At 41.7% G+C, this 71064-nt stretch overlaps 3 protein-coding genes and 1 long non-coding RNA gene across 6 annotated transcripts, besides 3 other annotated features; 2 read left to right on the top strand and 2 right to left on the bottom strand.

Moving 5' to 3' along the window:
• Positions 17738–17947: a silencer, noted in NCBI's record as "silent region_3096". NCBI's record gives its function as "represses an Ori minimal core promoter by ATAC-STARR-seq in GM12878 lymphoblastoid cells {active_cell/tissue: GM12878}" and the evidence as "EXISTENCE:reporter gene assay evidence [ECO:0000049][PMID:35858748]".
• On the top strand, positions 17902–27461 carry TRIM68 (tripartite motif containing 68). 2 transcript variants are annotated; one of them, NM_018073.8, is made up of 7 exons: positions 17902–18106; positions 20572–21054; positions 22793–22888; positions 23721–23981; positions 24447–24469; positions 25006–25106; positions 25307–27461. In NM_018073.8, exons 2-7 carry the CDS (start codon positions 20629–20631, stop codon positions 25855–25857), a joined length of 1458 nt encoding a protein of 485 aa, NP_060543.5. In that variant the 5' UTR covers positions 17902–18106; positions 20572–20628; the 3' UTR covers positions 25858–27461. The 2 variants fall into 2 exon arrangements, with proteins under 2 accessions (NP_060543.5, NP_001291425.1); NM_001304496.2 differs by lacking the exon at positions 20572–21054.
• Positions 18258–18337: a silencer, noted in NCBI's record as "silent region_3095". NCBI's record gives its function as "represses an Ori minimal core promoter by ATAC-STARR-seq in GM12878 lymphoblastoid cells {active_cell/tissue: GM12878}" and the evidence as "EXISTENCE:reporter gene assay evidence [ECO:0000049][PMID:35858748]".
• Positions 27462–31119: 3658 nt separating the features above from the next.
• On the bottom strand, positions 31120–32094 carry OR52I1 (olfactory receptor family 52 subfamily I member 1). Its single transcript, NM_001005169.1, has one exon. The coding sequence runs from the start codon at positions 32092–32094 to the stop codon at positions 31120–31122; it is 975 nt and encodes a 324-aa protein (NP_001005169.1).
• A 698-nt stretch (positions 32095–32792) lies between these two features.
• Positions 32793–44390, bottom strand: OR52I2 (olfactory receptor family 52 subfamily I member 2). Of its 2 annotated transcripts, NM_001405760.1 has the most exons (2): positions 44269–44390; positions 32793–39261 (listed from the first exon to the last, which is right to left on the bottom strand). In NM_001405760.1, the coding sequence occupies exon 2, from the start codon at positions 39240–39242 to the stop codon at positions 38268–38270; it is 975 nt and encodes a 324-aa protein (NP_001392689.1). In that variant the 5' UTR covers positions 39243–39261; positions 44269–44390; the 3' UTR covers positions 32793–38267. The 2 variants fall into 2 exon arrangements, with proteins under 2 accessions (NP_001392689.1, NP_001005170.2); NM_001005170.4 differs by lacking the exon at positions 44269–44390 and having other exon boundaries at positions 38228–39342.
• A 3922-nt stretch (positions 44391–48312) lies between these two features.
• C11orf40 (chromosome 11 putative open reading frame 40) lies at positions 48313–54710 on the top strand. Its single transcript, NR_172945.1, has 4 exons — positions 48313–48453; positions 52661–52827; positions 53839–53977; positions 54504–54710. It is a non-coding gene; the product is annotated as a chromosome 11 putative open reading frame 40 (long non-coding RNA).
• Positions 56560–56765: a silencer, noted in NCBI's record as "fragment chr11:4590598-4590803 (GRCh37/hg19 assembly coordinates)". NCBI's record gives its function as "represses an EF-1alpha promoter that drives an FKBP-Casp9 reporter gene in an ReSE screen in HepG2 liver carcinoma cells {active_cell/tissue: HepG2}" and the evidence as "EXISTENCE:reporter gene assay evidence [ECO:0000049][PMID:32094911]".

The following is a 71064-nucleotide window of genomic DNA, read 5'->3' as shown; positions in this document are numbered from 1 at the left end:
ACTAGTAAGGGGATTTTAAGTTTGGAAGTTAGCCAAAACCATTCTATAAAGGTAAATGCTTCAGCACCGGCCATAATAGCAAGATACAGAGTTTAATCTAGCATGCCCCCCCCCCGCCCATTAAAGGGGCCTTGCCCAACTATTACATAGTTTTTCTTGAGATCCGTTTTTCAGGGAGCCAGGCGGCTCACACAAGTCTAGGAAGTCAAAAGTCACCCAGGACTAGAGCCACCTGGGTGAGCATGACTAGCCCTAATTGCTTAGTTCCTCTGGAGTGCATTCTGAAGCACAAGGACTTCTGTGACCCAGAAACTTTAACAAAAATGTGGCTCATTTTCTTTTGCACAAGGGCATGACCTTTTTACTAGACCTCTGCAAGCATTGCAAAATAAACCCAGCTCTTTTAGCAATCATATCAGGCAGGTCCAAAAGAAAATAATTCTCTAAAATTAGAGAAGCAACTCCCAGGGGAACTATCTGAGGCTCCCCTTTATTTGGGGCCCCTTCAAGTTCCCTTCTCATTACAAGATCTTAGACAAATAAAGGGAGACTTAGGTCAATTTTCTAACGACCCTGATAGGTATATAGAAGCTTTCCAAAATTTAACTTAGGTATTTGACTTCTCATGGAGGGATGTTATGCTGCTTCTAAGCCAAACCCTAACCACAGCTGAGAAGCAGGCAATTCTGTAGGCAGCAGAGAAATTTGGAGATAAGCAATATGTCTTCTATAGCAGGCCTAAAAGGAAAAGCGAAAATAGAATGCAGGCCCAGGACCCCATAAGCCTGCTGTTCAAGCCAGCCCAACAACATAATCAGTAACAAACTTGACTACAGGCCTCCATCTTGTTTCAGGTCCTTGGGAACATGACCTGGAACCACATGGCAATACTTTGTTTTAGTCTCCACCATTTTACAATGGTGGCTGTCTTCTTGTGCTAAGTCAGTTCCTGGGTGAGGACCACACAATCAGATAAGCCAGTTTGTCAATCTAGGTGGTGCCAGCTGATCCATCAAGAGCAGGGTTTACAAAATATATTAAGGACTAATCTTGAGAGCAGTTAAGGGAGGGTCAGAATCTTGTAGCCTCAGCTCCATGACTCCTAGGCCATGGTTTCTAATCTTATGGCTAGTTTCTTGGTCTGCTCCCCAGGCAAGAGGTAAGCCTATCTTAAGAAGGGGCTGTTACCATCTTTGTTTTAGACTATAAACTATAAACCCAGCTCCTCCAAAAGTTGGTTTGGCCTATGCCCAGGGATAGGCAAGGATAGCTTGGGAGCTGGAAACAAAATGGAGTTGGTTGGGTCAGATCTCTTCCACTGTCTCAGTAATAATTTTGCAATGATAGTTTTAAAAGCTGCCTATCACCCCTTTGAAAACACCATATACACTTGAGGTTAAGTCATAACCTAATTAAGGCTTGTTGGTTTCACCTGTGAGATTACTTTTTGTAACGTTCAAAAGCTGAAAATCTTAATTGCTTCGCATGGCTAAAGTCTAGTAACAAGAGATTTAAAAGGATTTTCTTAAAAAGCTCTCAGCTTAATTAAAAGTGGATATTCAAGTTATAGGTATATTTAAAAGGCCTTTATGTTTTTCTCTTCTTGGATCTTGTCTTTCTGGAAAAAGTTTTTTTTCTTCTCAGTCAACTGAATTATTTTTCTCCATTTTTTGGCTTGCCACTCTTAATGCACACATAAGACGCCCTAAGATAACTTCTGGTAGCATGGAACTACGAGGCACCACAGACCCTGTTTTGGGAAAAAAAAAAAAAAAAAAAACCCTGTTTTCCTCGTGAAACCACAGGAATTAAAAGCAAATAGTTTAATCTGTAAGAAGTAAAAATAGTCTTAAGGATTATCGGTAAAATGCAAGTGTCATCAAAATGCAATAGGTGGTCTAAATCATTCAATTTAGATACTAGGTTTGCTAAATGGTTCGAGGTTGTATACTGCCTGCTTTACAGTTAGGTAAGGCACAGGGAGTTAGAATCTGGAAAGAGACAAGCCTTATCTGCACTTCTGTCTGGGTCCTAAGCGCCACACATGGCACATAATTAAAATCGCTTACTAACCAGGTTTTTCACCAAAAGTAACGGTTGCTAAGAGTAACAGAGCAACATGATCACTAAATAGTTTTATATGAAAGGCATATAAAAACAGTAAAATGTGTCTTTAGTAAAAGATTATAGGAAAGAATGGAAATGTTAATTTTGCCCAGGGATGAAGGATTATATTAAATTTGATAAGACAGAGCTAGAGGTTTAAGCAAGTTATAGAAAGATTGTAAAAATTAATCTTGCAAAAGTGTGTAAACATTAATTCAAAAGGATCTTTTGAATATATGGTCTTTTCATAAACTGAGCATCAAAATAAAAGCACAGCAAGGTGGTCTTAAGATGCTTATCTGGCCTTTAGCAAAAGGGTTGTAAAAGGTTTGTAAAGATTTCACCTCATGGTCAAATTGGTTAAGGTTAGATGGAATCATCTATAAGGTTTCATTTAAACAAATTGGGGCTGGGCATAGTGGCTCATGCCTGTGATCCCAGCACTTTGGGAGGCCAATGCAGACAGATCACTTGAGGTCAGGAGTTCAAGGCCAGCCTGGCCAACATGGTGAAACCCCATCTCTACTACAAATACAAAATTAGCTGGGTGTGGTGGTGCACACCTGTACTCCCAGCTACTTGGGAGGCTGAGGCAGGAGAATCACTTGATTCTGCCAGGAGGCAGAAGTTGCAGTGAGCTGAGATTGTGCCTCTGCTCTCCAGCCTGGGTGACAGAGCAAGACTCTGTCTCAAAAAAATAAAAAATAAATAAAATTGGGTTAACATTAATAAACTAATGCAAGGGTGAAATATGGCTTTAAACAGGATTTTCATGTAATAGTAATGCTACTGAAAGGTTTTTGCCTTTTGAGTCATCATTTTGGCAAAATAAATAATTTCTAGCATTCTGGAATTCTACTTCATAACATCCAGTGTTTTAAACCTCTAGCATTTAACAGACATCCCAAAATCAAACCTCAAGTTTCAAAATTGTCTTTCCTGCTGCCTGGCTTTCTAGATGGCTCAGAGGGCCCCTGAAACATCCATAGAAGAAGTAAACAGGATTATTTGACATGTTTAGTCACATGAGATTTCCAAAATGATGTCAAGTCTTCTTTAAGTCATATTCTGGTGAATAATACTAATATATGTTCCAAAGTTGTATGAGATTTCTAAAATTCTAATGTCTGAATATATGCTATCAATCATAATTAAGGGTAAAGTTATCACAAGCCGTGGAGATAACTAAACTTCTTTGTCAGTCATGTTTTTAACTGTAACTACCATGAAAATGTTGTCATTTGCAGACAATTGTTGTCTCGCTTTGTTCCTTCTGAAAAGATGGGCTATAGTCAAGCTATAAGACTTTAACAGGTGTTCTCAAATCAGGTTTTTAATAGCTTTGAAGATTGTAACATTGGAATAGAGAAAGAACGTATGGGACTTATGAAGAACTGAAATGTTCATGAATGTCAAGCAAAACAAGAAGTAAATGGACTGCACTCACTCCGAAAGTTAAAGCAAACTTTTTGACTTTTGCTTGGAATATTTCTGGTCTTTTTTTCTGCTCAATCCTTTCTGCTTGCTCTTTTCTGCTCAGAGAACCCTTCCTCTATGGAGGAAGCTATTTCTCTTTCTCTTTTCTTCTACCTATTAAACCTCTGCTCTTAAACTCCTCGTGTGTGTCTCTGTTCTATATTTTCCTGGTGCGTGAAAACGAACCCCAGGGTATATACCCCAGACAATCTAGCCAATTCAGTACTGCCATTTCCTGCCAGGTTCTGTCTGATCCACTCAGATATTCAAGGCTTCTAACTAGATCCAATCCAGTTGATTATCAGACCCAGTCTGATCCTTCACCCAGTCCAGTTTCCGTCACAACTTCTGAGCCCAATTCAGATAAAAAATGTGCTCAAACTCATATAACTCAAAACACAAATCCACAGAGCTTTAGAATTGGAGCAAGAATATACCCATGAGCCCCATTTCCCCACTTGCTGTGAGGGAGCAATGGACACAACGGGTCTGACGGGTACCTCACTGGGTCAATTCATGCTCCTGGGGATCACTGAAAGCTCGAATTTTAATCCCACTTCTAACACCATCTGTTAGAAGATAAACTTAAGACAAATTTAGTAGAGTTCAACTGAGGAAAGAATGATTTCTGAATTGTGCAGCCCTCAAAACCAGAACAGGTTCAGAGCAACTCCAGGGCTGCTATATGATCTAATATTTATGTAGAGGAAAAGGAAAGTGACATAGAAAAAAATGGAAGTGAGGTGCAGAAACAGCTAGATTGGTTACAGATGAGCATTTGTCTTCTTTGAACATGGTAAGAACAGTTGAATGCCTGATATTTGTAAAAAATAGCATACATGTGGTGGTCCATTTTCAATTCTAAAGGCCTTGAAATAGGTTTAAGCAGGCTACAAAGAAACCAAGAAGCAGAATGTACGAAGCCATCCCCTCTTCTTGCTTTCCCCTTTCACCCAACAGCTAGGCACCTGTCAGTCAGGCCCCCACTTAACTTCCCTCTCCCACCTCACCAAAGAATTTGGTTTAGGCTAGTTTACAACCTAGGTAATTATACCCTTTCTTTTTTTTTTTTTTAATTATACTTTAAGTTTTAGGGTACATGTGCACATTGTGCAGGTTAGTTACATATGTATACATGTGCCATGCTGGTGCGCTGCACCCACTAACGTGTCATCTAGCATTAGGTATATCTCCCAATGCTATCCCTCCCCCCTCCCCCCACCCCACCACAGTCCCCAGAGTGTGATATTCCCCTTCCTGTGTCCATGTGATCTCATTGTTCAATTCCCACCTATGAGTGAGAATATGCGGTGTTTGGTTTTTTGTTCTTGCGATAGTTTACTGAGAATGATGGTTTCCAATTTCATCCATGTCCCTACAAAGGACATGAACTCATCATTTTTTATGGCTGCATAGTATTCCATGGTGTATATGTGCCAGATCCCTGAGGAATCGCCACACTGACCTCCACAATGGTTGAACTAGTTTACAGTCCCACCAACAGTGTAAAAGTGTTCCTATTTCTCCACATCCTCTCCAGCACCTGTTGTTTCCTGACTTTTTAATGATTGCCATTCTAACTGGTGTGAGATGATATCTCATAGTGGTTTTGATTTGCATTTCTCTGATGGCCCTGTTTGCAGACGACATGATTGTTTATCTAGAAAACCCCATCGTCTCAGCCCAAAATCTCCTTAAGCTGATAAGCAAGTTCAGCAAAGTCTCAGGATACAAAATCAATGTACAAAAATCACAAGCATTCTTATACACCAACAACAGACAAACAGAGAGCCAAATCATGAGTGAACTCCCATTCACAATTGCTTCAAAGAGAATAAAATACCTAGGAATCCAACTTACAAGGGATGTGAAGGACCTCTTCAAGGAGAACTACAAACCACTGCTCAAGGAAATAAAAGAGGACACAAACAAATGGAAGAACATTCCATGCTCATGGGTAGGAAGAATCAATATCGTGAAAATGGCCATACTGCCCAAGGTAATTTACAGATTCAATGCCATCCCCATCAAGCTACCAATGACTTTCTTCACAGAATTGGAAAAAACTACTTTAAAGTTCATATGGAACCAAAAAAGAGCCCGCATCGCCAAGTCAATCCTAAGCCAAAAGAACAAAGCTGGAGGCATCACACTACCTGACTTCAAACTATACTACAAGGCTACAGTAACCAAAACAGCATGGTACTGGTACCAAAACAGAGATATAGATCAATGGAACAGAACAGAGCCCTCAGAAATAATGCCGCATATCTACAACTATCTGATCTTTGACAAAGCTGAGAAAAACAAGCAATGGGGAAAGGATTCCCTATTTAATAAATGGTGCTGGGAAAACTGGCTAGCCATATGTAGAAAGCTGAAACTGGATCCCTTCCTTACACCTTATACAAAAATCGATTCAAGATGGATTAAAGATTTAAACGTTAGACCTAAAACCATAAAAACCCTAGAAGAAAACCTAGGCATTACCATTCAGGACATAGGCGTGGGCAAGGACTTCATGTCCAAAACACCAAAAGCAATGGCAACAAAAGCCAAAATTGACAAATGGGATCTAATTAAACTAAAGAGCTTCTGCACAGCAAAAGAAACTACCATCAGAGTGGACAGGCAACCTACAACATGGGAGAAAATTTTCGCAACCTACTCATCTGACAAAGGGCTAATATCCAGAATCTACAATGAATTATACCCTTTCTTATCAGCTAAGCACAGCCACTAGGGCTGTAAGTCAAAGTTTAAAGTCCTGAAATAGTCGCAGCGCATTGTGGGCTGCAATAAAATGCAGCAGGAAAACCCTAAAGAACACACTGGAAGCCTTAACCCAACTACCAATAGGTGACGTTCGGGAAGATTGTAACCTCACAGTATTCAGCCAGTGAGGAACTGGGGAGGGAAATAAATTGCTTGTTGTAACCATCCCAGGTGTGCCTGCGTGCCAGACGCCGATCTTGCAAGACTGCCATTAAAAGTCTTGCTTCTGCTGTTCTCCGGGTCCCTGAGTCTATTCTTTGGGTTTGGATGGGTAAGGGTATTTTTCACAGATTGGCTACAACTTTGCTTGATACAAGAATAGGTTATAGTCTTTACACATTTCGTTAGGTTACAGTTCACTACTAAAGAGAAACTTTTATACTGAACTGAAGATACGTAAGGAGGCAGCTTTAGGCTAAACTTAATTTATCAAAAGTTAGAAGGTTGAACGCTGAAAGACTTTAATGGAAATTGGATGTTAATGCCTGACCACAGTGCCTTCATAGAAAGCTTTGCTATAGCTGCAGAGACAAATGGGTACAGCGAGGTAAGGAGCAGCATTTGTTGTTTTTGTTGATTTTGTTTTTATTTTTCCATAGGTTATTGGGGTACAGGTGGTATTTGCTTACACGAATAAGTTCTTTGGTGGTGATTTGTGAGATCTTGGTGCACCCATCATCCAAGCAGTATACAGTGCACCCTATTTGTAGTCTTTTATCCCACAAGTCCCCAAAGTCCATTGTATCATTCTTATGCCTTCGCATCCTTGTAGCTTAGCTCCCATATATCAGTGAGAACGTATGATGTTTGGAGCAGCATTTTTAATGGAAAAAGAAAAAGAATTATAAACAGAACTGAACAGGTAAAAATATTTTCTTGATTTCATGCTATACAAATCATACTGGATCACAGCATGCTTATTATCAGATGAGTGATCATCTTATAATAAACTTTGTGGCCAATAAATCTGTTAAAATTTGCAAGTACCTATTGTCTAGTACACATTCAGATCCCATCATATCATTCCCTATCTTAAACGTTCAAATGTCTTTATCCTTTGGATAAAGTCCATATTCATACTGCTTGGCAATGGGAATAGCCCTGCATGATCTAGTACCTGCTGTCTTCTCCAGGGACTTTCCTGTTGTGCGATGTTCTATTGTGCCTTCGTGTCTTTGCATGTGATGTACATTCTACCAGGAATGCTTTTTTTTTTTTAATCAAATCTAACTATGGCTATCTTCCCATGGAATTAGGGCTGCATTAGTACTGTTTACACTGTGTGTCAATTGTGCCCTTCATCTCACATCTTTGCAGATTGGGGAAGGCGGTGTAAGATAGAGTAGCCCACGTGCAACTCCAAAGACCATGTGTAGGCAGAGGGAAGCTTCAGAGAACATTTAATACCCATTTCCTTTTGGCTGTCCCTTTCCAGGAAGCCAAGGAGATGGCAGGAAAAACTGAGCCTCAGAAACTGCACCCTGCCCTCTCCTTCTTTTGTCAATACAGAGGGACTGCAAGAGTCTCTGCTCATCTCCAAATGGCTGGGATGGTCCTTGTTCCTGTTTTCGACTGACTACTCAAAAAAACGTTTTCCCAGGGATAGGCAGAAAAGTCCTCAAAGCATATTTGGATTCCAGGGTCTGGTCCTCAACAATTACTTATGGTTGGGCTGGCCTCTGTGAAGATTCAAAGTGGAAGCAAACACTACTCTTCCCTATCCTATGGCAGCATTTCCATTTTCTGTGGCTGTGAGATCAGATTGTAGGATGAGGTCCAGGCAGTGAGTCCTTTCCTAGCAGGCCTTTTTAATACTCCACTCAGTTTCCACAGCAATTTGTTCTAGTCATTCAGCAGAAATGTATTCAGCACCTAATACATGTCAGGCACAATCCTGGTGCTGATGACATGGTGATGATCAATACCTGCCATCGAGTTTAAACTGCACAGGCATAGTCATCACAAGCTTTGAATCAGTGCCAAATTTCCAGCACGGGGAGGTGTTTCCAATCCCATACCATACAGCATCAAGTAGTTTTTCCTTCCTTTATAGTTCCCATGTGTGAGTGTGCAAAACACTGTTAGACATGGTAGATACATTAGTAGGTGTGGTAGATACATCATTATTTAGTGGAAACACCAATTTTATGAGCTAAGTATTATTAAACCTGATTTAAAGACAGGAAACAGGCCTAATGGGAGAAATCGGGTAACTTACGTACAACCTGAAACATGGCTGGTGATCTCTCCACTACTCAGGGTTGCCCAGTCTATGAACCTATGAATAAGCAAAGGATTGATAAAGACAAATTGGATGAAATTGTTGTAAATAATAGTGTGGTATATTTTAAATGTATACTTGTATACATATATTTATGCATATGCAATATACTGTGTGTATATGTACATATACTTATGCACACACAATATACTGTACCTATATGTGTATATGAGTATGTGTGAGTGTGCATATGTATATGTCTTCTCAACCAAAATATTATTACCCATGTTATATGGTGTGATATGATTTGGATTTCTGTCCCCACTTAAATCTCATGTTGAATTGTCATCTCCAATCCAGTGTCGGACTTGGGGCCTGGTGGAAGTTGACTGGATCATGGAGGCAGATTTCCCCATTGGTGCTGTTCCCATGATAGTGAGTAAGTTCTCACATAAGAGCTGGTTGTTTAAAAGTGTGTAACACCTTCCCCCCACTTCCTCCTGTTTCAGCCATGTAAGACGCCTGCTCCCACTTTGCCTTCCACCATGAGTCAAAGTTTCCTAAGTCTTCCCCAGAAGCCGCCATGCTTCCTGTACAGCCTGAAGAACCATTAGCCAATTAAATCTCTTTTCTTTATAAATTACCCAGTCTCAGGTATTTCTTTATAGCAATGCAAGAACGGACTAATATGCCATGCTAAAGGTTCATAGCTCTGTGGGAAGGGCACTCAGCCACAATATTCAAAAATAAAATGTTCCCAAACTCAGGGATGCTACATCGATAGAGTTGAATTAAAAAAGGATTTTCATACACACCAGGGTTCAGATCGCAGCTTGGGCTCTCAGGTAGATAAATTAGAATCTTCATCTGTATGATGAATATGGCAAATCATCATAGAGATGTTGTAAAAATTGAAATGCATGTAAATTTACTAGCACAAAATCAATAATAATAGTGATCTTTTGAGTGCTGTTTATATATAATTCAAAGATTAGATATTCTACATATTTTTAAAAAATCGAATTATGTTCCTGGATATATGTGATAATTATCCATGTCCAGAGGAGTATTGGTCATCTGGGTCTGTGTTTCATAACCACCCCTTATCCCAAATTACAGTAATAGTGTCAGGGAAGTACCAATTTAAGCTATTTATTAAGCTATTGGCAAAGGCCTCAAAACAAGTAACCCTCAATCCCAAAAAAAAAAAAAAAAAAAAAAAAAAAAAATAGACCTTCCAGTGTCTAAAAACTCAATAGTATGAAAGAGAGTAAAGTGGATGGAGAAGTTGTTTGAGAATTTACTTAGCAGGTAATCTGAGTTATCATAGGTTGGATGCCCAGAAACACAACTGAAATATGGATTTTAGTTCAAGTAGTTTATTTGGGAGATGACTGCAAGATGAAATAGTTGGGGAGTTAGGAAGAAGGAAAAGAAAGGAAAGGAAAGGAGAAGGGAGGGGGAGAGAGGGGAAGGGAAGGGAACCAATAAAGGAGTCAGTTTATCCCCATGGGCAACTGGGTCTCAATTCCTTTAAAGATCTCTTGGAGGAAGTAAAACATACCTGAGAGTTGTACTACATGAGGAGTAAGAAAGTGAACATCTTCAAGTAGGTTACCACTATGAGCAACTAGAACTCAGTTCCATTAGAGATTTCAAGGAGGGAGTAGAACATACCTCAGTTATACCACCCAAGGAGTAAGGAAGTTGAGTAATAATCCTCCAACTTCCATTTTCACTGGCTAAGGGATGCTCCAGGACTATTAACTCCCTGGCATTCCTGGTTTGCCACACAAGGGAAAACTTTCAGATAAGAGACACAGGCTTGCAGTAAGACATGGCACCAACAACATCTGGTATACATCTTATTTATGGAGAAATCGAGAATCTTAGGTTTATAGATGATCCCCCCATCTCTAAACATATCTACGCCCATTCTTGTCTTTTTTTCTGTATATAGAGTCGGGTATCTCTCCTGTCCAAGATAACCTCTCCACCTGTTCTCTGAACACCATACCTTCCCATATCTTCTAGGACCCCATCCCCTCAATATACATCTCATTTGTATCTTTAGCCTCTTGTTCTTCACTAAATCTGTCCCCTTAGCAAAATCAGAGTGCCTGTCTATCTGCTACCTTTATCTCTATGACCTTTTACAACCACTCTGAACCAAATAATACACTTCCATTTTGTCAAGTTATTCTCGTTAAGATGACCAATAGCATGTTGCCTAGTTAGCAGATGAGGGAGAAACTAGACCAGGTTCTGTCATTGGGAAGCAAAGTACCATAGGAGCAATTGAAGGTGCTGAACTGGGGAAGGACTCCCTCTTATTTAGGCATCCAAGCGCAAATGGTTTTGCATGCACGATAGCAAGATCTTGATTTGTAGAGCCAGGGATTCACCTTACAGGGCAGGAAAGTCTTCTTCCTTAAGTCAAATGGTAAGAGTGGAATAATTCTACCTGGGCTGGAGTGAATTAAATTCAAAGTAAGTACAGATCTGTAAAGAATATTTTAGGCCTTTGGGTTGTTACAGCCATGAATTAGTAAACTGTATTATATATGTTTCTCTGGATTTCTTAAATTCTGTTTTAAGCTGTATCATAATCGAGAGATGACTAACTTTCAGTAAACTGCATGTCTTATCTATAGTCTTTCCCTGGGAACCAACTACATTTGGCAAATTATCTCATTTCATTTATTGGTTAAACTTTGATCAAAGTTGTAGATTTAAGAGCTCTGGAACATGGGTCCAAGCACAGCAAATATCATCATAAGCAGATAAAGAAGAAGTTTCATTTTCAACCAATGTGGGAGGCAGGGGGACAGGAGGCGGGAATAAAATAATCACAAATCCTAAGGCCAATAAAGAATGAAAGGAAACCTATAACAAGAATGGCGTTGCTTTCTTAATCAGATTGGCATGGAAATAGCAGTGTCAGATGCATCATTTTAGTCAACAGATAAAAGAATGACAGAGTGCCTTGATGAAGAGTTACAGAGGTATCTACAAGACAGTTTTAGCTTTAGAAGTGGAAACAAATTAAGAGTGTATCAGAAATTGAAGGAAAAAAAATTTCCTTAGGAGTTGAGTTGAAAAATAAAATTAGGGTGAGTTGAAAAAGAAAATTAGGTGTCTTCTGCTAGATCAGAAGACATTCTGATCTAGCAAATATGTGGCTATTATAAGTGGTAGAGAAAAATGGAGCTAATGCGTTTACAAAAAAAATGATGGACCTACTTGTACTGACAGGGAAAAAAAGAGGGAAATAGAGTATTAAAGGAAGTTAAAGTCATAGTTTACTACTTAGTAAAAGAGGTAACAACATTTATAGAAATTCTGGAGAATATAAAGTCTAAGTGAGGAGAAGCAAAAATCTGGGAAGATGTGTATATCCAAGAATAGGTCTCTGGGTCTCTGAAGGCTTGGGCTCTGGAATAAAACAGAAGCTTAGGTTCAGGAACCAGATGATCATGATTTTATAGCTCTCATGAATGTGGCCAGCAATAGTAAACCTCCCGTGGACAGCCAGACTCACAGACCTAAGGAAATCCAGCACAGGAAGAAGGCACTTTGGTGAAGAGCTAAAGAGTCCTTAGAAATTTGTGATAGATGCCATGAAATACAAAGAAAAGAGAGGTACTAAGAACTGTGGAAAATGTCAGGCCTTAAACTTTTTTTGAAATGTATTTTTGCTCAATAGAATGCATCTTGTTTGACATGGTGTGAATATATTTGTCCCTCTAAACTTTATATATTGGAACTTAGTGTGATCGTATTAAGTAATAGAGCCTTTAGGAAGTGATTAAGCCAGGAGGGCTCTGCCCTCATGAATGCGATTAGCAAGCTTATAAAAGGGCTGGAAGGGATGCATTAAGCCCTCTTGCCCTTCTGCATTTTCTGCCATGTGAAGACGAAGACACAGCATTCATCCTCTCTGTAGGGCACAGAGTTTAAGGTCCCATCTTGGAAGCAGGTACCAGGCCCTCACCAGACACCTAACCTGCCAGTGACTTGGTCTTAGGCTTCCCAGTCTCCAGAACTGTGAGAAATACATTTCTATTCTTTATCAATTACTCAGTCTCAGGTATTTTGTTATAACAGCATAAATTGACCAAGACACTGCCCAAAAGAATGTAGCTGTTTCTCCCTAAAGAATACTCTCAATGCTGCACTGGGGTGCTTGGAACAAAATGGACAAAGAGGAGATGGAAAAGGAAGTGTGGAGGTTTTGTAATATGCATAATACTTAAGGGAAGAATGGCATATTGCAAATTTTAATTTGAGAAAACAGAAGTGTTTCATACACCATTTCCTTCAAATAAAAAATTATTTAAATAGGTGGATTTTTTTCTCACATTGTAAGGAAATCATAGTTTCACTCTTCTTTTTATGTATTTATTTATTTATTTTTAATTTTATTATTATTACACTTTAAGTTTTAGGGTACATGTGCACAATGTGCAGGTTTGTTACATATGTATACATGTGCCATATTGGTGTGCTGCACCCATCACCTCGTCATTTAACATTAGGTATATCCTGAGTTAATTTCCGGGCTCTAGACACCAAACGATAGACACCAACTGACAAATAAAACAGTTCTGAAAACCTGAAACCATCAATCCTGTTTTTTCCCCTTGTGTTTCCTTTCTGGTCTCTCCCCAGAGAGCATTATAATTCTCTTTAAGGACTGTGGCCAGTGATGGCAATGTGGATCTAAATTTCTCTTTGACTAGGGAATGAGCTATTATACTATGTGGTAGCCATGTTTTGTTCTGAGGACTTACTTGTGTTTTCCAAGTTTTTGTGAATGTAGAGCTTGTGCTTGTGGTGGGTATTTGTCATTCACTGTAGCTGGCACTTGAGTGCTCTTCCTATGTTTGACCAATTTTCCTTTTCTTGGGGCGTCTACTTCTCCCAAAGAAAAGCCATAGAAGTCACCTTCCTACCTAATTAATCAGCTTTCATACCATGACAGAAAATCCAAAATCTCAGGGGCATACAACAAATGTTTTCACTCACACGTCATGTCCTTGGCTGCAGATAGGTTGCTAGGATCCCAGTCCACATGTCTTTGCATCCAGGACTCAAGCTGAAGCAGGAGCCCCTCTTTGTGATATGCCTTTATTGTGACAATGAGAAAACAACAAAAGGTGGTACAAACATGAAATGTCTCTTAGAGCTTCTCTATGGAACTGAAACACTTCCCTCCATTCCTATTTCAACGACCCAAGATGGTCATATAGCCAAGTCTCATAATGTCCTAGAAAGCATTCTCCAGCTATCGGGAAGCACTGTGAGTCATGAGGCAATGGATGAGATTGTATGTCCCCCTCACAAAAAGGGAGAAAATAGATGGGAATAATCACCCACCATGGGAGAAGGCATTTTGTCTAAGTGCTGTCAATCATGCACACCTCCAGGAAGCCAATTCAGAAGCTAGGAAAATAAAAGCAAAATGCCACATTGAATCATTCTGGTGAAGAGTGCTGACAGAAGAGTAAATCTTCCAGAGATATCAGAGGCAGAGATTCTAGTGTCAGTCTCTGCACCCAGGTTTAGGAGTGAGATCCTAGTTGACTATGCTCAATGGAGCCAGTAGTGGTAGTTCCATCAGAGTGGACCTATGGGGTAATTTGATGATGTTCCTGCATACATCATCAATGGACTACCAAATGTTCTTTAATAAGTCCTTTTTATGCTTAAAATAGGTTTCTGGCATTTTCAACTCTTGTTTTTAGTAGGCATTTTGATTGACTGGCTCTTCTCTCAGTTGTCTGCTATTCACGTGGCAATGAGTTAGGCCAAATCCCTACAAACACATTTTACACTCTGATAAGAAGACTATATAATTTAGTATTTTCCACTATAGAGAATATGCCTTCTCTTCCAGTACCTTCTGAACAATTATATAATGCAATTATATAGTTGGCCACAAAACAGTTTCCCAAATGATAAGTTATAATGGCATTTTTTAAACTCTTATTGCATTGTGGTTATAAAATGCTAACAAACCTAAATAAATTATATATATAGAGAGAGAATTTCAATTTAATTAAGTAATTTCAAGAGAAAAGCAAATTTGAAACTGTGCTTAATAATTTTTTTAATAACAAATGATAACGAAAGCACCAAGATGATTTATGGTATATAGCCTGACTTATATTTAGGGAAAACTTTACACTCCTCAATCAATGCAAGAAGCAAGAAAAATAAGACAATAAATATAAGTAAAATAAATCAAGAAAAAATAATAAAGATAAAATCAGAAAAAAATTGAAATAACAAATTAACAGGTTCTTTGAAAGGAACAATCAATTAGACAGATCTTTGGAAAGAAAGATATGTCACTCAGAAAAAAAAACATAAAGTAGTGGTAAATATATAATATCAGGGATTAGAATCAAGAAAAAAACTCAAAGTAATGGCAAATAAAAATAAAAATAATTATTTGTGTAATTGTTCATAACCATGGAGACACTGATACTTTGAGAATAGTAACTTACTGAAACAGATTCGACATTTAAAGAACTTGAATTAGACATCAAATACAAGGACATATAAAGCTACTTCTTCTTGTTTTAATCTAATGCAACTCTGATATCAAAACTAATAACAGCATTTGGCTTGTTCTGCTTCCCACTGTACAAAAGTCTTACTGTTAGTTGTGTGTCACTATTAACAATTGCTATTGTAATATACATCTATATTCTGATATATACCTTTTTATTTAGTTATTTATGTCTCTCTGTCTCATGCACACACACACACACACACACACACACATATGCTGCCATTTTCCTGTCCATGGCATCTCACACTGAAACTGCCCCACCACATCCTTGCTAGATCTTCCTATTACTGTTCCTTTCGTCTGCTTCTGAAATTGTTCTCTCTTTTCTACTTCCTGCTTCTTAATTTTTTGGAACACTTAAACTCTAATATAAAATCTAGGTGACAGCCTCAACCCAGAAGCACTTTCAGAAAGGCTCTCCACCACCTGTAGACAGAATTCTATGTTTTAATTTCTAGACTCACTTCCCCTTCCATCCCTGACCTCCTTCCTCTGCCAAAGTGAAAGTGGTAACGAAGTCCTGCAGATTTTCCCCTCTAGGCAGGAATTTCCTCTCTCTTAGCCAAGGCTAGCACTGAGTAGATAGGGACGGGAGGCCCTAATCTCCTACTTGGACTCCTGGGAGATGTCAGTTTTGCCTTCTGGAAACTGAAAACAATCTGGAATAGAGGAAACAGGAGGTATTAACTCCATCATAAGAGGTCCAGTAGGAGACTTTCAAGGTGGAGCGGGGTATCTACTCATGGTCTAGGCTATACTCCTACCCTCCTCCTTCCACCCCTAGCAGGTTCTCCTGCTGACTGACACACCACTAACACAGACAGCTATTTCTTCCCCTTTAAAGCCTTCAAGACTAAGATTATATTCTCATCAAGCCTAAGATTATACAAAACTAACTGAGGGTGTGGCTCATGCTTCCTCAGAAAGAGTAAGAGAAGAAAATAAATTAGGGGTCTCTAAGCAAGCATGTTGTATGACATGCAATAAGGTCAGTCTCTGGTCTCTTTCCAGAAAACCAGGCCTCAGATTTGTACTAACCCCCTAACTCTTCCTTAGTCCTACTTCTTCAGTGCCCCAAACAGTTCTCAGTTCTTGCTTCTCCTTTGATGCTACTCCTCCCCTAGAGCACAGATGGACACCATCCTACAGTTAGCCACTCATCTTGTTGTCCTGGTCTATCCTGGATTCAGGGCAGAGGGTTGGGGTCTGCAGCTACAGCTGTGGAATTTGTCCACGACAGAGCCTCACCTGGACACACCTGTCTCACAGCAAACAAATAAAGAAACAAACAAAACATTCTGAAGACATCTGTAAAGGAAAGCTTCTATGCCTTGGAAGTAAACTGGTCTGTCTTCAAAAGCCCTCTCTCCAGCCTTCCCCACATGAACGCAAGCCCCCACCCCCAGCTACCCTGATTGCCAGGGTTCTTGACAGTCCGTCATAGTTACAAATTGCACCTTACACATGAAAATGATCTCCCCATTAACTGTTTTAACTTCACAGAGATTCCAGAGCAGTACAACCAACTTGACCTTCAGCTCCTTAAAGGCAGAGACTATATGTCCCATAGTTGTAATCCCAGCACCCAGTAAAATATTGTCAAGAAAATTGATGTTAAATAAATGTTTAAAATGGCTTATTTCAATTAATCCATTCATTATTCTATTAGAGCAGCCATTTCTCCAAAACTGGGTGAGACAGAGGGTACAGCTCAGACCTAAGATACTTTTGTTTTTTCTCATAGACCTATTTGTTGCAGGAAATTTCTGGGCCTCACCCTTCAGAATTTTAACCATGGCCGGGGCTCAGACACTGGCATGAGCATTCTGGAGTATCTGTCCTAACAATTAAGATATTATATAATTTGGAACCGAGCTTCAATTGGAAGATTTCCTGGTTATTTTCTATGCGGATAGGAGGTGCCTTCACTTGCTTATTAAAACCTAAGTGTCAAGAGAAGGACAAGGCCCTGGGAGTACAAAGAAAAACCCATATCACTGTCTTAAGTAACAGTTTTTGTGTGTGCGTGCATGTGTCTATGTGTTTGGGTGAGGAAGGGATACCAGTTGTTTAATTTTTTTTTCCTTTTTTAATGACAATTTTTGACCAGGGTTTCCATTTCTCCATCAACTCCCGGTCTCTGTTGTCTGTTTTTCACTCTAAAAGTGGATTGTGGCAATAGTGATGACAAGCTGGTTGCTGAAGTAAAAACGAAAAAAGAGAGGGTTTTGTTTTGTTTTGTTTTGTTTTGTTTAAGAACCCAGTATTTAAAGCCTGGAACCATGAGAGGTCGCGAATCTTGCCAGGAACAGCAGAGTCCACACCATATGTGCGCCCAACCCTTTGCTAAGATGGGTCACAGAACCAGACTTGGCCAATCTCAGGCTTCTGAGTTTAACAAGTCAAACTGGCAAATGAATAGCCACCTGAGCCTCTCTTAATGCAGTGCCTGAGCGGCATCATTTGGGAGCCTCAATCCTTTGACCTATCCTAGAACTAACTCCTAGAACCCTCTACAGTTTAAGGGAATCTGAGTCGGTGAAGGGACCAGAAAAACCCAGGAAGTAGAGAAAAAACATTGACATGCCTAGAAGCGCCGAAACCCCCGTCTCATCACCAATTGGCTAGGGGTACCCTGGTCCCTGCCTGTGATTGGCTGCCCCCACAAACACACCGCCCCCTGGGCGAAGCCAACCTGGGCCCAGCCGGCCGCTCATTGGCTGCCGTCCCGCGAGCGGGGCCTAGAGCCGGGTGTAGTATTCTGGGAGCTGCGGGCTACTGGGCCTGCGCTGCCGGGCTTTGGGTTCTGGGCCTCTGCCGCTCTCTGGCCCTAAGTGCTGAGCTGCCGGGAACGGCAGCTTCTGACGCTGGGCCATTGGACGCTGCGGAACCAGGCTTCTTCACTTTGAGTTTCCGCCGCGAAGCGCCAGTCCGGGCCGAGGAGGGAGGTGGGTAGATAACTCTGCCTTTTCTGAAGTCAGATCCCGCACGCTCACTTTACCCCCACCCGCCCGCTGTCCTGGGGACCTGCCCAACGCCCTGTGGCCAGGCCAGGAGCTGCTCCCTGACTCCGGAGGTTACCGCCCGCCCCTCGACTCCCTTCCCGCTGGGGTCCTAACTGGAAGTCTTCCAGGCCCCGCCCCCTTCTCAAATGCCCTTCTCAGACTCTCGCTGTACCCTACGGAAGGCACAGTCAAAGCAACCGAACGTTTAATTATTTGAATTTTCTCAAAGTAATTCATGTATAATAAAAAGTCAAACATTAAAGCAGGTCTTATTTTGAAGAGCAGTAACTACCCATCCCCAGATCTTTGCAGAGGCTGCCACTTTTAGTTTGTCCCCATTTAGATGTTTTTAGCACCCTAAATCAAAATAATATGCGTTCCACTGTATTTCTGGATTTATCATTTTGATATTTCTTTGCCTTACTTTCTTACTGCCACAATCTTGTCAATTTTCCATCGCTATTTTAGGTCTTCCATTTGTAGCTTTAAATAATGGGTATCAACTTCCATTTATTGTTTTATTGACTTTAGATGGTGTCTCTTAATGTCTCTACTGACTTAGCTAAGGATATTAACACATCCTCCACTTTCAATCTACTATCGGTTGGAACTCAACATTTACATTTAGTTTTCACGTATTCAACAAGTATTTGAGGCACTGTTCTTGGCACTGGGGAAATAGAAATGGACAAAACAGACAATGACCCTATCCACATGAAAAAGTTCTAGTATGGGAAGTAAGACAATAGACGAATACATGGCAAATGACGTCAAAGGCAGGATCATGTAGAAGTCATTTTCAGCTGGGAGAATAGCAGGCACCCAAGTCAGGTAGATTGAATGGACGAGGGGTTTGCGGGAGTGTGTGGAAGTTTATTCCTTTGCCTAGCTGGGCACAGGTGCTGTTTCAAGGAGAGATCTTGTTAACCGGGAGCCAGGATAGATTATTTAGTAAGTTAGTGATTTACCAAAATGAGGTTTTAGGATACTGGATCCCACAGTTTGGTAGTGATAGTGGGAGGAAGAAAAGCAGGAGGCAGGGAGTCTAGTGAGAAGGCATGCCCTGCCAATGGCATATCAGAGTCCTGCAAGATTTACTGCTCTGCTTCCTGCTTCCTGCTACTGGACTGCGCTAAACCACAGTGATTTTTCTCTCCTCTTGAATTTGTATTATACCTTAAAGCTAAAGAGGTTAAGAAATTTGCCCAAGATAGATGGCAGAGCCCCAAGCCAAACATCTGTAAAATGAGAACAATAATGGCCTCTGCCTAGGGTTGTGAAATAAACCAACTTAATTCATGTAAAGTGCTCAGAACAGTGCCTGGCACATCATAGAACTGCTCAAAGAGTGCTTGCTTTTATTATTAATGTATGCTCTCAATTTACCTCACAAATGCTAAAAGGATTTTGGGTTTAGGAACTATTTCCTATGTCTAGCTGGTTAATTCATTCAACAAATATTTACTCAGCAATATCTGCATTGCAGGTGCTGTTTAGGTGCTGAGGATACAACAGGAACTAGGATCAACATGTCCCTTCCTTGTATAGATTCTAGCTGGTAACACAAACTAGCAAAGTGAATGAATAAATATTGCCAACTGAGCCAAGAGCCTGCCATTGACCAAGTTCCATGCCCATATGTGGCCCTGGCAAAAATCTCAGATTTCTTGCTGGTGTAGTGATTTCATCAATATGGGTGTGATGATCATCAAATGATCTTTGTTTTAATCTCCAAGGGATGTTATTTCATCTCTGCTTCTAGCATATCACTAAAAGCTCAGAAGACTACCTTGACATCTTGGTGAATAATAAGTACATTAGTGCTGGAGCAGTGGGCAGGGGTTTAAAAGGCACAGGAAAAGAACTGCTGTTTCCTTTACAGTTTTTGCATTTTAGTGTGCAACACAAGAAAACAAATTGAGCTTGTAGGCAATGGGCTTCTGGCATACTACCTTTTGACACTTTGAATTATATTAATGTAAATATAAACATACCAGAGAGTGAGGCTGGAGGTATTTATGGCCTTACTTCAGATACTGAAATACCACATTTTATGTGAACTTACCCAAGTTTAAGAGAAATAATGCTGATTTGTAGAGCATGATTGGAGTGGTAATGGTCAAGTAGAGCAAACCCAGAGGAAAATCAGAGTTGACCAAGTGAATGAAAACCGAGGACTCCCAATATTCACTCACTTAGGCATCCCCATTATCCCCTTCATGGTATGAGTAATGTGGCCCGTTCAGACCATGCACCCTTCAGTTGGAAAGGCCAATGCTTATTAAAGAAGGTCAGTAAAGGGTCAAAAGGAAGGTGGTTTTCCCCCAGAAATTAATTATTCCTGTTACTGATCTCTCTGTTCCTCTGTTACCTTTTTCTCTTATTTGTCTTTCTTTTCTTCTTCTCAGCCTTTACTACTTCTCCCTGGTTTCATTCATGTTCTGAGGAGGGTGTGAGAAGGAACCATGGATCCCACAGCCTTGGTGGAAGCCATTGTGGAAGAAGTGGCCTGTCCCATCTGTATGACCTTCCTGAGGGAGCCCATGAGCATTGACTGTGGCCACAGCTTCTGCCACAGCTGTCTCTCTGGACTCTGGGAGATCCCAGGAGAATCCCAGAACTGGGGTTACACCTGTCCCCTCTGTCGAGCTCCTGTCCAGCCAAGGAACCTGCGGCCTAATTGGCAGCTGGCCAATGTTGTAGAAAAAGTCCGTCTGCTAAGGCTACATCCAGGAATGGGGCTGAAGGGTGACCTGTGTGAGCGCCATGGGGAAAAGCTGAAGATGTTCTGCAAAGAGGATGTCTTGATAATGTGTGAGGCCTGCAGCCAGTCCCCAGAGCATGAGGCCCACAGTGTTGTGCCAATGGAGGATGTTGCCTGGGAGTACAAGGTGAGAGATGGAAGCTGGCCACTCCAGTCTAACCCCGGCCCCAAGTTGGCTGTTTCTAGATCAAGGGCTTGACCACCAGCACCACAGACTGAGAGCTAACTCCTTTGGTTCCTGACACCCAGAGATCCCTGGAATCTGATACAGAGAGCTATACCTTTCCTTGTATTCATGACCTTCCTTGATTTCCTGCTCTCCCACTTCCTCTACACCTACATCCTAACAGGGCTCAATTCCTAACCCAAGGCTGATTTCAGTAATGAGAATGTGAAGGAAAACAGTTTGGGTTTTAACTGAGATTCTGGATGCCTTGGATGAGTTTAGGCATGAGGCTCTTATATAGATGGTCAAGGCTACACCTGACCTGCAAACTCCTCCTAGCAGTGCTGCAAGTAGTCATTTGGCATTGAATGGATCACTTCCCTCCTTCATTTTATAGACAAAAGTGAGGCTTAGAAAGTTGAAAACATGGCAATTTATTTTAGAGGTGGAAAGAACTATGGGTGAGTCACAAGATTGAGAGAGGTCATCTGATATAGTCTTCTCAGGTCCTTTCTGACTTCAGGTCCAGTTAGTGAAAGGAAGATCAGAGGCTGTGACTCAAGTCTTCTTGCACTTTCTCCTCTCCCAAGTTTGTTTGTTTGACAAGTCATCTCTGACAAACCTGGGACTCCTTTTTTGTAGCTAACCTCATCAACTTCCAGCTTCTGGGCTTCTCTTTACTCTTTCATCAGATGCCCATAATGACATCTTTATCGGAACCATTATCTCAGTGATTCTGTGATCCAGTGATCCAGCATTGGTCTCAACTCTCTTTTTTGGAGTTGAAATAGGAAGGTGAGAGTGTAAGACAAATCCCCTGAATTAGCTTTTTTCCTATATGGGAGGGATTTCTAAAATATGAAAAGTATTTACTAACTCATTCTGTTTTTGAGACTATTAGAAAAGGGAGCTAGTATAACATAGGGGTAAAGGGCTGGATGAAATCCCAGCCCAACCATTTATTACCTGAATGACTTTGGGTAGGTCACCCTCTAAGCCTCAGTTTTCTTGTCTATAAAATAAGGTTAATACCAGCCTCAGAGGATTGTAAGTATCACATGCATATTTAGAGCTGAAAATATACCTGACACTTGATATATTTTAACAAAATAGTTGCTATTTTGTTAAAATAGCAGAATTAAATGGTGTTTCTGCACAGTTTATGCTTTTCAGTAGAAATCCCTTGCATTACTATTCTAGGAAAGTGCTTCTTACCCTTAATAAGCATATGAACCACCTGGGAGATCCATCTAAAATTGAGATTCTCATTTGGTAGGTCTAAAGTAAGGCCAAGATTCTGCATTTCTAACAAGCTCCTAGGTGATGTGGATGCTGCTGATCCACTTGAACCACATTTGGAGTAACAAGGTTCTGGCAGACAGTAAGATAAAAATAAATAAGATAAGGATAAAAATTGGCATGGAAAGGAAAGTCCAAGGTACTTTTGTGGAGAGGTTGTAAATGGACCTTTTCTTCCAGTTTACAGACATTTAGAGACTGTGGGAGTTGAAATGATTCTCAGCCCAGAGAGCTACCTCGGATGTCATCTGGGCAGAGTCTGCTTCCTCTGTGGCATTCCCTTTCCCCACAGCCTTCACTGTGGCCGGTTGCCTGAAGGACTCTGGTTCTCCCATAGCCTCCCAGTGCTAGGAAGCCTAGGCTGCCGGAGGTGGCCTCATGAGGGTTTTGTCTCTTGCAGTGGGAACTTCATGAGGCCCTCGAACATCTGAAGAAAGAGCAAGAAGAGGCCTGGAAGCTTGAAGTTGGTGAAAGGAAACGAACTGCCACCTGGAAGGCAGGTTGCCTCGTGGGGAAAGGAGTTTGTGTCAGTCGTCCTGTGTGGTCCTGGAGCTGGCCTAGGGTAGCATTCTCATCACTGTGAGGCAGAATGTGAGGCTTGAAATCACAGAGCCTAGGGTTCTAATCCCTGCTTTCTCTGTCCCAGGCCTTAGGTAGGCCACGTCACCTCTTAATTCCAGTTTCTCCATGGGGATGTAGGGATAACCTCTGGTCTTGTATCCTCCTATATGAGAAAGGAAAAGCACATGCTCACGTGTGTCAGCTCACAGTGGCATGGCTTATATCATGCTTGTAAAGCAGAGTTTCTCTTTCATTTTCCCAAGTTAGAGAATATTTGCTAAGAGTCTGGTTATTAAAATATTGTAAAATCACCTCTGAAATAAATTTGAGGCCAGTAAGTATCAAACTACTAGAACTTTTGATCAACAGAAAGTAACACTGAACCAATCTAAAACAGCATGTTGAACAGATATAATATCAACATGAAAATGAACCACCTAACAGTGTAGTTAAGTTACACTGCCTTAGAGACTTAAATGTAACACATCTTGTCATTATTCTGAAAATGGAAAATAGTCTAGAGCATGTAGTATTAAGATAATATCCTGGACCCTACTGGAGTCAATAAGAGTGACAATAGAGACCTAGAAGCATGTGGTGGAGCTGGGAGAACAGGAAGCTAGGAAAAATAGTATCCTTTATCTTTGCCCCTGCATAGCCTGTCACGTGGTTGGTACCATTGCAGAGTATGTGTGTATGCATATGTCAGTATGCTCGATACTGGGTGACTGAAAGTATCAGTGCTGATTTCCATCTTGGCTCCACAGATACAGGTGGAAACCCGAAAACAGAGTATTGTATGGGAGTTTGAAAAATACCAGCGATTACTAGAGAAAAAGCAGCCACCACATCGGCAGCTGGGGGCAGAGGTAGCAGCAGCTCTGGCCAGCCTACAGCGGGAGGCAGCGGAGACCATGCAGAAACTGGAGTTGAACCATAGCGAGCTCATCCAGCAGAGCCAGGTCCTGTGGAGGATGATTGCAGAGTTGAAAGAGAGGTCGCAGAGGCCTGTCCGCTGGATGTTGCAGGTGAGTAGTAGGTTTTCCTGGTAACCCTGAGTGACAGCTGAAGATAGACTGAGACTCCAGGAGAGAGCATCAGTTACCCTTCAGTAGGGACTGCCAGCCCTCTGCCAGCTGGTCATGGATCCTGTGTTTCCCCAGCTAATACCTGCTGTTTCCCTATCCCTGGCTGGTGGATGACCTGGTCTGTTGTAGCATCATAGGTGGGGCAGTGCTCAGGCAGCTCTGGCGTCATTCCAGGCCCTCTCCTCTAGCCCGAGAGTCTTGAGATGGAGCCTGAAATTGGCCAGTTCAGCCAAAGCTCAGCCTGCTCTTCCATCCTTCCATAGGCTTCTCCTTACCTCTGCATGGCATCTCTCCATTCTTGGTATCTGTCTCCCTTCCCCTAGAGAAACTCCCTGCCAGTTCGATGTCTGTTCCCTCTGAGGAATAGCACTTACTCAGATGCTGCATTTTTTTTTCTCCTTCCAGGATATTCAGGAAGTGTTAAACAGGTATGTTCTCACCCTTGGAGCCTCTAAGCAGCCCTGTAGGGGATAGTGAGGCCTAACTAGAGCCAGAAGTAGGGACGGAGCACAGACTCGGTGCACACAGAAAAGCAGGTGCTGGTCCACAGTCTCGTCCCACTTACATGGTAATGGCTAAGGAATCTTTGTTGATCTTTCCTTTTTCTTCTTTGTACTTGATCAAATGTATATCAAGTGAAGCTGTAAAATATGTGGTTTCAAGTAGATTGCTCAAAGAGGATAAAAGACTGCCCATGACTCCTTCATGTCCGACAGAAAATGTGTGCACTTCTTCCTCTCCCAGAATCAAATATACATCCAACCCTTCCCATAGCATGGGCATGCAGGTGTTCTCACCTCTGCACACAAACAGCTTGAGGCTCAGCCAAATAACCGTAACCATCATGTCTCTGCTTTGCTGGGGTTCACTATGTCCCTGGCCAAGCCCCTCTTCCCTGTACTAAGATAAGGCCCATGTGACAAAGCCGGGACTCCTGGCCCTGAGGTTCACCCTCCTCTACCAGGAGCAAATCTTGGAGCTTGCAGCAGCCAGAACCAATCTCCCTGGAGTTGAAGACAGATTGCCGTGTGCTGGGGCTAAGAGAGATCCTGAAGACTTATGCAGGTAATGGATCCTGGGGGAGACTGTAGTGGACAGTGGGAGGGACCCCTCCCAGAGATAGAAAATGGTTCAGTGCCCTCTGGGTGCTCCATCCAGCCTCACCCCTTCATCATTGAGAAATCTGTGGCTGAATTTATCAGAGGGCTCTCACCCATGTCCCCTGGCCCTATATCACTGTTACCAACCAGGACCTTTTCTTCTAGCTGATGTGCGCTTGGATCCAGATACTGCTTACTCCCGTCTCATCGTGTCTGAGGACAGAAAACGTGTGCACTATGGAGACACCAACCAGAAACTGCCAGACAATCCTGAGAGATTTTACCGCTATAATATCGTCCTGGGAAGCCAGTGCATCTCCTCAGGCCGGCACTACTGGGAGGTGGAGGTGGGAGACAGGTCTGAGTGGGGCCTGGGAGTATGTAAGCAAAATGTAGACCGGAAGGAGGTGGTCTACTTATCCCCCCACTATGGATTCTGGGTGATAAGGCTGAGGAAGGGAAATGAGTACCGAGCAGGCACCGATGAGTACCCAATCCTGTCCTTGCCGGTCCCTCCTCGCCGGGTGGGAATCTTCGTGGATTATGAGGCCCATGACATTTCTTTCTACAATGTGACTGACTGTGGCTCCCACATCTTCACTTTCCCCCGCTATCCCTTCCCTGGGCGCCTCCTGCCCTATTTTAGTCCTTGCTACAGCATTGGAACCAACAACACTGCTCCTCTGGCCATCTGCTCCCTGGATGGGGAGGACTAAGAAAGCTACCACCCTAACCAGAGAGGCTTGGAATTGGGCCTGGCCCCCATGGGGCTTGGAGGACCGAGCCACTGACAGGTATCCCCTGAAACTGAGCTGAGCCCAGTATCCAAGGATTCCTCTGTCTGATCCTTTGGTCTTTGCTACCAGGCTGAAGTCTGTCATGAAACCACTTATTTTAAAAAGCAGAGGCCCAGTCAAATGAGCATTGCATCCCATGAGGGAAGCACGACAGGGCTGATGGTGAGGATCAGAGCAGTTCTAAGGTGACTCGTTGGGGTAAGGATCAGGACTTTGTCCATGTAGTAGCCAACCACCCTCTTCCCTGATTCCCGTCCGGTGTCACAGTTCAGTCAGTGAGGATGATGAAGTAGATACAGTCTTCAGGACACCATTAGATGGGCTTTCCCAATAGGCCAAAAAAATGCTGCGCATACCCAGAGCTGGTTGTTGTGCTGAGGCCAGTCAGAGGATGCTTCCCCTGAGGTTTGCTATAACTAAGCAACCTTTATGTGACTCTCACCTTCTGACCTCCTGGCAAGAGAAATTCAGTGCAGCAGGGGGACACAGACCTGCCCAAGCCACCCCACTGCCGTTCCCTCTCTGAGCACAAGCTGGGCAAATCACTGTCCCTTGGACTCCAGGAGACCAGTGTCCTAGTCTTGCCTTTTTTCTCTAAGTGGCAGGATCAGAAAACCTGCGAGCTTTAGTTTGTATTTTCACTTTATGAATGAGGAAACTGAAATGGCCTTAAGGGAGCAAGTTATTTCTTTTTTTTTGACACGGAGTCTCACTCTGTTGCCCAGGCTGGAGTGCAGTGGCACGATCTCGGCTCACTGCAGGCTCTGCCTCCTGGGTTCACGCCATTCTCCTGCCTCAGCTTCCCGAGTAGCTGGGACTACAGGCGCCCACCACGACGCCTGGCTCATTTTTTTGTATTTTTAGTAGAGACGGAGTTTCACCATGTTAGCTAGGATGGTCTCGATCTCCTGACCTCATGATCCGCCCTCCTCAGCCTCCCACAGTGCTGGGATTAGAGGCATGAGCCACTGCGCCCGGCCCCTGGAGCAAGTTATTTCTTACAAAGCTGCTGAAGGTAAGATTATCAAAATTATAAAGCATTTTTCACACTCAAGTGAAACAAGGTTGACAAACTCACTTCGCAGGTCACATGCCTATACATCACTTATTATATTTGGGTCTGAAACTTCTCACATGTTTGGGAGGTTTTATGTGTCCTCATTGGGAAAATGGGTGTAATTCAGCATAAAACCTCATATGATTGTCCTGCCTCATGGAGCTGTTGTATAGATCCCAGATCCATCCCATGATTTGTTCCTGTCTGAGGCATAGAGGCAGGCAAGCCGTGGATTTTGCACATGGTGACTTTCCCACTGTGCCATGATACAGTCTGCATCTTATAGCAGTGCCTTTGTCTCAGGGCCTCTGCTGGCAGTCTAGACCTTTTGGGCAGAAAGGAGCTTCAAATGGCTGTGATAAGGAATATTAAAAATTGTGTTTCTACTTTAATTGTATTGGCTGTTCATGTATGTAGGAGTTAAAATAGGCCAAACTGGAGAAATAAACGCATTCTGTCCACCATGCTTCCAGACTGCTTCTTGAGAATCAGTAGTAGAAGGGGAGAAGTTTCCATCAGCTGCCTGGAGGGGAATGAGCTAGTGAGGCACAGACCCTGGTGCTGGCCAAGGGTTGAGCCTGCCTCAATTAGAGGAGCATCTTTGTCAGGGGATTCCCTGGGGGTAACTGAGAAGTAGGTCCCTAGGAAGGACTTCAGTTCTGTCTGTGGACAATTGGGACAAAAGGGTTAAGGGAAAATCAATGTTGTTCTTTGGCTATTAAGACAAATCTTGGAAGGTTCCTAGAAACGGAGGATTGTTAGCTGATAAATTCATTCGAACTTAGAATGAAGGAAGGAATGAAATGGCCTCATTTGTAATGTACTCTTTTTGGTTGGTTTGATTGTTTTTTACATTTATAAGCCTGTTTGGGTACTCTGATTACTTGTTAGAAGACTCGTAAGGTTAAACAATCCACATTATTACAGATTGTCTGATTTTTACGACCAGACAAGAAGATTGAAGCTCTAAGTGCCTGAAAACCCTTTTCTACAGAGTAGTTGTTTACACTTCCCTTCTGAGAACCATATGAAAACAAGGACCTTATTTGTCTGTTCACCACTGTACCCCTAGTCTAGTACTCTGTGTGTGTGTGTGTGTATTAAATATTTAAGTGAGGGAACTTTCATTCACATGACTAGAATCAAAACAAAAATAACCTGCTTTTATCTAAAAGGGGCAGTAAAAACTAGAGGATACCTAATTATACTTCTGTTCAAATATGAATTTAATGGATAATTTCTTTTACTGTACCTTTCATATGTGGTCTAGTAGGGCAGAAGGTAGGTGGCCATGTGGAGGTGGAGTGCCTGCACTGCTCCCTGCAATGCCTAGGGTGGCATCCCCAGTTTGGTGCAAGCCTTCACTGCAAGGCAGGGACAAGCTTTGCCTACTCTTGTTTTGCAGAGAAACTGACGGATGCAATACCTGAATGTTAAGGGAGAAGGCTGCAAAGAGGGTAAAATGCCTGGGTACTGCAAAGAAAGAAAAAAGGTAGACATAGGGGCAAAGCCTTGGGTTCAAAACTACCTACAGATAGGCAGTCTTCATTTTTTTCAATCAGGATTGGTTGTAATCTCTTAAAATCCAAACATTAAGGATCTACTGTGCATCCCAGGCACTAGTTAAGAGAGCACACGTGGCTTCATGTGATGGACCAGGGGCCATATCTGAATGTATGGTGAGAAGCACAGGTTTTTCCATTCGGGGTAGCCATGGAAAGGAATCAGCACACTTTGGGAAGTATGTGGTTCAGTAAATACTTGAGTACTAGCAGTAGGTTCCATCTACTTTTAGAATAATCCAATGAGAATGAAACGCAAACCTGGTAAGGCAAGCTTCCTGATGGAAATGCTGGGAAGAAATTAGTGTTTGGGGTGCAGGCTGGACTATAACTTTGTTGCTTTACATCAGATTCTTTAATGCATCTAATATGCTTTCATTTAATGGACCTAGCCAATTTTTCATGTTACTTATGGAGAAAGAATAATGTGACATTTCAAAATGAAAATCTTATCAAATGTGTTTAACAATCTTATAATCTTATAATCTTGTTTTTTTATGTTATAACCTCATAATCTTGTTTTGTTTTTACGTTAGGGGGTTGTGAGGGAAAAAAGTTTCACTTTCCTGCCCTTTGGGACCTCTGTGCATCATTATCAGATTTTTAAGAGGCTGATTTCTACTCTGCTGGTATTCAAAAATTGAATACATTCTTGGCAGGTAAACAAGTCTAATATTAGTAGAAAGTATAGATGTTAAGTTACTAAGGAGCTTGTCCATTTGAAAGAGTTGTCATATGAGTACTGGGCAGTATAGGACTACTCCCTTAAAATTATGGAATTAAAAATGTATTGGGTATATTTTTAAGTTCATACAATATGTCAGAGTTTGTGTTATCTGCTTTCCATGTTTTATTTAATTTTTAATACTCTGAATTAATGTTGTTTTTCAGTAGACAGGAAGTGTTAAGACTCAGATATAGTAGCTTGCTGTTAACAGTTTCCTCTCGCACTTTAATTTTAACACTAGTAGGAAATTATCTTTTTATTAAGATTTTCAAATGTACATATCTCTTATATATAAGATCTTTTTCTTTTAACGTATACTGATTACTCAGTTCAAGATTTTCTGAAGGGGAAAAACAAAACCAAAAATCATGGAAGCATCCAGTGACCTGGAGAAGAGTGATTACATTTCAACTTCCTTTTTTTTTTTTTTTTTTTATTATACTTTAAGTTTTAGGGTACATGTGCACAATGTGCAGGTTTGTTACATATGTATACATGTGCCATGTTGGTGTGCTGCACCCATCAACTCGTCATTTAACATTAGGTATATCTCCTAATGCCATCCCTCCCCCTTCCCCCCACCCCACAACAGGCCCTGGTGTGTGATGTTCCCCTTCCTGTGTCCATGTGTTCTCATTGTTCAGTTCCCACCTATGAGTAAGAACATGCGGTGTTTGGTTTTCTGTCCTCGTGATAGTTTGCTGAGAATGATGGTTTCCAGCTTCATCCATGTCCCTACAAAGGACATGAACTCATCATTTTTTTATGGCTACGTAGTATTCCATGGTGTCTATGTGCCACATTTTCTTAATCCAGTCTATCATTGTTGGACATTTGGGTTGGTTCCAAGTCTTTGCTATTGTCAACTTCTTTATCTACATTGTTTTCTATTAGCCTCTTCATCACAGAGCACACCCCCTGAGAGGTGCCCACAAGAAGAAAGACCTGTGTATATTTGATCCCTTTCTTTTATGCCTTAAGGTTAAGTTACACGGACTGGGACTAGGAAGCAACAAGAAAGATTTCCAAAACCAAACTTATATTAACTTAGCTTCTGTTGCTTAAAAACAAAAAGCTGGTAATTGGTTCACTAACTCCAACTAGCTTAACAATAGGAGATACATTTAAAAGTTAAGTGGTATTTTACAGAACATAACAATATACCTGGGTGTCCAAAGTGATTTGGAATCAGAGAACCAAGGACTTATTCTCTTCATCCGTTCTTGGTGATTGGCTTTTGATGCATGGGCCAATCCCAATTTTCTCCTTCCAGTTTATGTGTTGTAGAATTACCACCATCTCTGATCCCAAGTTTATATCTCCCCAGATGAACAGTAGACCATACAGCTTGGGAAGGACCCTGGTCTAGGTGTGGGCATTAGGACCCAAATGGAGTGAGATCACTATTGGGCCAGAGGGCAGGGTCATATATTAATAGCTTCTTCCATGTAATCACTTGGAGGAAAGAACAGTTCTGAGAATATCAGTCAGGTTAAGGGGAAGATACCAAACAGTTGGTCTCTTCAGCAGAGGGGATGGTAGGATATTAGGTAGGAAATATAGGTCAGAAGCTATAGAAGGAAAAATTACAGAGCTGTATTCTATACCAAACTTACTCTGATTCAGACACTATCATATTAACCCATTAAAAATGTCAGAAAATTAGAAACATTTCATTCATATTATTGGTAGAAATTTAAAAGTTACACAAAGATATCCTTTATAGCTTCATCTCAGATTTCCTTATAGTACCAGGTAAACCAATCCAGCTCCACAGATCTCTGAGGCATCTTTGAAGTTGGCTAGAATGCTCTGGATCTGAACAGATATTGTGTTCATGAACCCAGGTTGGAGTGGTCAAAGAGGAAGTGCATCAGATAACTCCATATTCCCTCCAGCAATTGTTTGGTCCTCATGCCATAGATGATGGGATTTAAAGTGGCTGGGATGATCACGTACAGGTCAGCTAGCAGCACTTGGGTGTGCAAGGGCACTATATCCTGCCCCAACCAGGCCGCATAGATGGATGCCATCCCAGGTAGATAGTACAAAGCCATAACCCCCACATGGGAGCCACATGTGCTTAATGCTTTCAACTGAGCAGTCTTTGAGGAGAGATCAAATACTGCCCTGAGAATTAAGATATAGGAGGCAGCAATGAAGGCCACATCAGAGCCCACCATAAGAGAGGAACCAATCAGACTGTAGAGACTGCTGGGCACGGGGTCAGCACATGCTAACCTGGCCAAAGCTATGTGCTTACAGTAGGAGTGGACAACCACATTGGAGCCACAGAAAGGTAGATGATTCATCATCCAACTCAGTGGAGTCATGAATGTGACAGCTCTGATGGTGACGGCCATACTCATTCCCAGCATCACTTGAGGCGTGAGAATTCTCTTGTAGTGTAGAGGCTTGCAGATGGCTACATAGCGGTCAAAAGCCATGGTCAGCAGCAGCCCCGTCTCCACAGCTGTGGCTAAGTGGACAAAAAACATCTGAGTGAAACAAGCACTAAAGCTGATGGAGCTGTCTCCCGAGCAGAAGATGCTCACCATCTTGGGTACCACGGAGGAGGCCATAACAATGTCCACAGCAGCCAGAACACACAGAAAGCAATACATGGGCTCATGCCGAGTGGAATCCATCCAGATTGCAGTCACGATGAGGGTGTTTCCTAACAGGGCTGTGATGTACATGGCACTCAGTGAGATAGCCAGCCAAAGATGTGAAGATTGCAGTCCTGGGATACCCACAAGGAGGAAGGAGGCAGGGGTTTCCATTGTGTGGTTGTAAGCTGGACCCAGCATCACAGGTGAGACTTCTTGCCTATTAATGTATAGATGATGTAAGAGAATGGTGCAGTCCTATAAGATTAGTTCCTCTTTGTGGTGCTGGGAAAACCTAGGGATATTCTCAGCTTGGTGGTATGGCAGGATCAGAAAAATGACTTCTAATACTGTGCTACTTTTCATCCTCCTTACAAGTTTCTATTCATTGTTGAAGGATCAGCTCGTGAATTCCTTCCTTAGGGACTTGTGTTCTGCTCTCTTCCTCACCCAACCCCATGCCCAGGTTAAGTTAATTACCTCTTTTGCAGTTTCCTGAAATCTCCTGTAGGGACTAAATCGACAATTCCAGTACTGTATGAGTTTATGGTATTCACTCAAGTGCCTTATAGGAAGATTGTGATCCATAGCTGTGGTCACAAGTCACTTGAGTGAAGATATATATACTCATTACAGTAAACAATTTCCACAGAAAGAACGATTAACAGAGGAAAGAATGACTTATCTCTGTGTGCTGTTACTAAATGTTGAAACCAGAACTTCTTGAAAACAAACATCACATTTTATATGCTCAGCATATTGCATAGACAAAACATAAATTCAGCATTCTTGTGATTCATGAAGTACGTTAGTAAGTTCAGTAAAATAAAACCATTAGAGAATAACATTATCACATTTTACAGGTGATTATAAATTATCTATAAATAAATATAATCCTTACCTTCTCTAAATTTACCCTGGATCCTATTCACTTTGGTTCAGTTAATAGATTAAATTACTACAAGGAAAATCTTAGGGTTACCTTATAGATGACCCCCCCTCCCCAATAAGTTGTTATGGTTCTTTAATACAACTAACTCCCTCTTCCTGATAACCAAGATGTTCCAAACAAGAAAGCTTTATCCTTTAGAAAGTTAAGCACTTTATTATTAACACAGTATGTGCCAGTACTATGTTAAAAGTGTAGTATTCATAATCTGAGTGTATTTCTCCATTTGTAATATAAGACAAACATCCATTCCATACAACACAGTTTGTATAACTTAGATTAAATATTCTAGCCAAGATCATGTAGTACGTGTGTGGTAAGTTTTGGGTTTAAGCTATGACTCCCAGGTGTCCATCCAGCCCAACATAAATAGTCAACAAGACAACTATGGATAAAACAAGGTTAGGGGTTTCACTTGGCCACGTTTGATGAGACAAAGATAGCTACTGCTGTGCACAGCCAGCAGCTGAGCTCTACCACTTGTTCATCTCTGTTTATTGATGTATTCACCCTCCATTGCCTCATTCAGGTGTTACCATATCATATAATATGTAACAATCTAAGTGGGGAAACCTGAATATAAAGAAGTCAGCATTAACTACCATTCTATTCCTGTGTGATAGCTGTTTAGTTACTCTCTCCTTAGGATGATTGGTTTCCATGATTTCATATTCATATGGTGTTTGGTCATAGGCACATTTTCCCTGCCATCTGAGAAGACTCCTTACAAGGGGAGGCTCCTTCCTCTGATGTTATCACCTAGCTTTTGGAGACATTGGTTAATCTTCTTCATGGAACCCCTAGATTCTATTTCATCAGAATAGAGCGTACAAATCCTGCATACTTTTGTGTACCCTACTCAAAATATGTTATTGGTCCCACATCATCAAAGGGCAGGATAGCAAAGTGGCAAAAAGCATCGGTTCTAGATTCATACTCCTAGACTGAAAACCCTACTCTATCGCTTGCTAGCCATTTTGCATCAGTCAAATTATGTAACTCTCCAAGCCTCAACTTCTTCACCCATTAGAGTTAATAATACTTCACAGAGATATTTTGAGATTTAAGTGATAAGCTATGTAAAAGTGCTTAGTGTAATGCTTGGTACATAGGTGTTCAATAAAATATAGCTATAATATAGTAAAACAGAAGACGGTTTTCCCTGCCTGATTCTATACTTCTAGATTGCTCCAAATAACATCCTTAAATGGGTGTATGTGATTTGAAGACCACATTTACAAAGTAAAAAGCAGCTCATCCTGCATTGCCTGAAGAATTTCTCTTGTCCTCCCATGAGTTGCCACTGAAGATGTCTCACCCAGTGGCTGTGCACAACAAGTTTCTCCTCATTGGACTATGATAAGAGCCCACTATCTGTTCCATTATAGGTCAATTCTCAAGTTTAGGATTTTTTGTTTGCTTTGTTGCTATTTTTTTTTCTTCATCACACTTGTGAAAAAGTTTTCCTTAGTTTTTCCTACAACCCATCTCTAATAAGAAAGCCAAGCATAGCTCACATTTCTGCTGCCATAAAACAACTCTTGCCAAACTGAATTCAGATTAAGGATAGAGTGGAGGTGGGTATGAAAAATATTTTTTCCAGGCTAAATTAGTGCTTCAAATATTTTTTCTATTGTTCTCAGATAATTTTCTTTCCTTAGGACGTGGGCATATGCCTTTGTCTCAGACCTGGACTTAGAATCTCAAGTGTAGACCAGACCATATTAAATACAATTGATCTCCTTCCTAAAACCCTCATCACCCTAGTATTGTATCTCAAGGGCTCAGCCTAATGAGTCACCACAGCAACTGTGTGATTTGTTTTGACATAACAGTAGTCATATATCGCTCAAGAACTGTTTCTTAGGTGTTCACGCAATCTTAAATGAAAGGTGCTCATTTGCCAAGCCTCAAGACCAGCCTGCTTTAACTATCGCTTCCTGTGCCTCTCCTGAAAAAAAGGACTTTCATCGTGAGAAGTTACCATATCCTTACCCTTGGATACTGTCTCAAGCTACCTCTTTTTACCTCTTGTCAGGGTTCTGGCTCCTCTCTGAGTAGTGGAATAAATCAGATTAATGGAATTCTGTGCCTTGATCCCATCTGCTGTGGTACACATTTTCTCTCTTAGCCAAGCATTAGGTGAGCATTCGTCAGGTTCTCAATCCTAATCCTGGGACATACATTTGCTCCTTCAGTTCACCTCCTACAGAGCCTAGCACTGATGGGCTCCATAGTTAGGTACCACCAGCAGCTGTGGTAAAGTCCTCAGGAGTTTTATTTAAAAAATCAAGTTTTGGAGACATGATTACAGACTGTGATCTATATGAAACAAACCAAAAATAAAATCCCTGAGCTTAAGAAATACTATATCATGGCACAGATTGAATAAATTAGTGATATCCACATCATAATCAGATTATAAAAACCTTGCTGTGTAGCTACTGGGTGAGACATCTTCAGTGATAGATCATGAGAAGACAAGGGAAAGCTTTTGAAGTAGAACGGTAGTGAAGAGTGAAAGAAAAAATCAGGGTATGCTTGAGATTGCCGCATGTGTTCTGGATGCAACAAACTCAGACTTGTGCATTATTGCATAAAGGGCTGCATAAAGCTTGAGAATCCAAACAGCCTCTTCCCCACTCACCTCTGATCCAGAATGTTCCTCCCCTGGCTGCCCTGTTTAAATTCACCTTTCTTCAAGAGGCAGCCTCAGCTGATGCTGAGGCCTCAGCCCTGGAAGCTCTAATTGGGCATACCTTTCATGCCCTTGAGAGTGTTTTTCTTTTTAATCTCCATTTACGTTTCTTCTCAATTAGCGTTGCTGGAGATTTACATTGTCAGTCTTTGCAAAGAACAGGACACTCGGTTTGGTTAGTTGTTTCTTTCTACAAATATTTATTTCAATCAGCCTATTGATACTGAACATTGTTTGGCTAAGATTAACGTTGATCTCCATCAAGCATCTGTTGCCAGTCCAGTAACTCTTTTTCCTTTTGTTTTACTTGACATCTCCAAAACATTTAACACAACTGCCTGCTCCCTGATTTTTCATTAACTTTTTAAAACACTATGAATATAATGGGAAATGCACAAATCTCAGATAGATAGCCTGATAAATATTTATTATGTGAACACATGAACACACCTACATAGGCACTACTGAGGTTAAGATACAGACACCAGTGCCCTCTGGTTGTTAATGTTTACTGTTTTCAGAAAGCTCTGGTAAGTTATCCTAAGATCTATTTTCAGCCCTGCACCTGCCTTTGCCTTCAATACTGTGGGGATATTCACATGCAGACCTGGAGAGCCAATTACTTAAAACTAGCACAGAAAAGTCCCTTAATTTCAACAACTCATGATTCACAAATCATAAGATATGGGAGAATGTTTCATTTCTATTAAAAGAGTGAGGAATACATAATTCAAAATGAAAATGTCTTAAAGGTAAAAGAACTAAGGCATATGCATTTGAATCAAGCCTTTCTGTTTATGATAACCCTTTCTTCCTACCTGGATACTTCCCCTCTTCAGCCAAACATGCACCCAATCAGCCCTACTACTGGGTTTTTTTCCTCATAACTGTTCTTAGTCCCATAAAACTGTCTCTCCACCATGCCAATATCATACCTACCCCTTCCTCTCTGCTTTCAATTAATTATATGTCCCATTCTCTCTCCCACCTTTCCTATCCAAATATCATTTTCATACATTCTTGGTATCAGTAATACCCACCACACCTAGACAGCCCTGTATAGGAAGAGTAAAGGCTTATATTTTCTATTCTGGGGTGATCTGGCCTTCAGACTCCATCAGCCCAACACTAATGCCCAAGTCAGTTACCCACAGTCTGAGAGTTTTCTCTGTTTAACTTTCTCCAATGAGTCCATGCCTCATAGTCCACATTTCTTTCACGCAAAAGAAGAGGGGTTAATACAGGATACCTTCGGAGGAGCAGGAAGTGCAAACACAATCAAATACGAACAAACAATGGAGAGTCATATTGTCCTTTCCAAAGACTTCTCATTGGGGCCCTCTTTTCCCTCTGGATACTCAATCATCCTGCCTTGTCCCTGGACACCCACCTTCCTTTGGCCTCTACCCAGCAACCAAACATTGCTACTCCTCAAGAGACTGGTTTATCTTTGTGCTCTGGCCCCTGGGGATTTCCAGATAGCAGGAGGAGGCAGATGCTTACTGGCTGAAGAGTCTGTTTCTTCAAGTTTTCAGAGGATACCTAAAAGTTAGACTAAGAGTATAAAGTGTATCCTGAAAGGAAAACAAACAAACAAACAAAAAACCATGATAGGTAGGATTTGTGAAAGTTCACTAAGTGCCAGGCATCATAACAAATGCTCTTTTCAAAGATTATCTCAGTCAGTTTTCAAAACCTCCTGAAGTAGCTGCCATCATCACATCAACATCTTATAGATGAAAGCTGAGGCTCATAAAAGTCACAAAGCAAGTAAGCCAGAAAGTCAAGAGCTAAATTCTAATAACCGTATTTCACTTCACTTTATGGTAGAACTATTCACACTGACAGTGTACTTCATATCTCAAAGTCGAGTTCACATTTCCTCAGTTCTGCCTGGGGACTCGGGCCAGGTTTCACTGGTTAGATGTTTCCCATGACGCTGTTATAGCATCCTGTTGAACGGAGAAGGGAAAGAGGATGTAGGGGAGGGCAAGGAAGATGAGTTTTTCAACTGGAGATAGGGCATGCACCTGAGCACAAAAGTATGAGAAGGGACATATTCTCCAAATAGAGGATAAACCAGAGGCAGTAGAGTCAGGGGACTTGAAAGGGATTGAAAATACAAGAGGCTAGAGGGGTGCATGGGGCCATGTTTTAAAGTTCATGTCTTCTGCCTGAGCATCATCTGTGGAAAGGAATAAAGTTGGCAGAAAAGAGTCAACAGGCACAAGCTATAAAGTTTCTAGTGTTTTTCTTTTTAATGGCGAAGGGTAGATAACTATTTGGAAGTATGAAAAACTAAGAAATAGAGTTGCATGCTCTCAGTTCCCCAGATCCTAAGTGGACACATAGCTGTTCATGAAGAGAATGGTGAGCGGTCTTTGTTGTCTTTCATTTTAAGAGTTGGTGAGGCAGGAGCAGGAAGAGGCTTTGTGCCTTCCTCAGCCTAACCTAGCACATTCCTAAAGAGCAGGGAAACATAAGTTCAATCAAATGTGTATTCTCTACCAAAACTTGTCTCTGATTCAGATACAAGTTGATTGAATCCACTGAGAAAGCCCTCAGAAAATCAGAAACATTTCATTCACATTCCTGCTAGTAATTGAAAAGTTATGCAAGGATATCCTTTACACCTTCATCTTAGAATTCCTGTAGCACCAGGTAAACTAAGCTCTGCAGATCTCTAAGGCATCTTTGAAATTGGCTGGATCTGAACAGATATTGTGTTCATGAACCCAGGTTGGAATGGTCAAAGAGGACATGCATCAGATAACTCCATATTCTCTCCCGCAGTTGTTTGGTCCTCATGCCATAGATGATGGGATTTAAGGTGGCTGGGATGATCACGTACAGGTCAGCTAGCAGGACTTGGGTGTGCAAGGGCACTACATCCTGCCCCAACCAGGCCGCATAGATGGATGCCATCCCAGGTAGATAGTACAAAGCCATAACCCCCACATGGGAGCCACATGTGCTTAATGCTTTCAACTGAGCAGTCTTTGAGGAGAGACCAAATACTGCCTTGAGAATTAAGATATAGGAGGCAGCAATGAAGGCCACATCAGAGCCCACCATAAGAGAGGAACCAATCAGACTGTAGAGACTGCTGGGCACGGGGTCAGCACATGCTAACCTGGCCAAAGCTATGTGCTCACAGTAGGAGTGGACAACCACATTGGAGCCACAGAAAGGTAGATGACTCACCATCCAACTCAGTGGAGTTATGGCTATGATAGCTCTGATGGTGATGGCCATACTCATTCCCAGCATCACTTGAGGCGTGAGAATTCTCTTGTAGTGTAGAGGCTTGCAGATGGCTACATAGCGGTCAAAAGCCATGGTCAGCAGCAGCCCCGTCTCCACAGCTGTGGCTAAGTGGACAAAAAACATCTGAGTGAAACAAGCACTAAAGCTGATTGAGCTGTCTCCTGAGCAGAAGATGCTCACCATCTTGGGTACCACCGAGGAGGCCATAACAATGTCCACAGCAGCCAGAACACACAGAAAGCAATACATGGGCTCATGCCGAGTGGAATCCATCCAGATTGCAGTCACGATGATGGTGTTTCCTAACAGGGCTATGATGTACATGGCACTCAGTGAGATAGCCAGCCAAAGATGTGAAGATTGCAGTCCTGGGATACCCACAAGGAGGAAGGAGGCAGGGGTTTCCATTGTGTGGTTATAAGCTGGACCCAGCATCACAAGTGAGACTTTTTTCCTGTTAATGCACAAATGATGTATGAGAAGAATGCAATCCCGTAAGATTTGTTGACACATGTGGTGCTGGGAAAACCTAAGGATATTCTCAGCTTGGTGGTAATCTCAGGATCAAAAATGTGGCATCTGACAAAATTATCCTGTACCACTTTTATCCTCCTTAATATTCTTCCCTTCCAAATTTGTATTCATTGTTCATGGATCAGCTCATGGCTTACCTCCTTTGGAAAGCCTTTTCTGCTTTCTTCCTTCCCCATTCCATACCCTTTCATCTGAGCTTTCATACAATCTCCCATCGTGACCTCAGAGACTAAATTGATCATTGTAATGCTCTCCCTAGACTTTATTGTGTGCATTAAGGTGTATGTCTCTTGTTTATGATCTTATACAAAGGGTGTAATCCATAACTGAGGTCACAAGTCTATTAAAAAGAAGTCTATTAATATATGTTTATTATGGTTAAGTTTCCACAGAATGAAGGATAAACAGAGAAATGAATCTGTCTTTCATCTCTGTACGCTCAGTTACTAGTTGTTATATGAACAAAAACTTCCTGAGGTCAAACATATCGTATTTTTTATCCTTGGTACAGTGCCTATAAAAAAATATGAAAGAAGTATCCTTGTGGTAAAAGAAATACATGAATGAGTTGGGAAAAATAAGATCATTAGAGAACAACATAATCAGCTTCCATAGGAGATAATAAAGTACCTGGAAATATAATCCTTACCTTCTCTAAACTTTGCCCTGAATATCCTATTTACTTAGGTTCAATTAATAGATTAAAATACTACAAAGAAAACCTTGGGACTACCTTATAGATGAACTTTACCCAGTAAGCTTTTATGATTTTTCAATGCAGCTATTTTTTCATGATAAACTACCAAGACATTCCAGGCAACAAGGAAGCTTTATCCTTTAGAAAGTTAGGCACTTTATTATGAACATAGTATGTGCTAGTACTATGTTAAAAAGTGTAGTATTCATAGTCTGAGTGTATTCCTTCATTTGTAAAATAGATCAAACATCCATTCCATACAACACAGTTTGTATAACTTAAATGAGATTAAATATTCTAGCCAAGATCATGTAGTAAGTGTGTGGTAAGTTTTGGGTTTAAGCTATGACTCCCAGGTGTCCATCCAGCCCAATATGGATAGTCAAGAAGACAACTGTGGATAAAACAAGATTAGGGGTTTCACTTGGCCAGGTTTGATGAGACAAAGATAGCTACTGCTGTGCACAGCCAGCAGCTGAGCTCTACCGCTTGTTGATCTCTGTTTATTGCTGCATTCACCATCCATTGCCTCTTTCAGGTGTTACCATATCATATAATGTGAATAATCTGGCTGGAGAACCCAAAATAGAAGTAGTCAGCCTAAACTGCCATTACAGTCCTGCGTGGTAGCCCTTTAGTTACTTTCTCCTTAGGATGATTGGTTTCAATGATTTCATATGATGTTTGGTCACGGACACATTTTCCCAGCCATGTGAGAATACTCCTTGCAAGGGGCGCTGCCTCTTCTGGTGGTAACATTCAGCTTTGGGAGACATTGGCTGATCTTCTTCATGGAACCCCTAGGTTTTTTTCTTCAGAATACAGCCTACAAATCCTGCATACTTTCATGTACCACACTCAAAATGTGGTACTGTTCCTACATCATCAAGAGGCAGGATAGCGAAGAGTCGAAAAGTATTGGTTCTAGATTCATACCCATAGACTTAAAAATCCACTCTATCACTTGCTAGCCGCTTTGCCTTAGTCAAATTATGTAAACGCACCAAGCCCCAGTTTCTTCATCCATAAAAAGGAGATAATAGTACATACATCATAGAGATATTTTGAGACTTAAGTGATAAGCTTTGTAAAAATGCTTAGCATGATGCATGGTGCTTAGGTGCTCAATAAAATGTAGCTAATATAAAATGAAACTGTTTTCCCTGCATAAATCCCATACTTTTAGATTGCTGCAAGTAGCATCCTTAAATGGGTGTGTGTGACTTGAAGACCACTATTAAAAAGTAAAAAGCCACTCAACCCACATTGCCTGAGCTTTTCTCCTGTCGTCCCATAATCTACCACTGAAGATGTCTCAACCACAGGCTATACGCAGCAAGATTCTTCTAATTGGACTATGATGAGGAGCCCACTATCTGTCCCATTATAGATCAGTTCTCAAGTTTAGAATTTTTGTTGTCTGCTAGCTTGCTATTTTTTTTTGTTTCTTCATCATACCTGTGACAACCGTCTCCCTTACTTTTGCCTACAACCCATCTTTAATAAGAAAGCCTAAGAATGGTTCCACTTCTGCTGTCATATAACAACTCTTGCCAAACTGAATTCAGATTAAGGAGTGGAGGCAAGTATGACAAATATTTCTTTTTCAGGCTAAATTGCTACTTCAACTCTTTTTCCTATTGCCATTAGATCATTTTGCTTCCAGAGAAATGGACATGTAGGTTGGTCACAGACCTGAACTCCAGATGCCAAGAATGGACTAGAATATGTTAAGGACACGTGATCTCTTTTCTCAAACCCTCATGGTTCTAATTTGTATCTCTCAAGGCCTCAGCCTAGTAGTTCACCACATCAATTGTGTGATTTGTGTTGACGTAACAGTAGTCATATATAGCCCAAGAACTGTCTTAGGTGTTCAGGCACTCTTAAATGATGTGTGCTTATTTGCCAAGCCTCAAGACTAGCTTGCTTTGTCTATTTCTTCCTGTGCCTCTCCTGAATAAAGGGTTTCCATAGTAAGAAGCTGCCATATCCCTACCCTTGTATACTGTCTCTAGTTTCCCCTTTTTAAGTTCTCATCGGGGCATCACTTCTACCTGAGTGATGAAATAGATCAGATTAATGGAATTCTATGCTCAGAATCCCATCTACTGCAGTAGACATTTTCTCTGTTAGCCAAGCACTAGAGGAACATTTACCAGGTTCTTAATCCTAACCAAAAGACATATATTTGCCCCTTCAATTAACCTCCTAGAAAGCCTAGCACTGATTGACTCCACACCCAGGTGCCAACAACAGCTGTGATAGGAGTCCTCAGTTGTTTTCTAAAAAGCCAAAATTCTTGGACATGATTACAAACTGTGGTCTGTATAAAAGAAATAAACCTACAACAAGAAGAAAATCCCTGAGTTTAAGAAATGCTATATCATGGAACAGATTGAATAGAGTAGTGAGCTCCACATCACAGTCAGTTTATAGGAGCTCACTGTAAACTGCTGGGACACTGGGCGAGACATCTTAAGTGATGGATCACAAGAAGATTAGGGAAAGCTTTTGAAGTAGAATGGTAGTAAAGAGTGAAAGAAAATTCAGGATATGCTTGAAACTGCCGCATGTGTTCTGAATGCCACAAACTTAGGCTTGTGCATTATTGCATAAAGGGCTGCAGAAAGCTTGAGGATCCAAACAGCCTCTTCCCCACTCACCTCTGATCCAGGATATTCCTACCCTGGCTGCCCTGTGTAAATTCACCTTTCTTCAGGAGGCAGCCTCAGCTGATGCTTGCCTCATCCCTCCTCTCACCAGCCCTGGAAACTAACTGGGCATACCTTTCATGCCTTCGAGAGTGGTGGGTTTTTTTTTAATTCTTCATTTACTTTTCTTCTTAATTAGCACTGCTAGAGATTTAATTGTTAGTAATCTTTTCAAAGAACAGGATATTTGATTTTGTTGGCTGTTTCTTTTTAAAATATTTATTTTACTCAATGTATTGCTACTGAAAATTTCTTGGCTAAGATCAAATGTCATCTCCATCAAGGATCTGTTGCCAGTGACTCTTTTTCTTCCTGTTTTACCAAAACATCTCACACAACTGCCTGTTCCTTCACTTTCTGGTTTTGTTTTTGAGCCATTATGGACATGCTGGAAAATGCACAAATCTCAAATGTTCAGTTAGATGAATAATTACAATGTGAACACATGAACACACCTATGTAGGAACAAATCAAGATATACATACTATTGCTCTCAGGCTGGTAAGGCATACTGTTTTCAGAATGCTCTGTCCAAGTTCTCCTAAGACATATTTCTAGCACTGCACCTGCCTTTGTTTTTAATCCTGTGGAAACATTCACGTGCAGATCTGGAGGGCCAATCACCGAAAAGTAGCTTTAAAAAGTTCGACCGGACATGGTGGCTCAGCCTGTAATCCCAGCACTTTGGGAGGCCGAGGTGGTAGGATTGTCTGAGCTCAGGAGTTCAGCCTGGACAACATGGCAAAACCCCGTCTCTACTAAAAATACAAAAAATTAGCTGGGCATGGTGGCGAGCACCTGTAGTCCCAGCTACTCAGGAGGCTGAGGCATGAAAATTGCTTGAATCTGGAAGGTGGAGGCTGCAGTGAGCCAAGATCATGCCACTGCACTCCAGCCTGTATGACAGAATGGAGACACCATCTCAAAAAAAAAAAAAAAAAAAAAATGAAAAATAAATAAATATAAAAATAAAAAGTTTCTTAATGTCAATAACTCATGATTCACAAAGCACAAGACCTGTGAGGATTTTTCATTTCTATTAAAAGAGTGGGAAGTACATAATTCAAGTTGAAATTGTCTTAAAGGTAAAAGAACTAATGCATAACTCATTTGAGTAGAGCCTTTCCCTTTATGACAACCCTGTGCCTTTTCCTGAGTACCTCCACTGTCCAACCAAGCATACTCCCAGTCACCCCTATTGCTTGGATTATTTTCTTATAACTTCTCTTGGTCCCTGAAAACTGTTACTCCACCAGCTCAAAATTGGACTTACCCTTTCCTGTCTCTGCTTTGAAGCAAAGTAACCATATTTCCGTTCCCTCTCCACCTCCCTCATCCAAACATCATTTCCATAAGGTCTTGATAGCAGATATACCACCAGACCTAGACAGCCCTATATGGGAGGCATGAGGCCTTATAACTTTCATTCTGGGGTGACCCAGCCTTGATGTCAGGTCATCAGCCCAACATTCGATCTCTATCAGCCCAACACCTGATTCCCAGGTCAGTTACCTACATCCTTGGAATCTTCTCTATTCAACTTTCCCTGATGGGTTGATGCCTGGTAGTCTACATTTCTTTTACTCAGAAGAAGAGGGATTTGTACAGGACTCTTCAAGAGGAGCAGGAAAAAATGACACAAAATCAATGAACAATGGATAGTCATGGGGAGAAGTATTTTCTTTTCCAAAGAATTCCCATTGGGAGCTCCCTTTTCCCTCTGGATACTCTATCATCCTGCCTTGTCCCTGGACACCCACCTTACCTTGGCCTCTGCCCAGCAGCCAAACACTGCAACTCCTCCAGAGACTGCTTTTTGTGTGTGTGCTCTGGCCCCTGGGGCTTTCCAGATTGCAGGAGGAGGCAGATGCTTAGTGGCTGGAGAGTCCTTGTTTCTTCAAGTCCTCAGAGGATACCTAAAAGTTAGACCAAGAGTATAGAGTACAAACTGAAGGAAAAAAGAAGATCCAATATTGGTAGGATTTGTGAAAGGCCACTATGTGCCAGGCATCCTAATAAATGCTTTTCAAAAATTAGTCAGTTTTCAGAATCTCCTGAAGTAACTGTCATCATTGCATTGACATCTTATAGATGAAGCCGAGGTTCATAAAGGTCACAAAGTTAGTAAGCAAGTGAGTTTAAGATCTAAATTCTGACAACCATAAGTCACTTTATTTTATCGTAGAACTATTCACACTAACAGTGTACTTAATATTTCAAAGTCCAGTTCACTCTTCCTCGTTCTGCCTGGGGACTCAAGGTAGGCTTTGCTAGTTAAATGTTTCCCATGACACTACTATCATGTCCTATTGAATGGAGAAGGGAAATAGGATGTTGGGGAGAGCAAGGAAGATGAGCTTTTCAAATTGGAGATAAGAAATGTGCCTGAGCACAAAGGTATGATAAGGGAAATGTTCTCCAAATAGATAATAAACCAGAGGTGGTAGAGTCAGGGGCCTTCAAAAGGAATGAAAATACAAGAGGCTAGAGGGGTGTATGGGGCCATGTTTTAAAGGTCATGACTTCTGCCTGGGCATCATCTTTGGGAAGAAATAAAGTTGAGAGAAAGAAGTCAACAGGCAGAAGATATAAAGTTTATTGTATTTTTAATGGCAAAGAATATATAAATATTTGGAAATATAAAAAATCGGGAGACAATGCTGCATATTCCCAGTTCCCCCAATCCTCAATGGAGACATAGGTATTTATGAAGATAATGGTGAGAGGCCATTTGTTGTCTTATTTTGAGGGGTGATGAGCAAGGAGTGGGAAGAGGCTTTGTGCCTTCTTCAGCCTAAACTAGCACATTCTTAAAGACCAGGTGGACTTCAGTTTAACTTCACATCTGATAGAAGACCCATTCTTCAAGCCTGCAAAATGACTAGTCCTACCAACACCTTAGTATTTTGAACTCCAAAACCTGTGCATCCTGTTTCCTGTAGGGTCATTCAGAGAGCAGGCCATAACATAAACATCAACTAGCATACTGAACATTGATAAGTGAACAGTCAAATGCAGAAGACAATTAAGATATGATTTAAGTAGCCCCAGCATGAGATGAGTCAGCTAAACTGGGATACTCTCTGCTAAGATTCAACCTGTTCCTACGGAAGCATTCAGAGCAGTAGTGGATCCTCACAAACAGATGGTGGCCTTAAACTCACTTTTTCATTCCCAGTCCCATGGCAGAAGACTTCCAAATAGAAATATTCCAAAAAGGACAAAGACCTAAGGTAACAGAATAATGATACAAGAGAAGGTATTCTACGTGGAAGCAAGAGCTTTCAACATCTTTGATTGTCCCTCCTTTGTCATTATTTGCCCATAGTCCTTGCCATTCAGCCTTTACAACCTGCATCATATAGAAGAATGCCTAGGATGACGTAAAACCAATCATTGAACAAAGCTGCCATAGCCTGTAAGAGAACAGAAAAAGCAGAGAAAAATAGGTAAGAGTTGTATATCTCAAAAATTGAGCAGAAATGTTTGATTTTGTGTCCAGCTAAAATTGCCTTCTTGTGTTCAAGATAATACGGCTAAAGAAACCCAAGAAATATTGACAAGGTCTTCAAACTTCAGAAAACAGTTCAATTCCTTCATCTCTCCCTTTTCAAATCTCCACACTGTACTCCAACACAAAAGAGGCATTTAGAAATACATAAAGATCTATCCTCAGGAACACACATGTCATCTCAGTCTATTGACTTGGCTATTTACATTAGTTGATGCAGAATCTTGAGGTCCTGAAAGTCCCCCGCCCCAAATATTACTAAGATTCCCCAGGAGGTACCTGTAGTAGTTATCACAAATGAAACCCCGTGTTCCATTTCTGGCATTCGTGCCCCAGTGTAAGCCCCTCTTCCTGAGTGGTGCTGGACCTAATGGTTCACTTCTACTGAATAGAATTCTGCAAAAGCGGTGAGATTTCACTGTCCAAATTAGTTATAAACACACAGTGCTTTCCATCTTACCCTGTCTTACTGTCTTTCTCACCCTTTAAAAGGTAACACAGTATTGATGATTAATGTCGATGGCTGAACTTGGCAAAGAGTGTGCAAAAAAGAAAAAAGACTAATCTTCTTATAAGAACTGACCCAAAAATACTAAATAAAATATTAGCAAATATTGGAGTGGCTTAGAATAGGGACTTCTCAAATGTTAATATGTATACTTTTTACATCAGTGTTGTAGGCATCAGGGGTATGTTAAGCTCCAGACTGAAGCCAAGAAAGAGAATTTAGATGCTGAATTTCTAGCTGATAAAGTGACATATAGGTCTATATTCGGTATCTCTAATGACTCCAACCTATTTGGATCCATTTTGTAGTCTTTTTTGTAATGGAAATTTGCACTTAAAATGGACTAGGACACACATTAGGCAGCTGAAGAAAGTATAGCATAAAAGGAAGAGATGATATAGTCGACAAGTGGCTAGATTTTAGGGTATAGTGGAAATCTTTGCCTGCAGACGTTATAACCTCAGAAGTTACGTTGAGGGGAACTAGGGATTAAGTCTGAAATTCATTAGGCCAAAGCTTTGTTCCTATTTGCCACCTCAGCATAAAGGCAAATGTCCGGCTTGTGTGTGTATGTGTGTTTGTGTGTGCATACACGCATGCGTGCAAGTATTGATACACAAGTCCCATGTCAATCACACAGTCCTTTTTGCTTAAGCTAATTTTCACTAGGAAGAACCCTGCCATATTTTCCAAGGGAATAAATTCATTTTGGGCCATCAAGAGCCAGCCATAATACCACCTAATGAAAAAATCTACAAGATTCTAGTTATTTCTTCACAAAAGTATCTCTTTTTTTATTACAGAGAATGCAACAGAATTGTTCAAACAGCAGAATATCCTTAGAGATGGATCAGCTTAATGAGTCTCTTGAGATTGAGGTTCAGGTCAAGACACATCAATTACTTAAGGTCTTTGGCCTCCTGCCAGGAGAATTTATCACTTCCAGCTCTCTACGTGTGTCCTTCTCTACAATTTCCATTGCTAAAAAGTTAACCAATAAATACAAGCACATTTTAAGTGAGCTTTAAATGTATTTTCCAAATTTGTCTGATATTTTCGTTCTAATAGTTTTGTTTCTGTTATTTTATGCCTGAATCTTTTAAAAACCAAAATTGAGAAGGTGAATATATTTTTTGTCTGTTTATATTGCTTCTTACAGACTTTTATTTATTTTTGGTCCTCATTTTTAAATTATGTTTAATTTTATTCTACCTGTTTCATAATGTCTTAACAAACAGGAACTATGATAAGAAGCATGGGAGCAACAATGGGAGAGTCCATTCTATCATCAGGAAAAGTCTGACCATTTATTCCCTTCACCCATTGTAACGTATATGGATGTGTTTTGGTCAAGGAATAAGCCAAGGCAGATATCCAGGCCTGCATGATTCAGCAAGTTTGTTGCACAGGTGCACACTTCTACTTGTTATATAGATTGTTTGTGTAAGTTCATACTTGGCTCTGAGCCACTATTGTCTGTAAAAGGTATAATTGCCTTGCTAACACTATACAGGGACTTTTGGGGCTTGGCTCAACTCAACATGGCTCTAGTGCAGGCGCTGGTGCCCAGAGAAAGAGAGCCAAAGCTGTCCATTTTGCAGATGGACAGAGGGGACCCACAACACAGCTCACACTGGTGCCCAGAGAGAGAAAAAGTTAAGCTGCTGACCCTGAAGCCAAGGGTGAGCCGGCTATGCAGCTGCAGGCATGGGGGCGGCAGGAGCCACAGAGCCAGAGCACACAGTTGAGATAAAGGTGGACAGTGTGAGAAAGTTGTTAATAAGAACTGCTGCTGAATGAAGTCATCTTTCACCTGCATATGGACCCCCGAGTGTTCTTTCTGTTCATCCACCCACTCCCCTCGGACTTCAGCATGGGCTGGACCTGAACCCTAGGATCTGACACCCATCTCAAGTCCTCTCAGAAGACTAATCAGATATAAACTTTCCCCAGCTGTAAACTGTGTAGCTCCACACAGATCCCCCCCTTGAAGCACTCATTACCTCATAAGCTGGGAGCTATCAGCTGCTGATAGTTCACACCTACATTTCTTTCAGGAATTACCTTCAGCCAAAGGGAACTCTATTACCCTAAATTAGCCACCCTCCGTTTGCAATGATTGTATTTAATGACTAGTTGATGGTGAGTTTAAAGGCCTGACTCCCTTGCCTAACTCAGGACAAGTGTGTAGGACCATCTCTACTCCAGAGTTTCTCGTAAATCAGCTGGGAAGTCTGATGAAACTCCGTTGTAATTCACCTTCTCCCTCTGCAAAATTCTGCTTCCTTTGCACCTGTTGAGACATTGTTTGTGAGCTTACTTTCTGATAAACTTTCAGCATGGAAAGGTCTCAAAGTCAGTTTCTAAGGAACCCAACTTAAGACAGTTGATAGCAGGAATGGCCCCAGAAAGTAGACTCTCAAGTGTGATTATAAGCTGGCAGGCTGGAAATGAGGACCCAGAAAACTGTTTTCTAAGTTGTCCTGAACACAATTAGGACAAGAGAATCCTTACCATGCTAAACCATATGCTTCCCTTTTCTTCTTCTTTTGCTAGTTTAAAAGATACTTTTTGATAGGAAAAATTCACTGAAAGTTAACTAATATTGGTTCTGTGACTTTATTCTGAGTTGGTTCTAGATCTGATCATAGAATCTAGGGAGTGATGTATATTTCACAATGTAGAGTTCATTTTCTTTACTGTCAAGTTTAAGATTCTAGCCCATGTCTGGCAATGGCAACTTTTTTTTCTTGTGAATCCTGATGTTAAATTTTGGAAGGTGAATTATGATACTGTAGTTACAGGTGAACACACTCAGGAGTCTCCCAATTTAAAAAATCAGCACCAGCTCTCAGCTGCCACTTTGCTTCTGGTTTAGTGGGTTCAGGAGCCTCCGTGGCTCCAGCCAATCCAGGCTTCAAGAATTCTGACCAATGGCGTTCCCTCACCTTCTATTTAAGTTAAACTTCAACTCCTCTTAGGCTTTATAAGCCCCTGACTGAAATGAGGTGGGTGGGGTCTGGGTAGTTTGGGTGGAAACTGGGAGACTTCTAAGTTAGTTTCTCCTTTCTCTCTGTGTCTTTCTTTCAGCTTTTTCTGTTTCTGCTTACTTTAAGAGATAAGAAATTCTTTGCTGATTTGCTGTGAGAAAAAACAAAACGAATAAGGCACCTAGGTTTAGTTCTGTTTCCTTCCATCTTTCTCATAATCTCACGACTTGCCCGGGAAGTGAAGACTCGAACAACAAGCTCAACATTCCTCGCTTTCTCTAATGAAATAGTGAAAATCAGCACTGAACTGAGATGCTTTGGGCTAGTGGAATACTAGAAAATACTTCTCAGTTCCGGTAAACCTCATCTTTTCTCTCACCACTTCCTTTCTGTGGTTATTGTGGGGCCATTGGAATAACCCCAGACTAGGCATAGTTCCTAAAGAAGGGCCTCACTAAGAGGCTGGGATGGGAGCATTAACCCTGCTTTCCCTAGGAAGGCTGTTTCTAATTCGTGGGCTTAACGTCCCTTATAGCAGAAGGCTTAGAAGAAGGACCTTTTTGGCTGGACGCGGTGGCTCATGCCTGTAATCCCAGCACTATGGGAGGCCAAGGCAGGCAGATCACCTGAGGTCGGGAGCTCGAGTGCCAGCCTGATCCAACATGGAGAAAACCCATCTCGGCTAAAAATACAAAATTAGTCGAGCACGGTGGCGCATGCCTTGTAATCCCAGCTACTTGGGAAGCTGAGCCAGGAAAATCGCTCGAACCTTGGGGGAAGAGGCTGCGGTCAGCAGAGATTGTGCCGTTGCACTCCAGCCTGGGCAACAAGGGTGAAACTCCGTGTTTGTTTTTTTTTTTTTTTTCTCTGTGTGGCTTTTTTGTTGTCTTTTTTTTGGGGGGGGAGGGGAAACCCTCTGGTTGGCTCAAGCTTCACTTATAAGTCGGGCACAATCTCCTCTTAAGAACTGGCCTTACCATTATTGATAGGGAAGGTTGTGGGCTACTTTCCTGCCAACTCAAAATATTCCCCATCAGAGGGAAGCTGCTTATACATACATACCCCATTCTCTTGATGCCTTTACTTCATAGCTTTCTTTTCTGAAGCCATCCAAACATTCTCTCAGGAAGGACTCAATGTTACTTCACTTTCTAGGATGCTTGCCTTGGCTGAGGCTTTTTTCCCCCTAACAAAGTCTTTTTTCAGAACATAAGAGTTCCATTATTCTGACCTAAGTTTTCTTCTCTCCCTTCTCTCTCAATTGACCTTTTTGGTGGCTTAAGCCTTGGAAGACCCTTTAGTGTTCATTTAGGTTCTGATTCCATTTGTCTTGATGGAAATTGAGAGACCACAAGACTAGGGAGTGACTTTTACTGGGAAACGGACATATCACTAGTGTTGTCATAGCCACTGTGCATTGCTTCCTCTTCCTTTGCTGTTCAAGCTTACAAATCCAGGCCAGGCATGGTGGCTCACACCTGTAGTCCCAGCACTTTGGGAGGCCCAGGTGGGTGGATCACGAGGTCAAGAGATCAAGACCATCCTGGCCAACATGGTGAAACACCGTCTCTACTAAAAACACGAACTAGCTGGGCATGGTGGTGCATGCCTTGTAGTCCCAGCTACTCGGCAGGCTGAGGCAGGAGAATCCCTTGAGCCTGGGAGGCAGAGGTTGCACCAAGCCAAGATTACACTACTGCACTCCAGTCTGGCAACAGAGCAATACTCCGTCTCAAAAAAAAAAAAAAAAAAAAAGCCAGGTGTGGTGGGCGCTTGTTATCCCAGCTACTCAGAATGCTGAGGAAGGAGAATCACTTCAATCTAGGAGGCAGAGGTTGCAGTGAGCTGAGATGGTGCTATTGCACTCCAGCCTGGGTGACAAGAGCAAAACTCCATCTCAAAACAAAACAAAGCTTGCAACTCGATTCTTACTTTGTCCTTATAGGTATACACGGTCCCTCTTACTACATACTTTCTTAGGTTCCTAAGTGTTTTCTTGGGTTCCTGGATGTTTTGGTCCTTGAGATTACTCTTAGTTTGTTCAGGATCCCTTATGACCTCAATTCTAGACTAGAATTGATCCTCACACTGTTATCTTGCTTTTTTCATGGGACCATAGATCCACAAGTTCTTTTCCATACTTAATGTAGAACCTACGGATTTCTCAACCTCGTTTTCTAATAGGGATCTCTGATGTTCCTCAGCCTACAGTTGAGGGGTCTCCACTTAACTTCAATGTTCTCTGCTCTGAGCAACAATACCTCTGAAATGTACATGGCTAGGGGATGGAATTGGACCAGTAAATGGGATTGTGATACTGACCCTAGAAGTTATTTTCCTTCCCTCATCCTCCAAGACATTTCTGCCCTCAGAATGGAAGAACCCTGATAGAGGCAGAAGTCATGAAGTACCCTGAGACCCTTGTTGATGGGTAAAACCTAAGTGTACACAACTATATAGGGTAGAATGACAGACACATAGAGACTCAGAAGGGTGGGGATAGGATGGATGAGAAATTAATGGGAACAATGTACGTCATTCAGGTGATGACCACTAAAGGCCCAGACCTCACCACTATCCATGTAACAAAACTGTATAACCCTTAAACATATACAAAAAAATCTAAGTGCCCTTCCTGTAAGGACTCATAGTTGCCTATTGCTTAAAGGGCTTTCAAGGCATTTTCCTAGGGGTTTCATGAATTAGCTACTTCTGCCTGACTGAGGGCAGAGTTATGCCTTTAATTTAGGAGCTCACAGATGCCTTTCATCACATACTGAGACTGTCAAACCAGCAAAGCTAGCCACCCTCACCTGTGGCTGCCTTTCTTTTGAAGAGCTTATCTTGATTCAGGGTAAAAAAGACTCCTGTGCTTCAGATTGTGATGGCTCATTGATAGGAAACATCCAAAAATATCCTTATAAACTTCTACAGAGCCTTTAACTTAGATAAGGATGTGTTCATACACCAGGCCAACCACCCACTAACAGTGCCGTCTAGTGTGGTGATGGGTGATAACGGCCACACCTTGGCAGAAGATGACAAAAGACCTTGCTTTAGGGTACTGTAAGTGTCTGGCTTCAAGGATGACCTTCAAGGAATGCAGCAGTGCCCTGGGAGTAAGGAAGTACTACCCAACCTTAATATGCACTTTCAACAGCTGCTGTCCAAGTATAAGAGCGACCAGGGGTCTCTTTGGTACCCTTTTATAAAGGCACTAATTCCATTTACAAGAAATCTACCAATTACCTCCTGAAGGCCTCACCTCCTAACACTTACCTGGTCTCAACTTAAGAATTTTGAGGGTGTACACACATTCAAACCATAGCAGTATATAAAAAGCATAAGCTTAACAAACACTACCTAATAAATCACAAGAATTGTTAATGTCTGTTTTTTCACCCCACTTAAAAATCAAAGTTCCAAGTTGGATTAAACACTCATACATAATGACGTCTATAAACTCAAAGTTGGAAAAAATCATACGAGTGGGGGAAAGGAGTCACTATTACATCAGATAAAGCAGACACTAAACCAACAATAAAGGGAATTACATAATGATAAAGGGTTCCATTCCACAAGACTTAACTATCATAAGTACATATGCACCCAACATTGCAGCACCCAGATCCATAAAACAAGTACTTCCAGACCTGTGGGAAAACTTTGCCACCCAATAGTGAGGGACTTTAACACCCCACTGGTAGTGTTAGACAGATCAAGTCAGAAAACTAACAAATCCTGGACTTAAATTTGATACTTAACCAATTTGACTTAATAGACATTTACAGAATACTCCACTCATCAACCACAAAACATACATTCATCTCATCAGCAAAGGGAGAACATAATCTAAGATCAACCACATGCTCAGCCATAAAGCAAGTCTTAATCCAAAAACATATCGGGGTTAGGTGTCCTGAAAACTTCAAAACTGCCAGGATGGGCAGAAATGGAAGAAGCCAAGATGTTTTTGGTGAATGGTAAATTGAATTTCTGTAGCACATAGTTATCTTCCTTTATGTGCCGCCTCCTAGAGCTCTTTCATTTCGTCATAGCTTCACTTGCCCTTCAAAGACCTTGCTATCTGGAACGTGTTTCCAGTGGAATCTCTATTTCCTGGATCTCAGCCCCTCTACCTGTGGGAGCAATGAAACACCAGCTTCTATGTGACTTAATGGATCTTATCACGCTTTCTTTCTGGTTAGCAGGTCAGGTTTGTGTTGAGACATAACTATTAGGTCATGTCTTTTTCATATCTATGGGGAATGTCTTACCCTGTGGTTTCTAGCTGGATCTCCTAGAGACTTTTTGGTGCCCCAGCCATTAATGAGCATAACAATGCCATAGAATTTGAATGGCTTTAGAGCTACTTTGGTAACAGTAATTGTCTTTCCCCTTCTGGCCACATTGATTTTTTTGGTCTCTTGTGGTGTGAAATGCAGTGGCTACTTCAAAATTTCTAAATTTCTGGGATCTTCACAGTATCTACTCGATTTTGGTGCTTCGCTTCTGTAGATGTGCTCATGCACTACTCCAATCCATATGCCTCTATTGCATTCCAACTTGTTACAGGCCTTCAGTTATTTTCTCCTTTCCTGCCATTGACCAGCAGTAAAGCAGTTTGCCACTGACCATTGTATATGTATGTAGCAGCCATCCTTTTTTTTTTTTTTTTGCTCGTACTCTGATCCATCTGTGAAACAGTCATTTTCTTACTGTTTATTCTTCATGCTCTGTAGTGTATGAGCCTTAAAGCTACCAACATGCAACACTGCAAGTGTTCAATAGCCACAAGTGACTGGGCCATTGAATTGGACCGCACTGATTACAAAACACTTCCATCAGAATATTCCATCCTAGCACTGCTCCAGGTCTTTGCAGGGAAAAACTGTATGGATCGTGTTCTACTTCATGTGGATGTGAACTACTTGAAGTCCCTGCCCTGATGTAGAAAAACATTTGCCAAATCAATGACTGCAGTATGGTGATTATTAAATCAGATGCTGATTCAGGTGTTACTGTGCTGTGGCAGAGATACCATATCTGGCAGAGCAGCTTAATTGGGGCTAACATTTGGTTGAATTTGAGGTACTTTTTCTCTAGGATCTTTGTGTTTTGAGTGCTATACTGGTGAACTATATGGGGATATGAGAGTCATTAACTGCAACCTTGAAACCATTTTAAGTGTCACTTTTTGTATCCCTTCTGTTACATAACACTGTTTACTGTCTTGTCCAGAGAAAGGGAAGTTTCAAAGGCTTCTATCTGGCTTTCCCCACTGATACCACTTGCCTCATAGGCCAAAGTTATAAGTAGACATATCTATTCTGAGTATACATTTGGGGAAAATGATCACCAGGTGCATTCCAGAATCAGGATCAGCTATGAGCTGGCTATTCATTATACTCCACTGTGAACTAAAATCTATTACCTGGCCTCCTATTCCCCCACTGACTAGGGAGCCATAATGAATTTTGGGTTGCTGGTTATCAGTGTTCTCTAAAGCTTATGTCAAACATTCTCCAAATGGTTGGTTATTCTTTTTTCCAGTGTAAAACTACCTGAACGAATAGCCATAGATCCCCCTAGGGGAAGGAGTAGGGGAATCACTATCAAACTAGTAGCAAGCTGTTGACACCTTCCGCAAAGGAAGACACGTGCAATCAATGTGTCCTAAGCCTAAACACAAGGGAAAGGGTTATAAATATTGTAATGTAATAGACTATAAAATGGTCATGGCCTAGCTCTTATTTTTTTTTTTTTTAGTACTCAGGTCTTAAGTTTGTCAGTAGTTACCTTCCACAAAGTCTAGAAAGCCCAGGAATCTAGTGGTTAATATTCCCCTTATATATCCAACCCACCCACCACCCCCAGAAATCCAAAATCTCAATGCCTGGGAATTGCAAAGGTCTGTATTCCTACCAGAGAAGTGCTGCTATCCAAGCATCTTTGTATTTAATAAGATGTTTGAGAATTGCATCATTGGAACTGCCTGACCTAGGATTACTATTTTCAAAGTCTACTAGCAAATGCTTTCTTTCAAAGCCTAAGTACTTTTCAGCCATGTGATCTGTTTCTACATTTTCTAATAAGATTAAGTTTACTGCTGATAAGGAAACAATTTTACCTGACAACCAAGGTTAGCAGTTGATGGAATAAGAGATAAACCAAATTAATTCCTAACATAACGAAAGTCTGTATGAACTCCAAGCCTCCATGTTAGGTACCTCCCCCAACACCCTTATAACATGCTTATAGATGTTTTCCGACTATTGAGTAAGGCCCTCCAATAACTCATATTACTAAGTTAAGACACACATGAAATGTATAAAGGAGCTGACTTACTTGAAACAAATGGGAGTTCCCTAAGCCCCCTCTCACAGGATGTGTGACAGGGGTGTGGCTAATGTTTGGCTGAGACCCCTTACTGTGACGGGTGTGCACACTGAGACCCTTACAGGAGGGGAAGCATGCAGATGGGCAGATGCAGGAGCCAGTGTGAGTGCCCCTGGGCTCTAGCCCCATGGTAGCATCCAGGGGTGTGGGTGCCTGTGACTCCCAAAGCCCAAGTGGGCATGTGTTATAGTGGGCTCTTTTAGCTTTGCCATCCCCAGACAGCTTAAGTGTTAAACAGCTCAGTTGAACCTCTGCCTTTTCACAGGCTAATGTGACAGCTTTCTGTATTCCAAGCTCTTGTCTGGTATCCAGGAAAAATCGGGTCACACACAAAGGATGAACTCAGGGGTTTTACTGACTGGTGGAGGTGGCTCTCAGTGGGATGGATGGGGAGCTGGGAAGTATAGAGTGGGAAGATGATCTTCCCCTGGAGTTTGGCCATCCTCTCCAAACTGTCCCCAGTTGAACTCCTCTTAGACGTTGCCGCCCTCCCGACGCCCTCGGTTTAGGGTTTACAAGGGTACAGGGTCCTACCCTCCTCCTGCCGCCCTCCTGCTGCCCTCAGTTTAGGGTTTACAAGGGTACAGGGTCCTGCCCTCCTTCCGCCGCCACCCTCCCCGCCTTGGGTTTAGGGTTTACAAGGGTACAGCGTCCTGCCCTCCTCCCGTCGGCCTCGGTTTAGGGTTTACAAGGGTGGTCCAGGGTCCTGCCGTCCTCCCGCCGCCCTTGGTTTGGGGTTTACAAGGGTACAGAGTCCTGTCCTCCCACCGCCCTCGGCTTAGGGTTTACAAGGGTTACAGGGTCCTGCCCTCTTTCCGCCGCTCTCCCACCGCCCTCGGTTTAGGGTTTACAAGAGTACAGGATAGTTAGGTATGGTGGACCAAATGGCAACTTTTGGGAACAAAAACAGGAATGCCTGTTCCCATTTAGGGCTGTGGGTTTCCAGGCTTGAGGGTGGGGCTTTGCCAGGGAACTGCCCTCTTCTACCCAGTATTTCCCTGTCTCTTGTCCGTATCAAAACTGGTCTGAGATCGATCATATCTGGACTCAGGAGCCTATGACACACATATTGGACCTATATAACTGAAATAACAAACTGGAATACCATTGCAGTGATCTACGTCAAGGTGTAACATACACATTTTTGTCTCATCCTTGTCAACCATTCACATCCCTGCAGGGGTGAAGGATCTGAGGACTAAACTGACTGTTTAATCTTGCCAAAGTTCCTATCTAAGGGGTCTGGGGCCTCATGCCCTATAAACCATAAATTCTCATCAGATGGGTTTTACTTAACTGTTACATATTGTGACTTTCCAATCTCTCTGGCATAACGTTACATGACAAAGAAAATCAAAATACTTCACCCCAAAGTTTCTTTGGCATACTTTGAAATGGCCCTGCAAAGCCAACATCTGGGGAGGTAAATCTGCATCTGTAAAGAATCTAATAAAGCTAGATCCTTTTTCTTCCAGGCCCTCCCAATCCTGAAGAGATTAACTGAGTCTAGCACCTTTTAAAGGTCTGAATAAGAAACACTTGTCATCTATTGTCTAAGGGCAGCCACTATGAGACTTCAAAATAACCTTGGTCTCCACAATGTTTTAACCTGAACATTTCCTTTATTGATTCCAGTTCTTTTAGATAAACCAGAAAATTTTTCGTCCACAAGAAAATGTAAGTTTCCCTACAGCTTGGAAGCCCCCCACCCACCCCATGTACTTCTTAAATGTATTTGATGTCTCATGTCTCACAAATGTATAAAATCAGGCTGTGCCCTAACCACCTTGGAACATGTTCTGAGGACCTCCTGAGGGATGTGTCATGGGCCACCGTCACTCATTTTTTGGCTCAGAATAAATATCTTTTAGAGTTTGACTCTTCTCAACAGACAGTTGTGGGGCTTCTCATTGAGATCGAGGATAGTGGACTTGCTCAACTTCCTGTCCTCCCTATAAAACTGAGTAAACTTCATGCCAGGTTAAGGCCTTACTGAGTCTTATGGACATACTAATTCAAACTTGTGAACACTGCTGATTATGGCTTAGCTGTTCTAATGATTTTTCTGATGGACTCAATTCAGCTGCTTCTGAAGTACTTGTTTCTCAAATGTCTGTTTTGTCCCGTTGCATTTAGGATAGAACACATAGTCAGGTGGTATCAGGTAATGCACGGGCACCACAGACTTCCCAGCACCAACGAGAAGGGTAAATGAGTGCTACGATGAAAAGGCCAAGACACCAAAAATGAATAGCAAACCTGGCCGGGCACGGTGGCTCAAGCCTGTAATCCCAGCACTTTAGGAGGTCGAGAGTTCGAGACCACCCTGACCAACAGAGAAACCCCATCTCTACTAAAAATACAAAATTAGCTGGGTATTGTGGCACATGCCTGTAATCCCAGCTACTCAGGAGGCTGAAGCAGGAGAATCACTTGAATTTAGGAGGCAGAGGCTGCAGTGAGTTGAGATTGTGCCATTGCATTCCAGCCTGGGCAACAAGAGCAAAACCGTCTTAAAAAAATAATAAAATAAAAATGAATAGCAAACCTTCCCTCCCTGCAAAATGAAACCTATGGCCCCTAGGGAGAAGCAGATCTAAGAAGAATTCTTCATGAATAAGTAACCAGTGCTGAGAATATGAAAAAATGGTGGGAGCACTATTGCCTAAAGTCACTCTCTACCTGCTTTTCATGGCTTTCATGAGCACAGGGCTTCCCTGCTGCCCTGAATGTATTTCTGGGGACATACGAACCAGGGCTCTGAGTTCATGCAAGTGTTAACTAGGCACTGTTTGTTCCAAGGCAATGCAGGCGACTAACAAGGCCCAAACTCTCAGTTTGCTTTCTATTGCATCTTCCCATAGCTGTGCTTGAATATCTCCTGTTTCTGGCCAAGGCTACACCTCAAAAACTTACCATTACTCTTCAGCCCAGCCTTCTTCGAAGTCTAATTTGTGTTTTTGTACAGGTGGTACTTCTCAGACTGACCTTGGTAAAAAGGAGCTAGCAGTTACGCTAGTTTGCCACAAACCTCACACCTAGAAAGTTTTGGGGATGCTTAGAACTCAGTCTTTAAAAGCTGCTCTTAACCCTGTATGTTCAACTTTGATTCTAATAGGCCCTTCTAAGATTCGTCCATGTTTGTGGCATTTGTGTAATGGATTCTGTATTACAGACGAATACTGACTTTTTTTTTTTTTTTTTGAGGTAAATGAATCTACTTGTAAAACGCTAAGCTTTTAGCCAAAGTTATTCAATAGGACTCAAGGCATAGAGGTTGCAGTCTGAGTAGGAAGCTATGTTTCACTGGAGAAGAAAATTTCTCAACCCTGGTAAGGTCATGGTTGGGACAGACTCCTGTAACAGTGAACAGATTTATCAAGAAAACAAGTTTATTAATGTGTCCTGTCGTGCATATCACAAGGCCAAAACTTCAAAAGATAACCCTAGGCTTAGACCTTTAGGCTTATGTAGCATCTCCAGCATGCCCCCCTACTCCCCCCCTCCCCCGCCCCCCACCGCAAAAAAATAAAAAAATATACTTGTAGAGAAACAACAAAACAAAGTGACCTTTAGGCTTCCAAAGGCAGGAAACTGGAATGGTAAATACCTGAGAAGAAACTATAATGGAGTAAGGTTTGTAGACTGATAGCCTATTTTTAGGCAGAAAGTGGGGAGGAAAGAGCTCTCCTGTTTGCTGCTTAATTGCTTTAGTTCAAACTTCTTATGTTGAGGCATATTTTGGGGTAACATAATCTGGTTTCCTTCAATCTCATGTATGAATTAAAAGTTCAGCACTGTCACTAAGGATGGGAAAAGACCATTAGCTATAACTGTCCTAATCTCGAAGCCTTAGTTTTGGGCTGACATTTTCCTTTTAGGTAAGAGCCATAAAATAATGAACATCTGCCAAGAGTGGCTCTGGAGTAGGGGGTAGAGTAGCCTTAGGGAACACAGTGGGGCCTCCACACAAACTATCCACACAACTAGAAATTCAGCTGAGTGACCGAAAGACTGAATTTCCTGAGTTAAGATAAATGTGAAAACTTGAGTATTTCTCGAAGAACCCAGAACTATCCAGTTTTGTCCCAGCAAAGGTCAAGCACTTAGTCACATTTCTTATATCCTCCCACTTGTTCTGAGTCCAAGAATTGGGAAGGGGAGAAAGGAGCAGTTCAGAATAAAAGCCTTAAAGCCAGAAGTATTGAGTTCTGTATCCATAACTAGGATTAACATAAAAATAAGCTCCTAATGGAGAAAATCAAGCTGGATTGTAACTGTCAATCTACTAGTCCAGAGAAGTTAACAGCTTATTCCTATAGCTGTGCTTTCATGCCCTTTAAGTGTATTAACCGCATGTAATGCCTATAAACTTCAAGGGACCTGCTCTGCATTTAGGCTGTACCTTGAACTCAAAATGCTATAGGAGATGACTAACACCAAGTCATTCAGATTTATATCTGCACTAGAGCTGACCTCCCTAGAGTGAAAAAGGGAAAGCATTGAGAAATTGAGTGTTGTGATGGTTACATGGCGTTTTTCTTTTTTTTTTTTAATTCTGGGATACATGTACAGAATGTTACGTAGGTATACATATGCCATGGTGGCTTGCTGCACCCATCAACCTGCACCTATCAACCCATCTAGGTTTTATGCCTTCCATGCATTGGGTATTCATCCTACTGCTCTCCCTCCCCTAGCCCCCTACCCCTCGACAGGCCCCAGTATGTGATATTCCTCTCCCTGTGTCCATGTGTTCTCATTGTTCAACTCCCATGCATGAGAACATGAGGCGTTTGGTTTTCTGTTCCTGTTAGTTTGCTGAGAATGATGGTTTCCAGCTTCATCCATGTCCCTGCAAAGGACATGAACTCATTTTTTATGGCTGCATAGTATTCCATGGTGTACATGTGCCAAATTTTCTTTATCCAGTCCATCATTGATGGGCATTTGGGTGGTTTCCAAGTCTTTGCTATTGTGAACAGGTCCGCAATAAACATACATATGCGTGTGTCTTTCTAGTAGAATGACTTTATCATCCTTTGGGTATATACCCAGTAATGGGATTGCTGGGTCAAATGGTATTTCTGGTTCTAGATGCTTGAGGAATTGCCACACTGTCTTCCATGATGGTTGAACTAATCTACACTCCCACCAACAGTGTAAAAGCATTCCTACTTCTCCACATCCTCTCCAGCATCTGTTGTTTCCTGACTTTTTAAAAATCGCCAGTCTAACTGGTGTGCGATTGTATCTCATTGTGGTTTTGATTTGCGTTTCTCTAACGACCAGTAATGAGCTATTTTTCGTGTTTGGCCTCATAAATGTCTTCTCAGAAGTGTCTGTTCATATCGTTTGCCCACTTCTTCATGGGGTTGGGTTTTTTCTTGTAAATTTAAGTTCCCTGTAGATTCTGGATATTAGTCCTTTGTCAGATGGTAGATTGCAAAAATTTTCTCCCATTCTGTAGTTTGCCTGTTCACTCTGATAGTTTCTTTTGCTGTGCAGAAGCCCTTCTAGTTAAATTAATCCCATTTGTCAATTTTGGCTTTTGTTGCCATTGCTTTTGGTGTTCTTGTCATGAAGTCTTTGCCTATGCTTATGTCCTGAATGGTATTGCCTAGGTTTTCTTCTAAAGTTTTTAATCCATCTTGAGTTAATTTTTGTATGAGGTGTAAGGAAGGAGTACAGTTTCAGTTTTCTGCATATGGCTAGCCAGTTTTCCCAGCACCACTTATTAAATAGGGAATCCTTTCCCCATTGCTTGTTTTTGTCAGGTTTGTTTGAAGGTCAGATGGTTGTAGATGTGTGGTGGTATTTGAGTCCTCTGTTCTGTTACATTGGCCTATACATCTGTTTTGGTACCAGTACCATGCTGTTTTGGTTATTGTAGCTTTGCAGTATAGTTTGAAGTCAGGTAGCATGATGCCTCCAGCTGTGTGTGGTGTGTGGTGTGTGGTGTTTCTTAGGATTGTCGTGGTGATATGGGCTCTTTTTTGGTTCCATATGAAATTTAAAGTTTTTTCTAATTCTGTGAAGAAAGTCAATGGTAGCTTGATGGGAATAGCATTGAATCTATAAATTACTTTGGGCAGTATAGCCATTTTTATGATACTGATTCTTCTTATCCATGAGCATGGAATGTGTTTCCATTTATTTGTACCCTCTCATTTCATTGAGCATTGGTTTGTAGTTCTCCTTGAAGAGGTCCTTCACATCCCTTGTAAGTTGGATTCCTAGGTATTTTATTCTCTTTGTAGCAATTGTGAATGGGAGTTCATTCATGATTTGGCTCTCTGCTTGTCTATTATTGGTGTATAGGAATGCTTGTGATTTTTGCACATTGATTTTGTATCCTGAGACTTTGCTGAAGTTGCTTACCAGCTTAAGGAGTTTTGAGGCTGAGACTATGGGGTTTTCTAAATTCACAATCATGTCATCTGCAAACAGACAATTTGACTTCTTTTCTATTTGAATACCGTTTTTCTTCCTCTTGCCTGATTGCCCTAGCCAGAACTTCCAATACTATGTTGAATAGGAGTGATGAGAGACAGCATCCTTGTCTTGTGCCAGTTTTCAAAGGGGGATGCTTCCAGCTTTTGCTCATTCAGTATTATATTGGCTATGGGTTGTTATAGCTCTTATCTTGAGATATGTTTCATCAATACTTAGTTCGAGAGATTTTAGCATGAAGGATGTTGAATTTTTTCAAGGGCCTTTTCCACATCTATTGAGATAATCATCTGGTTTTTGTCATTGGTTCTGTTTATTTGATGAATTATGTTTATTGATTTGCATAAATCAATGTTGAACCACCCTTGCATCCCAGGGATGAAGCCAACTTGATCGTGGTGGATAAGCTTTTTTGATGTGCTGCTGGATTCAGTTTGCCAATATTTTATTGAGGATTTTTGCATCAATGTTCATCAGGGATACTGGCCCGAAATTTTCTTTTTGTTGTGTTTCTGCCAGGTTTTTGGCATCAGGATGATGCTGTCCTCATAAAATGAGTTAGGGAGGAGTCCTTTTTTTTCTACTTGGAGTAGTTTCAGAAGGAATGGTACCAGCTTCTCTTTGTACCTCTGGAAGAATTCGGCTGTGAATACATCTGGTCCTGGGCTTTTTTTGGTTGGTAGACTATTAATTACTGTCTCAATTTCAGAACTTGTTAATTGGTCTACTCAGGGATTTGACTTCTTGCTGTTTTAGTCTTGGGAGGGTGTAAGTGTCCAGGAATTTATCCATTTCTCTAGATTTTCTAGTTTGCATAGAGGTGTTTATAGTATTCTCTGATGGTAGTTTGTATTCCTGTGGGATCAGTGGTGATATTCCCTTTATCGTGTATTGTCTATTTGATTCTTCTCTTTATTAAAGTCTAGCTAGTGTTCTATTTTGTTAATCTCTTTAGTAAATCAGGAGCTGGTTTTTTTTTTTTTTTTTTTGAAGTGTTTTTAGTGTCTCTACTTCAGTTCTGCTCTGACCTTAGTTATTTCTTGTCTGCTAGCATTTGAGTTTGTTTGCTCTTGCTTCTGAAGTTCTTTTAATTTTGATGTTAGGATCTCAATTTCAGATCTTTCCAGCTTTCTGATGTGGGTATTTAGTGCTATAAATGTCCCTCTTAACACTGCTTTAGCTGTGTCCCACAGATCCTGGTATGTTGTCTTTGTTCTCATTGATTTCAAAAAACTTTATTTCTGCCTTAATTTCATTATTTACCCAGTAGTCATTCAGGAACAGGTTGTTCAATTTCCATGCAGTTGTGTGGTTTTGAGTTTTTTAATCCTGAGTTCTAATTTGATTCCACTGTGGTCTGAGACTTACGATTTCCATTCTTTTGCATTTGCTGAGGAGTGTTTTACTTCCAATTATGTGGTCAATTTTAGAATAAGTGCTGTGTGTTGCTGAGAATCATGTATATTGATTTGTGGCAGAGGATTCTGTAGATGTCTATTAGGTCCACTTGGTCCAAAGCTGAGTTCAGGTCCTGAATATCTTCATTTTCTGTTTCGTTGATCAGTCTAATATTGATAGTGGGGTATTGAAGTCTCCCATTATTGTGTGGGAGTCTAAGTCTCTTTGTAGGTCTCTAAGAACTTGTTTTATGAATCTACGTGCTCTTGAATTGGGTGCATATATATTTAGGAGAGTTAGCTGCTCTTGTTGGACTGATGACATAAATGTAAACTTTATGTAATGCCCTTATCTTTTTTGATCTTTGTTGGTTTAAAGTCTGTTTTATCAGAGACTAGGATTGCAACCCCTGCTTTTTTGTTTTCCATTTGCTTGGTAAATATTCCTCCATCCCTTTCTCTTGAACGAATGTGTGTCTTTGCATATGAACTAGGTCTCCTGAATACAGCACACCGATAGGTCTTGACTATCCAATTTGCCAGTCTGTATCTTTTAATTGGGGCATTTAGCCCATTTAAATTTAAGGTTAATATTGTTCTGTGTGAATTTGATCCTGTTATCATAATGCTAGCTGGTTATTTTGCATGTTAGTTGCAGTTTCTTCATAGTGTCATTGGTCTTTATATTTTGGTGTACTTTTGCAGTGGCTGGTGCTGGTTTTTCCTTTCCATATTTAGTGCTTCCTTCAGGAGCTCTTGTAAGGCAGGCCTGGTGGTGACAAAATCCTTCAGCATTTGCTTGTCTGTAAAGGATTTTATATCTCAGCTTATGAAGCTTAGTTTGGCTGGATATGAAATTCTAGGTCAAATTCTTTTAAGAGTGTTGAATATTGGGCCCCACTCTTCCAGCTTGCAGAGTTTCTGCAGAGAGATCTGCTGTTAGTCTGATCGGCTTCCCTTTGTAGGTAACCTGACCTTTCTCTCTGGCTGCCCTTAATAGTTTTTCCTTCATTTTAACCTTGGAGAGTCTGATGCTTATGTATCTTGAGGTTGTTCTTCTCGAGTATCTTAGTGGTGGCCTCTGTATTTTCTGAATTTCAATGTTGGCCTGTCTTGCTAGGTTGGGGAAATTCTCCTGGATAATATCCTGAAGTGTGTTTCCCAACTTGGTTCCATTCTCCCTGTCACTTTCATGTACCCCAGTCAAACATAGGTTTGGTCTTTTGACATAGTCCCATATTTCTTGGAGGCTTTGTTCATTCCTTTTCATTCTTTTTTCCCTAATCTTGTCTTCACACCTTATTTTTCAGTAAGGTGATCTTCAGTCTCATATCTTTTCTTCTGCTTAATTTGATTTGGCTACTGATGTTTGTGTATGCTTCACAAAGTTCTCATGCTGTTTTTTCAGCTCCCCCAGGTCATTTATGTTCTTCGCTAAACTGGTTCTTCTAGTTAGCAATTCCTGTAACCTTTTATCAAGATTCTTGGCCTCATTGCACTGGGTTAAAACATGCTCCTTTAGCTCAGAAGAGTTTATTACCCACCTTCTGAAGCCTGCTTCTGTCAATTTGTCAATCTCATTCTCAGTCCAGTTTTGTGCCCTTGCTGGAGAGGAGTTGTGATCATTTGGAGAAGAAGCACTCTGGTTTTTGGAATTTTCAACATTTTTGTGCTGACTTTTCCTCATCTTCAAGAATTTATCTACCTTTGATCTTTGAGGCTGATGACTTGGATGGGGTTTTTTGCATGGGGGTCTGTCTTGATGACGTTATTGCTTTCTGTTTATTAGTTTTTCTTCTAACAGGCCCTTCTTCTGCAGGTCTGCTGCAGTTTGCTGGAGGTCCACTCCAGACCCTGTTTGCCTGGGTATTACCAGTAGAGTCTACAGAACAGCAAACATTGCTGTCTGCTCCTTTCTCTGGAAGCTTCATCCCAGAGGGGCACTGGCCTAATGCCAGTCAGAGCTCTCCTGTATGAGGTGTCTGTGTCAACCCTTGTTGGGAGGCCTCTCCTAGTCAGGAGGCATGGGGGTCAGGGACCCACTTGAGAAGGCAGTCTGTCCCTTAACAGATCTGGTGCGCTGTGCTGTGAGAATCCCTTGTCAGAATCAGCTGCTCTCTTCAGAGCTGGCAGGCAGGAAAGATTAGGTCCACTGATCTGCACCCACAGCCGCCCCTCCCTCCAGGTGCTGTCCCAGGGAGATGAGAGTTTTGTGTATAAGCCCCTGACTGGGCTGTTTTCCTTCAGAGATGCCCTGCCCATTGAGGGGGAATCTAGAGAAGCATTCTGGCCACAGCAGCTTTGCCATGCTGTGATGAATTCTGCCCAACCCAAACCTCCCAGTCTCCTTAGCACTCAGGGGAAAATTGCCTACTAAGGCCTCAGTAATAGCGGATGCCCCTCCCCCTACCAAGCTCTATCATCCCAGGCCGACTCCACACTGCTGTGCTGGCAGTGAGAATTTCAAGCCAGTGGTTCTTAGCTTGCTGGGCTACATGGGAGTTGGGACCTGCTAAACGAGACCGCTTGGCTCCCTGGCTTCAGCCCCCTTTCCAGGAGAATGAACGATTGTCTCACTGGGGTTCCAGACACCACTGGGGTTCGAAAAAAAACTCCTGCAGAGCTAGCTCGACATCTGTCCAAACAGTCACCCAGTTTTGTGCTTAAAACCCAGGGCCCTGGTGGTATAGGCACAAAAGGGAGTCTCCTGATCTGTGCATTGCAAAAACTGGAAAAAATGTAGTACCCGGGCCAGGTAGCACAGTCCCTCATAGCTTCCCTTGGCTGGGGGAGGGAGGTCCCCCAACTCCTTGCACTTCCCAGGTGAAGCAATGCCTCATGCTGCTGCTTCCCACTCTGTGGGTTGTACCCACTATCAAACCAGTCTCAATGAGATGAACTGGGTAACTCAGTTGGAAATGCGGAAATCACCTGCCTTCTGCATTGGTCTTGCTGGGAGCTGCAGACCAGAGCTGTTCCTATTTGGCCATCTTGGCCCCTCCCTCCTTCATTCCTTCCTAAATGGCTTTGAAAGAAGTCTTTGAAAAGAGATCTCAAGGGACTCTACTCATAACAGGTATTCTTCCCAACAACAGACTGCTGTGGGCATAAAGTTGAAGATTTTCCTGTGGGACTTGCCATAATTGTGTTAGAATGGATCTTTCCAAAAAAAAGATAGAATTAGATATCTCAGAGGTTTATTGAAGGAGGCTGGAGGGGAAAATGGCCATAAAGGAAGATGGAGAAGAGGGATCTCAAGAGGCTTAGAAAAGCCATGAGGTCACAATCCAAGTATCATCTTTGGGAGGACGGAAGGAAAATAAGGAGGGTCTTAGGTTTCTGTGCATCTCTAAGTCTTGGCAAGGTTAATGGAGACCTTGAACCAAAGGCACCTATAAGGAGTCCAGCATCTCACAGGATTAGAACTGTCTTAATAGCTCTGTGCTCATTCATTGGTCAGAAACAACCAAAGGGAAGTGAAGTCTAGACAATGCCATGTATTTCTAGAGCACAGTGACTGAGGCCATCAAATATGCTCACTGCATTCAAATCTGAAAGGCATGTTTTCATGGCCACCACAGTCTGTTCTTGTACTGCATGGATCTCCTTCAAACAGATGTGGGGAGCATCTTCATAGCTCCAGTGGGCCTCCCTTGCTGAAGGGGAAACTTAGAAGATTAGTAGAACAAACTACAGCCCTTGTCTCTGAAGTTTTAGGCCACTACTCTTCCCTGCCATTCCTTCGCTGCTCAATTCTTCTCACTTTCCACTATTGCCATTGCAAATCTTGGTGGCTTACCTAATAGGGTGGCCCCAATCCTTTATTCTTGAGGGGACTGACACGTTAATCATACCCTTATCTGGGGAATGATCCACATGTATGCCCATAGTCACAATGGGTCAAGGAAGCACCAGAAAATGTCCAAATGGATCATCTGGCTTCACATATTTTACATATCTCTTCCTTCATACATTGTATAAAGGCAACCCTCTCTTCCCGCTAATCAAGATCAATTACTTTTGCCAGTATGGCAACTTCTCCTCACCTGTTGGTCCCAGGTCATAGTAGTCCAAGGTATCCTGATGGCAGCTGTAAGTTGTAGCTCAATGGGACCTTGCCCATAGTGAACCCGTTTTGGGAATCAGAATCTCCAACCCTGCAGAGCCAAGACTTCCAGAGATGGGAAGTAAGTCTCCTAGTGGACTATTAGAAATGACTACATAAGGATATTCCTGTTTTTACCCCCTTGGCTTCTGGTATATGGTATTTCTCCTATTGGAGACTCAGCACCATATTGATCTAATTAAACACACATAATGTATTCTGAAGGCTAACATTCTGCTTCCGTGAAGTGTTTTCTGAGATGCTGCTTTAGTTGGGTTCTTAGAAGGTAGCCTCAATATTCTGAGGCCAGCTGCTTCTGGTAGTCGAGATAATGTCATACTACTAATAAAATCCCATGGTCAGCAGCCCTATTCTATCCTGCATATCCTTTGCTGTGAAACATGTCTACTCCTTTGATCTTGTGCCATGTGGGGTCCCTTGCCTATAGACAAGGGATTTTGGAAGGCTTCAAAGCAGTACTAATAGCCAAGGCTCTGTGGACAAGAAAGGCAAAAACCCATGCCCAAAACAAACATAACTGGAAGTAGAAACCACTGGCCCTTCCAGAATAAAGAGGCTCAATGTAGTTCTGAACTGCCACTGAGTGGCCTCCTTGAGGAGCAATACATCTGGGCTTCAGTGTTGATCTGACAGATTGAATATCCAGAGGTGGTGGCAGCAGCTAGTCAAAGTTGGCCAATGGGAGCCTGCATGGTTGGAACCATACATAGGATCTTCTGCTGCCACTGATGCCACTTCTGTAACCCATAATTCCAGTTCTGAACTGAACAATGAAAGCTAGATAATTTCAACTGGCAGAATCAGTTCATCCACTTGATTGTTTAGTGTCTCTTCTGGTAGATGTCTTTTACAGATACAAGAATCTTCACAATTTGTGCCTAACTCCCATATACTTATATTTATGCCCCTCTCCCAGTCCTTCTTGCTTCTAATCATCTGGTCCCTAAGCCCCTGACCAGACAGAAGGCCATTGACCACTGCCCAGGGACTTAGAGAAATTCTCATCTTGGGCCACTTTTTCTTCCACAGGAAGTGGATAACCAGGTATAACAAGTTTCACTAATTGAAGACTACTTCTCCACTCTGTTGAAACTGCCCCTGGATATGCCTGTAATGCACGTGCCATGCATCTTAGACCATGGCTTGCCAACTCATTTGTAAACAGGCTCTAGCTTTTTTCCTTTAGTTGGTCATATGGCACTACTCCATAGGGCCACAGATGGGATGTGAGGAAGGAGGACTAGTGCAAATATTGCGGGTACCTTGAGTCTGGGCTGCCTGCTCATGCAACTTACTTATGCTCTCTGGTTTTGTCAGGCTTGGTCCCAGATTAACCACTTCCATCTCATAGACCTGGACAGGTATAGTGGAAGTCTGTGGTATAGTAGGTCAGACAAACCCAGTTCACAAGAGGCTGCTTTGAATACATGATCACTTGGTACCCCATGACCATAGCCCGGTAAAATACCAGGAGCTATTTCTCAAAAGATCTACAATTGTTTTGCTCTAGATAAGACTAATTTCAAAATACCAGGGATCTCTATAGTGATAATTCCATAAGCTTCATCCTGCATCTCTTCATAGCACTGGTACCTCCAACACTAGTCTGTCAGTTCCTAAGGCTTAAGTGGCAGTGATGCTTTCACCAAAGCCTGGACCTGCTGTAGCACTCATTCCTGCTTTGGGCCCTCTTAAAGTTGGAAGCTTTTTATGACTTTTTATGTATGGGCCAGGGCAGGATTCCTAGGTGACAAATGTTATCTCCAGAATCCAAAGAGGCTTACGATTCATTGTGCCCTCCTCTTTGGGATAGAGAATGCAAGATGAAGTCTGCTTCTTTACTCTGGAGACATTCAATGTAACTCTGATCATTGGACCTAATTAAATACTATTGACATCATGGGTCCTAAAAATTCTTTGGATTTATCTCTACCTTCTGGAGCATGTGTCTTACTAAGGCCTTTACTGTACAAAGCACCTCGTGTGTGTTTGGCACAATCAATGTGATACCATTGGATCACTGCGATGTTCTCTGGGATGTTCAGGCAGTCCCTGTCTTTTAGGACTATATTATGACACATGACAGTAGAGTTAATGTGCCCCTGAGGCAAACTGTATGAGTCCTGTTTTCTATCCCATATGAATATGAACTTCCTGATCCTCTTATAACTGGAATAGAAAACAATAAAACTGCCAAGTTTTGTATCACGCATTTAAAGTCTTCTATTTTGGTGGGGAGGGCATTTTCAGAACAAATTCTATATGGTAGTTATTCAAAAAACCTGGCATAGTAATTTAACTTTTTGTTAAGTGACTAGAAAAATAACCAGTGAGTTGGGTCTGTGGAACCAGGATACATGGAGACTGTTTAAAGTAGGGACTCTATTCTAGGTATTAGTCTATGCAGTAAATAAAGGAACAATGACTATACTTCCAATTTCTAGATATCAATGTCAACTCAAACTGTTCAGTAATCCTTAATGTCTAGTTCTTTCCCCAAAGTACAATTGCCTGAGTAAATTATCATAGGTAACTTTGAGAAGGAACTATGATAATCATGGTATATAATGAGGACTTTTCTACAAGGATTCAGGTACCTCTTCAATGAGTTCTAGATCTAGAAACTGACACAAGTTTGGGAACTAGGCAAGAAATTGTGACTTCATTAGTGACCATCTGATCCTCCATTTTTGCCTTGTTCATAAGTGGTGAGCAGAGCCTTGCTGGTTGCATATTTAATTTGGTCCTTGGGGGGCAATGCTTAGCAATCTCCAACTCTCTGGGTCAAGCCCGCTTAGTGTCTCCTCTGACCTTGCCAGCTCTTGTAGAACGGCAGCCTTTTGACTTCTCAGGGTTAGATGTTACTACCTGGCCTCACTATAGCCCCCTTATCCCCGTAGGTATTGATAAGGCTATGTCTGACTACCT

The sequence above is a fragment of the Homo sapiens genome, chromosome 11, assembly GCF_000001405.40.
Source record: "Homo sapiens chromosome 11, GRCh38.p14 Primary Assembly".
In the NCBI taxonomy this organism is placed as follows: domain Eukaryota; kingdom Metazoa; phylum Chordata; class Mammalia; order Primates; family Hominidae; genus Homo; species Homo sapiens.
This window is presented reverse-complemented; position numbering and strand designations above follow the sequence as displayed.

Bases quoted from the DNA above. Each gene is read 5' to 3' on its own strand.
- TRIM68 (NM_018073.8), top strand. From the start codon at position 20,629: ATGGATCCCACAGCCTTGGTGGAAGCCATTGTGGAAGAAGTGGCCTGT. The intron at 21,055-22,792 runs GTGAGAGATGGA...TGTCTCTTGCAG, and splicing joins ATGTTGCCTGGGAGTACAAG to TGGGAACTTCATGAGGCCCT. The intron at 22,889-23,720 runs GCAGGTTGCCTC...TTGGCTCCACAG, and splicing joins AACGAACTGCCACCTGGAAG to ATACAGGTGGAAACCCGAAA.
- OR52I1 (NM_001005169.1), bottom strand. From the start codon at position 32,094: ATGCTGGGTCCAGCTTACAACCACACAATGGAAACCCCTGCCTCCTTC.
- OR52I2 (NM_001405760.1), bottom strand. From the start codon at position 39,242: ATGCTGGGTCCAGCTTATAACCACACAATGGAAACCCCTGCCTCCTTC.